At 37.8% G+C, this 72,089-nt stretch overlaps 1 long non-coding RNA gene across 1 annotated transcript; it reads right to left on the bottom strand.

Moving 5' to 3' along the window:
* Positions 1 to 25,423: 25,423 nt before the first annotated feature.
* LOC128655806 (uncharacterized) lies at positions 25,424 to 35,757 on the bottom strand. The gene is made up of 3 exons (XR_008401911.1): positions 35,685 to 35,757; positions 29,027 to 29,173; positions 25,424 to 25,695 (listed from the first exon to the last, which is right to left on the bottom strand). It is a non-coding gene; the product is annotated as an uncharacterized LOC128655806 (long non-coding RNA).
* Positions 35,758 to 72,089: the final 36,332 nt, after the last annotated feature.

Here is a 72,089-nt window from a genome sequence, read left to right as displayed (position 1 = left end):
AAAGCAAATTGCTAAATGAAATAAGTTTGAATTGAGAGTATGACTGACTGAAGACCAAGCCGTTTTTTTAAATAAAATTTTAATAATTTTTTGTAACAATGGTTTGTAAGAATATATTGTTAATGCTCTAATGAATATAAGATGGAGCTTAGAACCATCAAGCAGGGGAATAACAGGAGATAAGAACTTTGAGAAGACTTTGAAAATACTGAGAAAGGGTTAATGAAGAACAACCATATAAAAAGGAAACGCAGCTGGTGGGGGTCATCTTGACAAAGGCTCCCTGGAGAGCTGAAACGCGTAGAAACCACACCAGAGTTTGCTTGGAAAAGACTCAGATGTTTTCTGGCTCCCAGAACCGTTAAAGCCAGCGCAAGTGGAATTACCGCAACGGAACGCTGAGCAAGGCGGTAGGAGTGAAGAGAGAAAGAAGAAAGAACTGTAAGTGTACACACTTAGAAGATTTTAAACAGTATAACTACTTTATTCAAGGAAACACTGCTTGAGCATAGGCGAGTGACTGTAGCTTGCCTCCTCCCATACCGGAACTCCGGGCAAGAAGATTGTGGAGAGGACTCATTAAAGCGGCAGCTTGAAAGGGTACTGGAAGCAGCTGTCCAGTAGCCCAATCAACAATTCTAAATACATTTATAAACGAACTATTTGCCTGACCAGTAGTGATTGGCTGTCAATCCTTTGAGTATATCATTGAATACAATAGACTTTATCTGCAAGTGTATGACACTATATCTTTTGCAAAAGCAAATCTCACATCGAATATAATAGACTTCATTTGCAAGTATTTGTCACTATATCTTCTGCATAAGCAGATCTCACATTAATAGAATCAGTTATTTAGACCGCCGAGTCTTGATTGGTAATTCTGCTAATGAAGCTCATAAAGAAATGAGCACTGTGTATTGTTACTAAGTTTGTAATCCTTGTTACATATGTCTAAGGCTTGCTTTTATTAAATCGGTTAAGTCATACTTACCAGTAAGGTTTTAGAAATAGACACCAGTGTTTTTAGATAGTGATTAACTGTATTTCGTATATATATATTAAATGTACAGTTCTTAGACAGTGATTGAACCCTCATATTCCATTTAATTTGAGTACTATTGAACTGATTAATAAATTGTTTTAGATTTTGCTTAAATTACAGCTGGAGTAATTTGCTTTATTTTACACATCCATATCATGGTATAAATTTTTTTTCCCTTAAGTGATCAGATAGCCTTAATTGGCGCCACTTCCACTCACTTTGTATTTCTTGGAGGGCCTAATTCGATTGCATATGTGGTGAAAAGTGCAATCAGGAGGTTGGCAAATCTGAGATAACCCTATCTCCAGCTCACACACCCTTTTTTCTTTCACTTGCTTTTAAACATTGCTGTGAATCTGCTGGTGAGTGCCGGGTTTTCTGTGTGTTGTGTTGATAATGTTTGTAATGCTTCCCTGCGGACCTGTCACCCAGGCTTCTCTGGGGTTAACTGCCTGGGCTGCTGGGAACTTTGCAGCTGTCTGTCAGTGTTCAGGGCTGTGGAGTTTGCTGTGGCTTAGGATGTGTACCCAGTGGAGTCTGTGAGTGCGGTCCATTCCTGTGTTTTGTATTTACATAGGGGAGGTTACAAAAGCCTATGTTACCCTGGGAGGTTCCCAGTTGGTTTGTTTGGAAGTATGCATTGTGTGGGTGCTGGTTTAGGGTCCCAGGAAGGGGGAGATCTGGTCGTGGTCCTAGGCTCGATCCTTTGGTGCCAAATGTAACTGACTTCCCCCAGTTTTGCTTTTAAACATTGCTGTGAATCTGCTGGCGAGTGCCGGGTTTTCTGTATACATATATAATATTTTTTGTGCAACTTTTTTGTCTTGTATAACAGTTACCCAGAGCTCTGGATTCATGCTTACCAGACATGTGTTAAACTCGACTGCGCTCAAACGCGTTTACTTTCAACTCATTATATGTGCGCTTTTTCCGTTGAGCGCAAAAAAAGCTGAAAAAAAAACAAATTTAGCTCACACGCAACATTTAGCACGCCACTCGTAACCTAGCCCTTTATAAGATGATTTAGAAGTTTAGTGAGCATAAGCCTGCTGTATTTCAGTGTTACCGTATTTTATATATGGGATAATGCATGAACAGTTCCTTTTCATATAACTTGCCAATTTTTGCTTGTTAGTGTTCTGTGCTTATGTGTCTGTGATATTGTACAGACTCAGACAGGCTGACATCCAAGGTCTCCCCCAGATTCCTGTCTCTTACCCCATCAGTGCACATTTACTGCTACAATACAAGCACTGCTCTTATACTACAGAGGACTGAAATATGCCTTGCTGGTTCAGACACATACTATATTTAGCTTGTAGAACTGGAGCGCCACATAAATAAAATCTCTGGTGGACCTATTGTAGTTCATGGGCCTTAGCTTGATAACAAAGTTAGAAGCATAATCTTTTTATACCATTGTGAACCTCCATCTATATTTGAGAAAACCAATATGTGAAATTATTATTTTAAAGAGACAGACTTTAATATACAATATTTAGTTATAGATTGCAAAACTAGTTTGCAATATACTTTTATTATTTATTTTGCCCCATTTTCATTTACTATAGTTCTGAAAAAAGCACCCTGCAGACTTATCAAGGCTAACTCTGCTTCATATATTTAACTAATTAAGCCCTTCGTGACCAGACCACTTTTCATTTTGTTGACTGTCTGGGACCAAGGCTATTTTTGCATTTCTGCAGTGTTTGTGTTAAGCTGTAATTTTCCTCTTACTCATTTACTGTACCCACACATTATATACTGTTTTTCTCGCCATTAAATGGACTTTCTAAAGATACCATTATTTTCGTCAAATCTTATAATTTACTATAAAAAATTTTTATAAAATATGAGGGAAAAAATGGAAAAAAACACACTTTTTCTAACTTTGACCCCCAAAATCTGTTACACATCTACAACCACCAAAAAACACCCATGCTAAATAGTTTTTAAATTTTGTCCTGAGTTTGGAAACACCCAATATTTACATGTTCTTTGCTTTTTTTGCAAGTTATAGGGCCATAAATACAAATAGCACTTTGCTATTTCCAAACCACTTTTTTTTCAAAATTAGCGCTAGTTACATTGGAACCCTGATATCTGTCAGGAATACCTGAATATCCCTTGACATGTATATATTTTTTTAGACGATATCCCAAAGTATTGATCTAGGCCCATGTTGGTATATTTCATGCCACCATTTCACCGCCAAATGCGATTAAATAAAAAAATCGTTCACTTTTTAACAAATTTTTTCACAAACTTTAGGTTTCTCACTGAAATTATTTACAAACAGCTTGTGCAGTTATAGCACAAATGGTTGTAAATGCTTCTCTCGGATCCCCTTTTTTCAGAAATAGCAGCCATATATGGCTTTGGTGTTGCATTTTGGTATTTAGAAGGCCGCTAAATGCCACTGCGCACCACACGTGTATTATGCCCAGCAGTGAAGGGGTTAATTAGGGAGCTTGTAGGGTTAATTTTAGCTTTAGTGTAGTGGACAACCAAAATTATTGATCTAGGCCCATATTGGTATATTTCATGCCACCATTTCACTGCCAAATGCGATCAAATAAAAAAAAGTAAAATTTTTCACAATTTTAGGTTTCTCACTGAAATTATTTACAAACAGCTTGTGCAATTATGGCACAAATGGTTGTAAATGCTTCTCTGGGATCCCCTTTCTTCAAAAATAGCAGACATATATGACTTTGGCGTTGCTTTCTGGTAATTAGAAGGCCGCTAAATGCTGCGGCACACCACACGTGAATTATGCCCAGCAGTGAAGGGGTTCATTAGGTAGCTTGTAGGGAGCTTGCAGGGTTAATTTCAGCTTTAGTGTAGAGATCAGCCTCCCACCTGACACATCCCACCCCCTGATCCCTCCCAAACAGCTCCCTTCCCTCCCCCACCCCACAATTGTCCCCGCCATCTTAAGTACTGGCAGACTTTCTGCCAGTACTAAAATAAGTTTTTTTTTTCCCTTTTTTTTTGCTGTGTAGGATCCCCTCTTAGCCCCCAACCTCCCTGATCCCCCCATACAGCTCTCTAACCCTCCGCCCTCTACCTATTTGCTGCCATCTTGGGTACTGGCAAAATTATTTTTTTTTATTTAAAAAGGAAATAATTATATTTTCTGTAGTGTAGCTGCCCCCCTCAATACCCAACCCACCCTCCCACTCCCAGATCCCTTCCCCAGGACATTTGATCCCACCCTCCCTCTCCCTCCTTTCAATAGAATTAAACTGATTCCCGGTAAAATGTGGTGCACGCGTGCACACACACGCCGCCCCCCCCCCCACCGCAACCACGTCAGATGCGGATACGGTCACCAACATCAAACACGGATGTGACCATCGAAGGGCCGCCTCCCAACTGCAGCTTTCACCCACCAACGATCGGCCCTATCGAAGGACGATGCAGGGAGGGCCACAGAGTGTCTTTCTCTGCATTGGTGGGGTAAAATGGATATTGCAGTGATGCCATGGCATCACTGCAATACCCAGGAAGCAGCTGGAAGCGATCAGAATCGCTTCCAGAGCTTCAAACCCCAGAGGACATGCCAGGAACGTCCTTGGTCGTTAAGGGTGTTTTTTGTAGGACGTTCCTGGCACGTCCTTGGTCGTTAAGGGGTTAAATGGACACTGAACCTAATTTTTTTCTTTTGTGATTCAGATAGAGCATGCAATTTTAAGCAACTTTCTAATTTACTCCTATTATCAATTTTTTTTAGTTCTCTTGCTATCTTTATTTGAAAAAGAAGGCATCTAAGCTAAGGAGCCAGCCAATGTTTGGTTCAGACACTGGTCAGCACTTGTTTATTGGTGGGTGAATTTATCCACCAATCAGCAAGAACAACCCAGGTTGTTCACCAAATATGAGCCAGCATCTAAACTTACATTCTTGCTTTTCAAATAAAGATACCAAGAGAATGAAGAAAATTTGATAATGGGAGTAAATTAGAAAGTTGCTTATAATTGCTGCTCTATCTGAATCACGAAAGAAAACATTTGGGTTCAGTGTCCTTTTAACTATAACAGATAAGAACCGCTAAACAGTGCACTGTACACTAAAATAAATGACTGGAGCTAGCCTTTTCAATTGCAGACTCAAGCCCAGATTGACTCCTCCAGATGAGGCAAGTTGCAGGTGGAGTTTGACTACGGAACATTAGCAGCAAACAAGATGTTAAAGGACCACTAAACACTGTAGAATAGCATAATCAACCAATGCATAATAAAGAGACAATGCAAATGCACATAGTTTGAATTTCAAATGAATAGCAGATTTATTTTGACAAATGTCGGCATTAGTTCCATTTTCCTTCCAAATGCATCATGTGACAGCCATCAGCCAATCCCAAAATGCATATACATATATTTTTTTAATCTTACACATGCTCAGTAGGAGTTGGTACCACAGAAAGTGTGCATATAAAAATAGTGCACATTAAGTTGTTTAAAATTGTGTGCTTTAATTGAATCATTAAAGTTTAATTTTGAATTGACTGTCCCTTTAATTTGTTTTAAAAATGTTTAGATTTCACTGCTATGTTAGTCTATAGCAGGACAACAAAAATGTATTGTAATTACCCCTTTAAAAAAGTTTCTTTATCCTCTGGTGCATGTGCACCCCCTGCACGTACACACTCATGCGCCAACTCACATAAAACTCATACATTTGGGACTAATTACTGGCCTCCCAGAAACCCACCCTAACAAATGGACACAACTAGAAATACAGTAGGTCTCTGACCTATGTTCCCCCACCCTAAAAGGCCAATTCCTCACACTCAAACAGCTGGAAAATCCCACTAATATACCACCCTATTTAAATTTTAAATTTCTTAGAATTAAAAACTTTCTACCAAGTTGGGGTTTTAAACCTATATCATCTTGCCCCCTCACCATTTGGGAGACCATTTGGCATTAAGAAAGCAGACTACATAAACCTCTGTCCACACACTACAACCTATTAGATGAAACATCCCGCCAGAGCTAGCCCCCCATTTGCATCGCTGGGAGACTCAACTAAACATCTCCATAGCTCCTCAGAACTGGCAGCGTACTCTCAAACTCACCAAAAAAGCAATAGATTGCATCACGCTATTTGAAACATATTATAAGCTCCCTTCACACTGGTACTACGTCCCCACATGACTAGCCAAACTATACCACAATACGCAACTGTGGCCAGACAGGGGACTTGCTACACATCTGGTGGGAGTGCCCCAAGATTAAGCCCTTATGGAACACAAGTTTTATCATTCTACCTAGGATGGGGATTCACCTACCTAAAACACCAGCCTTAGCCCTTCTGCATATTGGCGCACACACTATACCCAAGCACCATAGCTATCTTTGCATATACTTATTTTCAGCAGTTAAATCCAACATCACCAAATCCTGGAAGAAAGAGCTACCCCCGAAGTGGACCATCATTTTAAGTACAATGACCTATATATATTCAATGGAAAAAGACATTTTCCATTCCCTAAATAAATCTGACCTTTCAACTAATCTGGGCCAACTGGAAGGATAAATGTAATACTGTATGGCTGCCTAATGTAACCATAACCAATTAGACATATTTGACGTATCAGACACGACCCCTTCCCATATATTCTCAATACCATTCCACACTGACGCCCACTTCCATAACCAATAGTAAACCCCCCACTCTTACCTTGCGCCCCCCATCCAGATCACACCAGTAGTACCTACTATATCCCATTATCTCTGTATTAAATGATATACATTTACATGTAAGTTTGTCTTCGTTTTCGAAATGTATACGTATGCTCTATTACTCTTTTTAAGGACCTGCGTGTCCTTACACCATCCTGAGTTTGAAATACGTTATATGTTGTATTCTTTCTTTTTTATTTCCCAAATAAAGTTTTTGAAATATATATATAAAAAAAAAAATCATACATTTCAGAAGTGCTTGTTTTGTCTAGAATGCGTTCTTGGGTTCACTCATATAGTTGTCAGTGATACTTTGAAGATCTTTAAACTACTGGATGAAACTCTACAGGATAAAAACAGGAAGGCTATATCATCTGGCCAAGTGTTCAGGAAATGCATCAATTAGACCAGAGGATTTCAAAGTCTTAGGGTGGCATCCCCTGTGACAACATTTACAAGACAGCATCCCTCCCTCAGCATCCCTCCCTCACCCACATCATAGATGTTATTTATTTTTCTCTTTAAAGTAAAATGTCATATTTATTTTTAGTTTTACTTGGGGAGTTTACATTTGATCCAGGATTCACTCAGGGATGCTCAACCAAAACAGTGTTTAACTCATGTTTCAATTTGCACTTTGTTATTCCTGTGTTAAACACAAGTTAACGGTCAAGACAACAAATGCAAAACAGTGTCTGAGTGAATTCAACCTCAGTGCCTTTATTCTAACTACATCCTGTCCTTTGCCTTATTGCACCATGATATGTCAAGTGCCAAAAAGTTCTGTCTTTTGCCAAAGTCAGCTGCTGTTTGTGATTTCCATAAAATAGTGCAAAGTGTCAATGCTCCTGCACTTCCCCTTATATATGCTCTAGCGCCCCCCTGAGGTGCTGCCTCACACAGAATTAGACTAAGGTTCAATTGGCCCTTACTGATGAGTAAAAGTGCAATAGGGAAATGCTCCAGTGTGCTATAGCACCTTACTATGCCACTACTACTTGCCCTAACTCACTGGTTTTCAAACCTGTCCCTCAGGTCTTCATAACAGGTCAGGTTTTGTGGAGCACAGGTGAAATTATCAGTTGATTAGTAAATTTGGTTATTAATCTGCTCTGATCCAAGGTAAACCTGAAAATGTGACCTGTTATGACCTGTTGAAAGCCAGTGCCCCTAATTCTAGGGTACATCACAATATTTTAAAAAAACAACAATTAAATAAATTATTTATCTACAAAGTCCCCAAATGCTGAATTTTGTAGAAAAAAAATCCTAAATGACTGTGATTGACCTCTATGGGGCCTATTTATGAAAGGCCTGTCGGACATGATCCGCCAGACCTCGCTGAATGCGGAGAGCAATAAGGTCTCCGCATTCAGCAATCGGCTGCTAGCAGGGGGTGTCAAAAAACCCGATCGTATTCGATCGGGTTGAATTGTGGCAATCTCTGTCCAACTCCTCAGAGCAGGCGGACAGGTTATGAGCAGTGGTCTTTAGACCGCTGCTTCATAACTGGTGTTTCTGGCGAGCCTGAAGACTCGCCAGAAACACGGGGCATCAAGCTCCAAGCTTGATAGATAGGCCCCTATATGTTTATTTATTTAATTAATTATATTACTCTTTAATAACTGTGTGTACAATACAAGGGCTATCCAGCATCTGTTACATTGTATATTGCTCCAATTAACACACAATTTTATAGTTAATTGTTACACTTCATGCTAAGAAACAAGAGAGGTTGGATTGATTCTGTCAGTGAAGGATGACTAGTGACTTATAGCATGATTAAACAATCCTCAGTTCAGTGGTTAAAGACATAGTTAAAGACTACTCTGGAGCAGCAATGCACTTCTTCTTAACAGGATACAGCTGGGGAACTGAGGATAAACGCATATGCCACACTGCTGATTGGCTCACCAGCTGTGTTCTTAAGAGCTAACTTTAGCTATGTGTTTAACCCCTTTGGTTGCATATTAAGTGGTACACAGTAGTGCAATAATACTTCTTCTTAACAGGATACAGCTGGGGAACTGAGGATACACACATATGCCACACTGCTGATTGGCTCACCAGCTGTGTTCTTTAGAGCGAACTTTAGCTATGTGTTTAACCCCTTTGGTTGCATATTAAGTGGTACACAGTAGTGCAATAATAAAATACTATAGTGCATTAGTGTACTTATATACTTAAAGTGTTGGTAAATTCAAGCGTTTAACAAAGCTAGGATTTACCATCACTAAAAATCAAGTGGAGTTTAAGATGCATATTTATCAAGCTCCGTATGCTGCTAGAAGCCCAGTGTTTCTGGCAAGCCTTCTAAAGACCGCTGCTCCATAACCTGTCTGCCTGCTCTGAGGCGGCGGACAGACTTCGCTGAGAATCAACCCGATCCAATACGATCGGGTTGATTGACACCCCTGCTAGCGGCCGATTGGAGGCAAATCTGCAGAAGGCGGCGTTGCACCAGCAGTTCACAAGAACTGCTGGTGCCATGATAAATGCCGACAGTGTATGATGTCGGCATTTATCGATGTGCGGCGGACATGATTTGCAATATCGGATCATGTCCGCTCCCACATTAATAAATAGGCCCATAAGGGATGAGATATGTAAAAAAGGGTGCTAAACTAACCCTTTCTGTGCCGTTGCACAGCGCTAAACTCAGCGGCTCCGGCCGCCCATGGCACAACGCTCTTCTACCAATGAGGTGATGTTTGCACCTCTAAACCAATAGCTGTGCTGCATACAGAACACTGTCAGTTGACACACATGGCTATTGGTTTAGATGTGTAGATATGTGTAGGATATGTGCGTATTCTTTTTCAACAAGGGATACCAAGAAAACAAAGCGCATTTGAAAATAAAAGTGATTTTAAAAGTGTTATAAAATGCAATGCTCTATATGAATCATGCAAGTTTAAATTGGACTTTTCTACCACTTTAATGTCCTGCTAAAGGACAAAAATCAAAATAAACTTTCTTGGTTTAAACAGAGCATGCAGTTTTAAGAGACTTTTCAGTTTACTTTTTTTTCAAATGTACTTTGTTATCTTGGTATTGTTTGATAAAGCATACCTAGGTAGGCTTATGAGCAGATATGCGCTACTCAAAGCTAGCTGTTGATTGGTGGCTACACAAATTGCCTTTTGTCGTTAGATCAACATTTATTTATAAAATATTTTACCAGGAAGGATACATTGAGATTTCTCTCGTTTTCAAGTATGTCCTGGGTACACAAAACATTGCATTGATAAAATGGGTACAATAAAATACAAAACAATAATAATACATGATATATGCACAAAAATTTAACATAGAACAGGTAGGAAATATATAATCAACAATGACAGGTGCATTCTGTTTTGAGATATGTAGAGAGGGATCTCTTAAAGGATATTAGGCATGGGGAAGGTTTGAAAGTGTGCGGGAGGTCGTTCCATAATTGTGGTGCTCTGTAGGAAAAGGAGGATCGAGCTGCTTTCTTTTTGTATTGAGGCAAGCTAAATAATGTGCTGGTACTGGATCGGAGGTTATAGGAGGTGGGAATAACCGGTGAGAGCATACTGCTCAGGTAGGGTGGGAGCTTCCCAGAAAAGCTTTTAAACACTAGGCAGGAAAGATGAAGGGTGCGTCTGGATTCCAGTGACAGCCAGTTTAGTTCTTTTAGCATGTCACAATGGTGGGTCCTGTACTTACATTGTAGCACAAAGCGGCAGAACGAGTTATACAATGTATTAAGTTTATTAAGGTGAGTTTGCGGTGCTGGTGCATATACTACATCTCCATAATCCACGATTGGCATCAGCATTTGCTGTACAATCTTTTCCTTTACAGTAGGGCTGAGGCAGGATTTGTTTCTGTACAGGGCACCTATTTTTGGATAAAGTTTAGATGCCAGTTTTTCTATATGGAGGCCAAAAGATAGATTGGGGTCTAACAACATACCCAAGTATTTAAAAGAGTGGACTGCGGTCAGTGTGCAATTTGATTTTGTTTTGATGCATAGATGGGAATTTTGTAGTTTGTGTAGTTTAGGTCCTGTTCCAAAGATCATTGTGACAGTTTTGTCAGTGTTTAGGAAGAGTTTGTTTTTTGAGATCCACTTTTCTACCTCTGTGAACTGGTCTTGGAGTACTGCTTCAAGCTGCGGTAGATCGGAATTGTTTGCATAGATTACCGTGTCATCTGCATAGATGTGTACAGTTGAGGATTTGCAGACATTAGGCAGATCATTTATAAACAATGTGAATAGCAGGGGGCCGAGAATGGAACCTTGGGGAACACCACACGTGACTGGGAGAGGAAGTGAGTCGCTGTCAGAAATGGAGACATATTGTGATCGATCCGATACATATGATCGAAACCAGGTTAGCGGACGATCACCAATACCTGAGTTTTTTAGTTTGAGCAGTAGTATGTCGTGGTCTACTGTGTCAAAGGCCTTTGCAAAATCAAGGAAAATAGCTCCAGTTAGGTCTCCTTGTTCCATTCCAATTTGGATATCTTTGCAAACTTTTAGGAGGGCAGTTGTAGTGGAGTGATTTGTACGAAAACCTGAACATACATGAACATACATGTTCAGCTAGGTTTTAGTAGTGCATTGCTACTCTGGATCTGACTTTAAAGGGACATAAAACAAGTTGGGATAGAGACAAAATATAATATGTACTTTAATTACTTTACCTGCAAATTTATACTGCAGTGCCGCGCCATTAACCCTTTCTTTTAAGTTTCTGAGTTGTACAGCTCTAACTTCCCACACACATTTCCTTATATGGCTGTATCTATATCTATCTTTGCTTTGGTAGAATGCAAGACTTTAACACTGATTATCTGCTGGAGCATGCATAGAAGCAAATAAGCTGCTGTGAACTCAGTTGAAATACAATGCCTGTGTTTCTGATGCTAAACACTGATAGGGGGGGGGGATCAGACTTCTCCAGGCAGCATGGCTATGTAACTAATTTTGCTTATTTTTTAAAATTATTTTAAAATACTTGCCAGCAATTTTTAAACATTTTTTTATGCAAACATACGCCTAGATTTGGAGTTTTGCGTTAGAAGGGGTGCGTTAGCTACGCGTGCTTTTTTTCTCCCACACCTTTTAAATACCGCTGGTATTTAGAGTTCACAGAATGGCTGCGTTAGGCTCCAAAAAGGGAGCGTAGAGCATAATTTACCGACACTGCAACTCTAAAAAACAGCGGTGTTTACGGACGCGGCCAGTTTAAAAAACGTGCTCGTGCATGATTCCCCCATAGGAAACAATGGGACAGTTTGAGCTGAAAAAAAACCTAACACCGTCAAAAAAGCAGTGTTCAGCTCCTAACACGGCCCCATTGTTTCCTATGGGGAAACACTTCCTATGTCTGCACCTAACACCCTAACATGTACCCCGAGTCTAAACACCCCTAGCCTTACACTTATTAACCCCTAATCTGCCGACCCCGCTATCGCTAACCCCTGCATATTATTATTAACCCCTAATCTGCCGCTCCGTACACCGCCGCAACCTACATTATCCCTATGAACCCCTAATCTGCTGCCCCTAACACCGCCGACCCCTATATTATATTTATTAACCCCTAATCTGCCGTCCCCAACGTCGCCGCCACCTACCTACAATTATTAACCCCTAATCTGCAGACCGGACCTCGCTGCTACTATAATAAAGTTATTAACCCCTAATCCACCTCACTCCCGCCTCAATAACCCTATAATAAATAGTATTAACCCCTAATCTGCCCTCCCTAACATCACTGACACCTAACTTCAAGTATTAACCCCTAATCTGCCGACCGGACCTCACTGCTACTCTAATAAATGTATTAACCCCTAAAGCTAAGTCTAACCCTAACACTAACACCCCCCTAAGTTAAATATAATTCAAGGGACGCCATCTTGGATGACGTCCCTTAAAGGAACCTTCATTCGTCGTCTAGTCGTCGGAAGAAGAGGATGGATCCGCGCCGGAGGTCTTGAAGATGGAGCCGCTCGTCATCGGATGGAAGAACATAGACGATGCCGCTTGGATGAAGATGTTTGCCGGTCCGGATGTCCTCTTCTGCCCGGATAGGATGAAGACTTCTGCCTGAAGATGGACTTCTTCAGCCGCCGCTTGGATCAAGACTTCAGCCGGAGGATGGACGTCTTCAGCCCCCCGCTTGGGCTTGGATCAAGACATCGGAGCCTGGACGGATCGGTGATACCCGGTGTGGTGAAGATAAGGTAGGAAGATCTTCAGGGGCTTAGTGTTAGGTTATTTAAGGGGGGTTTGGGTTAGATTAGGGGTATGTGGGTGGTGGGTTGTAATGTTGGGGGGGTATTGTATGTTTTTTTTTTCAGGCAAAAGAGCTGAATTATTTGGGGCATGCCCTGCAAAAGGCCCTTTTAAGGGCTGGTAAGGTAAAAGAGATTTTCTATTTTAATTTTAGAATAGGGTAGGGCATTTTTTTATTTTGGGGGGCTTTGTTATTTTATTAGGGGGCTTAGAGTAGGTGTAATTAGCTTAAAATTGTTGTAATATTTTTCTAATGTTTGTAAATATTTTTTTATTTTTTGTAACTTAGTTCTTTTTTATTTTTTGTACTTTAGTTAGTTTATTTAATTGTATTTATTTGTAGGTATTGTATTTAATTAATTTATTGATAGTGTAGTGTTAGGTTTAATTGTAACTTAGGTTAGGATTTATTTTACAGGTAATTTTGTAATTATTTTAACTAGGTAACTATTAAATAGTTATTAACTATTTAATAGCTATTGTACCTGGTTAAAATAATTACAAAGTTGCCTGTAAAATAAATATAAATCCTAAAATAGCTACAATGTATTTATTCGTTATATTGTAGCTATATTAGGGTTTATTTTACAGGTAAGTATTTAGCTTTAAATAGGAATAATTTATTTAATAAGAGTTAATTTATTTCGTTAGATTTAAATTATATTTAATTTAGGGGGTGTCAGTGTTAGGGTTAGACTTAGCTTTAGGGGTTAATACATTTATTAGAGTAGCGGTGAGGTCCGGTCGGTAGATTAGGGGTTAATACCTGAAGTTAGGTGTCGGCGATGTTAGGGAGGGCAGATTAGGGGTTAATAATATTTATTATAGGGTTATTGAGGCGGCAGTGAGGCGGATTAGGGGTTAATAACTTTATTATAGTAGCGGTGAGGTCCGGTCGGCAGATTAGGGGTTAATAATTGTAGGTAAGGTAGCAGCGACGTTGGGGGGGCAGATTAGGGGTTAATAAATATAATATAGGGGTCGGCGGTGTTAGGGGCAGCAGATTAGGGGTACATAGGGATAATGTAGGTGGTGGCAGTGTGCGGTCGGCAGATTGGGGTTAAAAAAATTTAATACAGTGGCGGCGATGTGGGGGGACCTCGGTTTAGGGGTACATAGGTAGTTTATGGGTGTTAGTGTACTGTAGAGCAGTGTTTTTCAACCAGTGTGCCGTGGCACACTAGTGTGCCGTGAGAGATCCTCAGGTGTGCCACGGCAGACTGACAACAGTGTGACATATTTTTTAAACTTTGCTTGTTTTTTACTCCCAGTGCAGGGGTAGTTTGTAGGAGGCATGGCATAACAGCACAATACATACAGTATGTGTGTGTTTGTGTGTATGTGTATATATATATGCTGTATTAGGCTACAATGTGTGATTTTTTTTAAATTTTGGGATGGTGGTGTGCCACAGGATTTTTTAATGTAAAAAAGTGTGCCACGGCAAAAAAAAGGTTAAAAATCACTGCTGTAGAGCACAGTAGTTAAGAGCTTTATGAACCGGCGTTAGCCCAGAAAGCTCTTAACTCCTGTTTTTTTTCTGCGGCTGGAGTTTTGTCGTTAGATTTCTAACGCTCACTTCAGCCAAGACTATAAATACCGGCGTTAGAAAGATCCCATTGAAAAGATAGGATACGCAAATGGCGTTAGGGAGATCTGCGGTATGGAAAAGTCGCGGCTGCAAAGTGAGCGTTAGACCCTTTAATGACTGACTCTAAATACCAGCGGGCGGTAAAAACCAGCGTTAGGACCCCCTAACGCTGGTTTTGACGGCTACCGCAAAACTCTAAATCTAGGCGTATATTTACTTAATTAGCCATTTTAGGATATGCACAGATTCAACCTATTTTATGGCACTTTAAGGACAATGTTGGCTGGGGTGATTGACAGCCCCTGCTAACGTGCCATTGGCCTAGAATGAGCAGGGGGAGGCATTGCACAAGCAGCTGCATGTGCAATGTTAAATGCGGGTAGTGTACTGCTGCCAGCTAGCTGCGATGACGTGCAGGCAGGTTCGCAAAAGCTAACCTTTTCTGTCCATGCACTATTAAAGTAATAATAATAATAATAAAGAGGCCCTAAATATGTGTTTAACCCTGTTGTAGGAGAGGACATACATCTAGATTACGAGTTTTGCGCTAAACAGGGTGCAAAAATAACGCCAAAACATTTGCGTTATTGCACTTTTCATAGCGCTGCCATTACGAGTTACTGAAAAACCTCCTTGTGCTGTGCGTTAAACTTCATACCGCACAAAAGCCAAGGGCTGAGTTTACATGCTCGTGCACACTTTCCCCCATAGACATCAATGGTGAGAGAATGTTAGAAAAAACTAACACCTGTGATTGTGGAATGGCTATCGCCATAACGCAGCCCCATTGATGTCTATGGGGAAAAGAAAATTACGTTTAAACCTAACACCCTAACATAAAATCCCTAGTCTAGACACCCCTTATCTGCCGCCCCCGACATCTCCAACAGTAAATAAAATCATTAACCCCTAATCCGCCGCCCCAGACATTGTCGACACTAAATAAAATGATTAACCCCTAAACTGCCGCCCCCTGACATCTCCAACACTATTTAAATATATTAACCCCTAAACTGCCGGCCCCCCACATCGTAATTAACTAAACCTATTAACCTATAAACCGCGGGCCACCACATCGCAAAACACTAAATTAAACTATTAACCCCTAAACCTAAAACCCCACTAACTTTAAATTTAAATTACAATATAACTTTCTTTAAATAAATATAGACTTACCTGTGAAATAAAAAAAAACTATGATTAAACTATAAATTAAACTAACATTACTATTTTAACTAAATAAAATAAACGAAAAATGAAAAACCTAACATTACAAATTTAAAAAACCCTAAAATTACGAAAAAAAATAAAAAAACACTAAGATCACCAAAAATAATAAACGAAATTATCAAATAGAATAAATATTACACCTAATCTAATAGCTCTATAAAAATAAAAAAGCAAACCAAAATAAAAACACCCCCTAGCCTACAACAAACTACCAATAGCCCATAAAAGGGCCTTTTGAAGGGCATTGCCCTAAGTTAAACAGCTCTTTTACCTAGGAAAAAAATACAAAGTCCCCTCAACAGTAAAACCCACCACCCAACCAACCCCCAAAATAAAAAAAACCTAAGTCTAAATAAAACCTAAGCTACCCATTGCCCCTAAAGGGGCATTCGTATGGGCATTGCCCTTAAGGGGGCATTCAGCTCTTTTATACTGCCCTTAAAAGGGCATTCAGCTCTTTTACAGTGCCCAAAAGAACCCTAATGTAAAAAAATCCACCCCAAAAAATAAAAAATAAACCTAACACTAACCCCAGAAAATCTACTCATGGTTTCTGAAGTTCGGTCATCCATCCTCATCCAGGCGGCGACACCTTTATCTAACTCAGGGACTTCTTCTATCTTCATCCCTGTGGTGCAGAGCTATCCTGGACGGCGATGACATCCTGCACTGAGCCAATAGGATGAGAGCTACTGAAATCCTATTGGCTGATTTGAACAGCCCAATGGATTTCAGAAGCTCTCATTCTATTGGCTGATTCGAACAGTCAATAGGATTTCAGAAGCTCTCATCCTATTGGCTGATTTGAATTTGAAGAATCAAATCAGCCAATAGGAATGCAAGGTACGCCATTTTGAAACGGGTACCTTGCATTCAACTTCAGTGTACAGCGGTGATCGTATTAAGATGATGCTCCGCACAGGATGTCATCACCGTTCAGGATAGCTCTGCGCCGCCGGGATGAAGATAGAAGACGTCCCCGAGATGGATCAAGGTGTCGCCACCTGGATGAAGACTTCTCGCCGCCTGAAGATGGATGACCGGACTTCAGAAACCGTGAGTAGATTTTCTGGAATTAGTGTTAGGTTTATTTTTTATTTTTTGGGGTGTTTTTTTTTTTAAATTAGATTTCGTTTGGGCAGTGTAAAAGAGCTGAATGCCCTTTTAAGGGCAATGCCATACAAATGCCCCTTTAGGGGCAATGGGTAGCTTAAGGTTTTTTTTTTCAGACTTAGGTTTTTTATTTTGGGGGGTTGGTTGGGTGGTGAGTTTTACTGTTGGGGGGGACATTGTATTTTTTTTCTATGTAAAAAAGCTGTTTAGTTTTTTTGTAGCTTAGAGGGTATTTTTATTTTGGGGTGCTTTCTTTATTTTTATAGGGCTATTAGATTAGGTGTAATTGTTTTTATTTTTGATAATTTTGTTTATTATTTTTTGTAATCTTAGATTTTTTTATTCTTTTCGTAGTATTAGTTTTTTTAAATTTGTAATTTAGTTTTTTAATTTTTTTTGTAGTGTTAGGTTTTTTTTAATCATGTAATTTAGGATTTTTAATTGGTAGTTTTTTTATTTTATTAGAATAGATATGGTAGGTTAATTTACACCCTGTTCCAAATTATTATGCAAATTATATTTCAGTGTCACAAAGATTAAATATTTTTATTTTCAGTTTAACTCATGGATGGCATTGTATCTCAGGGCTCTTTTGATCACTGAAAACAATCTCGGACGCCTGTGATAATTAGATTGCCAGGTGAGCCCAATTAAAGGAAAAACTACTAAAGGAGGGTGTTCCACATTATTAAGCAGAGCACCATTTTCAAGCAATATGGGGAAGAAAAAGGATCTCTCTGCTGCCGAAAAGAGTGAAATAGTTCAATGCCTTGGACGAGGTATGAAAACATTAGCTATTTCATGAAAACTTAAGCGTGATCATCGCACTATTGGATCAAGAGAGCAGCTGTTAAAATACCATTACATAGCAGCAAACAGATATTTGAAGCTGCTGGTGCCTCTGGAGTCCCACGGACATCAAGGTGTAGAGTCCTCCAGAGTCTTGCAACTGTGCATAAACCTTCCATTCGGCCACCACTAACCAATGCTCACAAGCAGAAATGGCTGAAGACTAATTTTCAAACAGTCCTGTTCACTGATGAGTGCCGTGCAACCCTGGATGGTCCAGATGGATGGAGTAGTGGATGGTTGGTGGACGGCCACCATGTTCCAACTAGGCTGCGACATCAGCAAGGTGGTGGTGGAGTCATGTTTTGGGCCGGAATCATGGGAAGAGAGCTGGTCAGCCCCTTTAGGGTCCCCGAAGGTGTAAAGATGACCTCTGCAAAGTATGTGGAGTTCCTGACTGATCACTTCCTTCCCTTGTACAGAAGGAAGAACTATGCTTTCCGTAATAAAATCATCTTCATGCATGACAATGCACCATCTCATGCTGCAAAGAATACATCTGCATAAATGGCTTCTATGGGGATAAAAGGAGAGAAAGTCATGGTGTGGCCTCCATCTTCCCCTAACCTCAATCCTAATGAGAACCTTTGGAGCATCCTCAAGCAGAGCATCTATGAGGGTGGGAGGCAGTTTACATCCAAACAGCAGCTCTGGGAGGCTATTCTGACATCTTGCAAACAAATTGAAGCAGAAACTGTCCAAAAACTCACAAGTTCAGTGGATGCAAGACTTGTGAAGCTGCTATAAAATAAGGGGTCCTATGTTAAAATGTAACGTGACCTGTTAAAATGTTTAAAAAGTTAAAATGTTGTTCAAAGTTTGATTGAAATAGCTTTTGATTTCAGTAAATATGCTGCAAACACAACAAATGCCAATTTTCAGTTATTTACAACCTATAAAGTGTTTTGAAACTTACTGTGCGTAATAATTTGGAACAGTGCATTGTAAGTTTTTTATTTTGAAAAAAAAATACTGTTATCATTAGGAGGTTTGTTCAATAAAATTTGAATTGTACTCTTAATAGTTGATAACATGAGAATTATGCTGACTGTTGTTTACATCAATTATTTAGGTAAATGACAAAGATACCATTGGCATAATAATTTGGAACAGGGTGTATAATATAAACGTAGTTTTTTTTTATTTCCCTGTTAAGTTTTTATTTATTTAAAGATAGTTATATTGTAATTTAAATTTAAAGTTATGGGGTGTTAAGTTTAGGGGTTAATAGTTTAATTTAGTGTTTTTTGCGATGTGGGGGGCCAGTGGTTTAGGGGTTAATAGGTTTAGTTAAGTAGTTACAATGTGGGGGGCTGGAGGTTTAGGGGTTAATAGGTTTAGTTTATTAGTTACGATGTGGGGGGCTGGAGGTTTAGGGGTTAATACTTTATTATAGTGTTGGCGATGTGGGGGGCGGTGGTTTAGGGGTTAATATGTTTATTTAGTGTCGGCGATGTCAGGTGGCAGTGGATTAGGAGCTAACAGGTTTATTTAATAGTCGCGATGTGGGTGGGCGGCAGATTGGGGGTTAATGGGTTTAATATAGTGTTTGCGATGTGGGAAGGTGTGGTTTAGGGGTTAATAGGCAGTTTATGGGTGTCAGTGTACTTTGTAACATTTTAGTTATGAGTTTTGTGAAACATTTTTGTTATACAAAATTCATAACTACTGGTCTCAGATGGCGGTATTTTTTGGAGTGCAGAATGGACGCTGTGTTACAGGCTAAAATGCTTGCGGTATAGCTATACCGCCGCGACTCATAATATGCGTTACTGGCCATTCCAAGCACAATGGCCAATTTTTCAGTGGTATAGCCATATCGCAACACTTGTAATCTAGCAGAGTGTTAGATGTGAGCAACAGTGCAAAAATAAAATGCTCTAACACAGAGAGCTTTCTTGCATTTATTTTTCCTTTAAACAAAACAATATGTTCCATAAACTTACATTGACCCACTGGGATCATTAGTAAAACAGTCTTTGATGTGAAACAGAACTGCATATAGAATAATGCAGAGCTAATGTACAGGGTATAACAGCATGGCCACTTTAGCAATACTTAACATTAGATACAAGTGTCATTTTTCAGCCAAGATCCAATGAATTGTTTATGTGTCAGCAATATTTGCTTGTGTGCCGTGCGTGCTTCCGGTAAGCTTTTCTATAGATTGTTAGCATTTGTCAGACATCAAGAGGACACATGATGGGTTTGCCTCATGCACTATTTACAATAAAGTACTCTTAGGACAGAGTGCATTTGCAATAAACACATATAAACCCATTTGATTTTTCCATACATTTGCATGGCATGTACAGAAAATACTTTCACTTTCTGAATGCTCCTCAAAAATCTATAAATAAAATGTTTTTTCATTAAAACTACCTAAATTCAAAAAGTGAGTTAACTACTAAATGATATAGGGCTAGATTACAAGTGGAGCGATATTTAGCGCTTTTGCTGTAGCGCTAATTGTGCTAGAAGTAACCTTTTTGCACGTGTCGGGTTGCACTGGTAAAAAGTTATATCGCTCGGGCTAACATAACGCTTGCAAAAAGCCGAACTTACAGTGCGAGTTAACGTATTCCCCCACTGAAGTCAACGGATCACATAAAGTGAAAAAATAACACCCCACTCTCACGCAAAACCCGATCGCATATTCTTATGTGCGCTAACCCGACATGAAAATATTAATATTTCACATTCCAATGTTTTGCACATACAAGAATATGTTCTATTTATTCAAAAATACATATTTCTATATACTCTACATCTGATGTTTTTTCGTACAAAATATATCTATACATATACAGTGGGGCAAAAAAGTATTTAATCAGCCACCAATTGTGCAAGTTCTCCCACTTAAGAAGATGAGAGAGGCCTGTAATTTTCATCATAGGTATACCTCATCTATGAGAGACAAAATGTGGAAACAAATCCAGACAATCACATTGTCTGATTTGGAAAGAATTTATTTGCATATTATGGTGGAAAATAAGTATTTGGTCACCTACAAACAAGCAAGATTTCTGGCTCTCACAGACCTGTATCTTCTTCCTTAAGAGGCTCCTCTGTCCTCCACTCATTACCCGTATTAATGGCACCTGTTTGAACTTGTTATCAGTATAAAAGGTACCTGTCCACAACCTCAAACAGTCACACTCCAAACTCCACTATGGTGAAGACCAAAGAGCTGTCGAAGGACACCAGAAACAAAATTGTAGACCTGCACCAGGCTGGGAAGACTGAATCTGCAATAGGCAAGCAGCTTGGTGTGAAGAAATCAACTGTGGGAACAATAATTAGAAAATGGAAGACATACAAGACCACTGATAATCTTCCTCGATCTGGGGTTCCACGCAAGATCTCACCCCGTGGGGTCAAAATGATCACAAGAACGGTGAGCAAACATCCCAGAACCACACGGGGGGACCTAGTAAATGACCTGCAGAGAGCTGGGACCAACGTAACAAAGGCTACCATCAGTAACACACTACCCCGCCAGGGACTCAGATCCCGTAGTGCCAGACATGTCCCCCTGCTTAAGCAAGTACATGTCCGGGCCCGTCTGAAGTATGCTAGAGAGCATTTGGATGATCCAGAAGCGGATTGGGAGAATGTCATATGGTCAGATGAAACCAAAGTTGAACTGTTTGGTAGAAACACAACTCGTCGTGTTTGGAGGAGAGAGAATGCCGAGATGCAACCAAAGAACACCATACCTAATGTGAAGCATGGGGGTGGCAAAATAATGCTTTGGGGCTGTTTCTCTGCAAAGGGAACAGGACGACTGATCCATGTACATAAAAGAATGAATGGGGCCATGTATTGTGAGATTTTGAGTGCAAACCTCCTTCCATCAGCAACGGCATTGAAGATGAAACATGGCTGGGTCTTTCAGCATGACAATGATCCCAAACACACCACCCGGGCAATGAAGGAGTGGCTTCATAAGAAGCATTTCAAGGTCCTAGAGTGGCCTAGCCAGTCTCCAGATCTCAACCCCATAGAAAACCTTTGGAGGGAGTTGAAAGTCCGTGTTGCCCAGCCACAGCCCCAAAACATCACTGCTCTAGAGGAGATCTGCATGCAGGAATGGGCCAACATACCAGCAACAGTGTGTGACAACCTTGTGAAGACTTACAGAAAACGTTTGACCTCTGTCATTGCCAACAAAGGATATATAACAAAGTATTGAGATGAACTTTTGATATTGACCAAATACTTATTTTCCACCATAATTTGCAAATAAATTCTTTCCAAATCAGACAATGTGATTGTCTGGATTTGTTTCCACATTTTGTCTCTCATAGTTGAGGTATACCTATGATGAAAATTACAGGCCTCTCTCATCTTCTTAAGTGGGAGAACTTGCACAATTGGTGGCTGACTAAATACTTTTCTGCCCCACTGTATACAGTATATATAGATGATTATATATAGGCAGAGACAGTGTTTTTTTTTTCTAAAAGAAAAGGTGCCGGTACTCAAAAAAAAGGTGCTGATAATCAAGAAAAAAGGTGTCGGTACTCCTTATTTACAATGTTTGATGCATTTTGAAGCCCCCACTTGTGAAAACTAGAGTATTTACATGATAATTAGTTATGTCGCGAATAGTTCGCCGGCGAATAGTTCCCGACGAACATAGCTTGTTCGCGTTCGCCGCGGCGGGCGAACATAGCTTGTTCGCGTTCGTCGCGCGAACATATGCGATGTTCGATCCGCCCCCTATTCGTCATCATTGAGTAAAACTTTGACCCTGTACCTCACAGTCAGCAGACACATTCCAGCCAATCAGCAGCAGACCTTCCCTCCCAGACCCTCCTACCTCCTGGACAGCATCCATTTTAGATTCATTCGGAAGCTGCATTCTTAGTGAGAGGAGGGACAGTGTAGCTGCTGCTGATTTAATAGGGAAATCGATAGCTAGGCTAGTGTATTCAGTGTCCACTACAGTCCTGAAGGACTCATCTGATCTCTGCTGTAAGGACAGCACCCCAAAAAGCCCTTTTTAGGGCTAGAACATCAGTCTGCTTTTTTTTCCCTGTATAATCTAATTGCAGTTGCCTGCCTGCCAGCGTGTGTGTCAGACTTACAGCGTATACTGTGCCCACTTGCCGAGTGCCACCACTCATATCTGGTGTAACAGTAGTGTACATTTAAAAAAAACAACACTTTTTTGACTGTGTTAAATAATAGCAGTCAGTTTCCTTCACACGTGTGCGTTTACGTGCCTGCCAGGGCACAGTGTCACCCCAGTGCAACTCATATCTGGTGTAACAGTAGTGTACATTTAAAAAAAAAAAACACTTTTTTGACTGTGTTAAATAATAGCAGTCAGTTTCCTTCACACGTGTGCGTTTCAGTGCCTGCCAGGGCACAGTGTCACCCCAGTGCAACTCATATCTGGTGTAACAGTAGTGTACATTTAAAAAAAACAACACTTTTTTGACTGTGTTAAATAATAGCAGTCAGTTTCCTTCACACGTGTGCGTTTCAGTGCCTGCCAGGGCACAGTGTCACCCCAGTGCAACTCATATCTGGTGTAACAGTAGTGTACATATAAAAAAAAAACACTTTTTTGACTGTGAAATAATAGCAGTCAGTTTCCTTCACACGTGTGCGTTTCAGTGCCTGCCAGGGCACAGTGTCACACCAGTGCAACTCATATCTGTTGTAACAGTAGTGTACATTTAAAAAAACAACACTTTTTTGACTGTGAAATAATAGCAGTCAGTTTCCTTCACACGTGTGCATTTCAGTGCCTGTCTGCCAGGGCACAGTGTCACACCAGTGCAACTCATATCTGGTGTAACAGTAGTGTACATTTAAAAAAAACAACACTGATAGGGGACGTAACAAGGATTAAACTGATAAGAATAGAACTACTTAACACACCACTCCTATCTGGTGGCACATTAGATTGCACGCGCATTGTCCCATATTTGAAGTAGGAGAACCGACCAAGCATCTTTTTCCATCTCCCGGTTCCTAAAATCGATGCCATATACACGTCCCCTGATAGGGGACGTAACAGGGATTAAACTGATAGGAATAGTACTACTTAACACACCTTATAATAATGCAAAGAGAGGCAATGCAGAGAGAGGAGTCTGAAGAAGAGGAGTCAGAGGAGGAAGGTGGCTTTGAGGAGGTGGAAGACCAAACACAGCAGGCGTCCCAGGGGGCTTGTTGTCACCTTTCGGGGACCCTTGGTGTTGTACGTGGCTGGGTGGAGGAAGAGACCTTCAATGACATCAGTGAGGATAAGGAACGGGACATGGCTAGCTTGGTATCCAACCTTGTGCAAATGGGGAGTTTGCGGTTGTGCAAATGGACTGTTTGCGGTTGTTCGCGGTGCGTTAAACGGGGAGTTTGGTCTGTCACTGTGAAGCGGGCGTAACCCTTACACTACCTGATCGATACAACAATATACCTGATGTTTTAAAGCACGTTATTCCAAACAATTTAGGAATGTTAGGTGATTTATGCCCTTTATGGATTAAAACCAGACTCCTCATCAACTATGTAATTTTCCATGGGAGTTTTGCCATGAATCCCCCTCCGGCATGCCACAGTCCAGGTGTAAGTCCCTTTGAAACAACTTTTCCATCACTATTGTGGCCAGAAAGAGTCCCTGTGGGTTTTAAAATTCGCCTGCCTATTGAAGTCTATGGCGGTTCACACAGTTCGCACGTTCGCGAACAGTTGTGGAAGTTTGCGTTCGCAGTTCGAGAACCCAAATTTTTATGTTCACGACAACACTAATGATAATTGCAAATATTACCTCTTATGAGTTGGCAGAGGTGGGGGTACTCAGTACCGGTGAGTACCCCCACAAAAAAAGCCCTAGGTATAGATATATACAGATATATATAGGAATATCTATTTAAAAATAATAAGAACAGATTCTGCTATGGGCAAAACATTGGCATGTGAAATATTTATAGTAAATACATAACTATAGCACTTTATTTAATATGAATATTGCATAAAAAGTATTTTCATGTTTTTATCTGCAATGGGCTCCAATGCTCTTATGTATGTGTCTATATATGTATACATATGAATTTACGTATTTATATGTGTATATATATGTCTGTAAATACATATATACAGATATACATACATTAATACATATGTTTACATATATATTATTATTATTATCTGTTATTTGTAGAGCGCCAACAGATTCCGCAGCGCAAATATATATATATATATATATATATATATATATACAGTGTATGTATTCATCTCTATGTTAAAGCCCTTTGCTTGCCTTGTTGCTATGTTAAAGCCATGAGATCTCATAACTTTTTGTGCAATATTTTTTGGAATAATTGTTATTAGATGGTGTTATTATGAGTGTAAGTGTACTTTGAAATGTATTTTTTATGTGTTTTGGCGACGTTTTTGTTTCGCAAAAATTTACCACAGCTCTGAGGATGCAGTAATCATTCTAGAGTAAATCGCGATTGCTTTCAACTTGTAAGCTTAGGAGCCAACCCATTTTTGGTTCAGCACCCTGGGTAGTGCTGGCTGATTGGTGCCTTTCTCAAGAGCATGTGCTCTTGAGAAAGGCAATTTTACTGAAACGCGTAGAGTTACCGAAATTAAGCTGATAAAAATACTTTGTATTTCAAAAGTTTTTATTAACCATATTTTACTACATCATGTCTTCAATATCAATCTTTTTCCGAGGAGAGAATATATGCATCAGATAACCCAAGATATCTTGTGAGTACTTTCCACTTAGTGTTCTTTGTGTTTCGTCAGTTCTTCACTATTGTGATCTTTTGGTTTCTTGAGAAATATATTGAAGCCAAAAAAGAATTCTACACATTTGCATCTTTTGATCGAGTGGGGGGGGGGGGGGGGGAGACTTCTGGCGAGCAGTATCATCCTAAGGGAAATGTAATTCATATTGTATCTTTTATTTGTTTTATCTCTATACTGTACATACATACAGAGTTCCACACATACATACACACATATAGACATACACACATACATACACACATATAGACATACACAAACACATACATAGACACACAAATACATATAGACATACAGACACATATAGACAACAACATACACACACACACATACATACACACATATAGACATACACACACATACATAAACACACACAAATACAGACACACAAACATACATACACACACAGACACAAACACACATACATACAAAGCCCAACACATACATAGACACGTATAGACATACAGACACACACACATATACATACACACATATAGACATACAGACACACACATACATACACACACACATATATACAAACATACACACATATGGACATACAGACACACACATATACAAACATACAGACACACATACAGATACATACATACACACATATAGACATACAGACACACACATACATACACACATATAGACATACAGACACACACACATATACATACACACATATAGACATACAGACACACACATACATACACACACACATATATACAAACATACAGACACACATACAGATACATACATACACACATATGGACATACAGACACACACATATACAAACATACAGACACACATACAGATACATACATACACACATATAGACATACAGACACACACATACATACACACACACATTACAAACATACAGACACACATACAGATATATACATACACACATATAGACATACAGACACACACATACATACACACACACATATACAAACATACAGACACACATATAGATACATACATACACACATATGGACATACAGACACACACATACATACACACATATAGACATACAGACACACACACATACAGACACACACACATACAGACACACATACACACATATAGACATACAGACACACACACATACAGACACACACACATACAGACACACACACACATACATACACACATATAGACATACAGACACACACATACATACACACATATGGACATACAGACACACACATACATACACACATATAGATATACAGACACACACACATACAGACACAAACACACATACATACACACATATAGACATACAGACACACACACATACAGACACAAACACACATACATACACACATATAGACATACAGACACACACATACATACACACATATAGACATACAGACACACACACATACAGACACACACACACACATACACACATATAGACATACAGACACACACATACATACACACACACATATAGACATACAGACACACACATACATACACACATATAGACATACAGACACACACATACATACACACATATAGACATACATACACACACATACATACACCCATATAGACATACAGACACACACACACATACACACATATAGACATACAGACACACACATACATACACACATATAGACATACAGACACACACATACATACACACATATAGACATACACACATACATACACACATATAGACATACACAAACACATACATAGACACACAAATACATATAGACATACAGACACATATAGACAACAACATACACACACACACATACATACACACATATAGACATACACACACATACATAAACACACACAAATACAGACACACAAACATACATACACACACAGACACAAACACACATACATACAAAGCCCAACACATACATAGACACGTATAGACATACAGACACACACACATATACATACACACATATAGACATACAGACACACACATACATACACACACACATATATACAAACATACACACATATGGACATACAGACACACACATATACAAACATACAGACACACATACAGATACATACATACACACATATAGACATACAGACACACACATACATACACACATATAGACATACAGACACACACACATATACATACACACATATAGACATACAGACACACACATACATACACACATATATACAAACATACAGACACACATACAGATACATACATACACACATATGGACATACAGACACACACATATACAAACATACAGACACACATACAGATACATACATACACACATATAGACATACAGACACACACATACATACACACACACATTACAAACATACAGACACACATACAGATATATACATACACACATATAGACATACAGACACACACATACATACACACACACATATACAAACATACAGACACACATACAGATACATACATACACACATATGGACATACAGACACACACATACATACACACATATAGACATACAGACACACACACATACAGACACACACACATACAGACACACATACACACATATAGACATACAGACACACACACATACAGACACACACACATACAGACACACACACACATACATACACACATATAGACATACAGACACACACATACATACACACATATGGACATACAGACACACACATACATACACACATATAGACATACAGACACACACACATACAGACACAAACACACATACATACACACATATAGACATACAGACACACACACATACAGACACAAACACACATACATACACACATATAGACATACAGACACACACATACATACACACATATAGACATACAGACACACACACATACAGACACACACACATACAGACACACACACACACATACACACATATAGACATACAGACACACACATACATACACACATACACATACATACACACATATAGACATACAGACACACACATACATACACACATATAGACATACAGACACACACATACATACACACATATAGACATACATACACACACATACATACACCCATATAGACATACAGACACACACACACATACACACATATAGACATACAGACACACACATACATACACACATATAGACATACAGACACACACATACATACACACATATAGACATACAGACACACACACATACATACACACATATAGACATACAGACACACACACACATACAGACACACACACACATACATACACACATATAGACATACAGACACACACATACATACACACATATAGACATACAGACACACACATACATACACACATATAGACATACAGACACACACACATACATACACACATACATACATACGAAGCCCCACACATGCACAGAGACACATACAAGTCCCCCTAGAAAAGAAGACAATCATATAACTATGATGCTTATTAACCCATATGGTGAAATAGATGCTCACACAAGGGCATTAGAATGGAGCCAGAGATCTCACATCTTCCGTTTTCAGTCTGATCCTTGGATCTGCTCTGCCCACAGCAAGGAAGGAAGCCAGATTACCTGCTTAGACCTGTGTTTGGTACATTGTCTCTCACAGGACCTGACAGCACTGTGCGTGGGGATAATGAAGGGGGGTTAGATCTGGCTGCCAAGCATGTGGTAACTAGATAGTTAAATTTAAAGGGACAGTAAAGTCAAAATTAAACTTTCATGATTCAGATAGAACATGCAATGTTAAGCAACTTTCTAATTTACTTCTGTTATCAAATTTGCTTTGTTTTCTTGGTATCTTTTATTAAAGAGTAAAACTAGGTAGGCTCATAAGAGCTCAGGAGTGTGCACGTGTCTTTAGTACTTTATGGCAACAGTGTTTTGCAACATTATTTGTGCTTCATTATACAATCTTTAATTATTTTATAATAGTATAAATGAGGTGGTAATTTATTAATTAAATGTAAAAACAATTACTCTTCTAAGATGCTCTTCTGATTGAATTAAAGGGACAGTCTAGTCCAAAATAAACTTTCATGATTCAGATAGGACATGTCATTTTAAACAACTTTCCAATTTACTTTTATCACCAATTTTGCTTTGTTCTCTTGGTATTCTTAGTTGAAAGCTAAACCTAGGAGGTTCATATGCTAATTTCTTAGACCTTGAAGGCTGCCTCTTAGCTAAATGCATTTTGAAAGTTTTTCAACACTAGAGGGTGTTAGTTCATGTGTGTCATATAGATAACACTTTGCTCACGCACGTGGAGTTACCTAGCAGTTAGCACTGATTGGTTGAAATGCAAGTCTGTCAAAAGAATCTTAATTAGGGGGCAGTTCGCAGAGGCTTAGATACAAGGTAATCAAAGAGGTAAAAAGTATATTCATATAACTGTGTTTGTTATGCAAAGCTGGGGAATGGGTAATAAAGGGATTATCTATCTTTTTAAACAATAAAAATTCCCTTTAATACATTTAACAAGTATATCTTTTATACCTAAAGTGTATGAACTCAGATATCTAAATTGACCCATTATATTGTAAAATGTATCAAAATGTCTATAGATTTTATCCTTAACTGCTCTATGAAAACAATTATTCTGAGTGTGTGCACAGAATTTTCTCTCTAGCTATGCAGAGAATACACAAAACAAAGGATTATCATCATAGTTGGTTTTCACACAACTTTTAACAGTACACAGAAATTCAAACCTGCACATTCATACCCCAATCAGAAGCAGCCAAGGCCTTAAAGGGACAGTATACTATAAAATTGTTTTTCCCTTAATGTGTTTCCAATTACTTTTTTTACCAGCTGCAGAGTATAAAATGTATGAGATTTTCTTTTTTTTACGGCTTATTTGTGTATATAAATTAGCTGATTTTGTATTTTGAAGCCACACAACCTAATAAAATGTGTTGAGCTTGTAGGTATAATCAGATCTCATTACTTTATCACCTTGTGTACATATACCTGCTTCTTTATCTTATATCTGTCTATAAACCAATCACCAATGCTTGGAGAGAACGATGCAAAATTAACATATTATCACCGTATCGCTTCTATAACCCACCGGGAGTGTAATAGTGTTAACACAGCTTGGCCTTGAGGCCAAAAACTTTCAGGATGGGTGGGGATACCACAGGCAAAATAAACTAATTCAAATACAAGGGTAATGGAAATACTTGTAAACAATTTAATACATTCCAGCAGGTAAAGTGGATCATTGGGAACAAATTAATGGGGAGACATTTTTTGAGTAAACTGTCCCTTTAACTGCTCAAACTAGGCCATCCATTAACCCCTTCTATACTTGCTACCCCACATTCTCCGAAATCTAGTCCACACAAAGCTTAAAGGGACAGAAAGGTCAAAACTGAAATGTGAATAGGTGCATTATGATTTTAAATAGGAGCATTTTGCAACATATTTCTATTAGCAGAAATGCTTCTAGTAAAAGTCATTACTGTTTCAGCAGCATACCTACATATGGTACGTGTGACTAGAGCATCATTCACGATTTTAAGACTGTGCCTGCTCAGAGAGCTGCTGGTGGTGTTTATGGCGTTGTGAAGACTTCATTTGTGTAATACAAACCATTGCTGACTTCTTATAAGGTGCAGTGTTTGAATGCTGGTGCACTCACAGCATATGTGCATATGCTGATGAAAAACAGTAATATCTTTTACTAGAAGCATTTTTGCTAATGGAAGAAAAATTGCTAAAGTGTTTCTATACAAAAATTTTCATGCACCCACTTGTTGTTTTCCAATATTAAACTCTGCAACCAAGAGACGGCAAGCCTAACCAAAACATTTTCAGTAAATCCAAAACAGGAAAGTTTGCACTCAACGTGTAATACAATTTAATAAAAAAATGGTACAAGGACAACACTATCATTAAACAGCCTTAAAGGTTTTACATCCCTTCTGGGTGCTTAAAGGGACAGTCTACGCCAGAATTTTTATTGTTTAAAAAGATAGATAATCCCTTTATTACCCATTCCCCAGTTTTGCATAACCAACACGATTATATTAATATACTTTTTACCTCTGTGATTACCTTGTATCTAAGCCTCTGCAGACTGCAAACTTATTTCAGTGCTTTTGACAGACTTGCATTTTAGCCATTCAGTGCCGACTCATAAATAAATCCACGGGAGTGAGCCCAATTTTATCTATAGGGCACACACAAACTAGCGCTGTTTAGCTGTGAAAAACTGTCTAAATGCAGTGAGATAAGGGGTGGCCTTCAATGGCTTATAAATTAGCATATGAGTCTACCTAGGTTTGGCTTTTCACAAAGAATACCAAGAGAACAAAGCAAATTTGATGATAAAAGTAAATTGGAAAGTTGTTTAAAAGTGTCTGCCCTATCTGAAAAAAATGACAGTTTAATTTTGACTTGACTGTCGTTTTAATCACAGACATTATGCATGAGACAGTTTTATAGTGCTGTTGTTCATTTGCTGTTTATTTAAAAATGTGTGGCAATAAAAGCTTAGCTTAAAATGTATTATAAATTGAGTGCAACCTCCCTGCTTTTAATAATATTTTCTCTTACATCTTAGTCAGAGCTAAGAAAAAATTGTAGAATGAAGTTATTATCAAAAAAAACTACAGAGGTACTGACTCCTAATATTATAATTACACATATTCCCTTCACATCAACGGTAATGTAATATTTGCATTAATTTATATAAACAAAAGCATGATTAGGTTCAGCTATGGAGAAGCAAGTCTATACATTATTTTATTAAAGACTATAATATGATTTATTTTTAATATAAAAAATAGATATGTTATAGATTCAGTTAAAAGAGGATTTTAAAAATTTAAAATTGTCAAATGACTCTGGGTTAAAGGGAGATGGATATGTTTACATTTTTTCTGCTTGGTTGCAGTTCTGTGTATTCTATTTTTATATTTATGTACTTAGCATTCTTTGAAATAATAATAAAAAATAATAATTTGCATCAGATAAAGGCTAAATAACATTCAAGCAAATGACAATGTAGCTCAATGTTCCAAATAACTTGTTTGCAGAAAACCACATTGTCTCAAGCCCATCCTGTAAGAAGAAAGTGAGCCCAGTTATAAACATATCCTGATTTTGTCATTGTGAGTCATTTCTGTGTACCTGGAAACAGAATAAAGTAAAATCAGAGCTTTTGAACACAGGCAGATGTTAGATAACAACTGTCAGCTGCAGGAAACTGCACACTTAGATGGCTTAAACAAGAATATTTTTAAAATCTTTGACATCATACATTGAAATAAATTAGTAAAAAAGAAAAATAATGACAGTTATACAGGAGTCAAGATTTGTTTTAACCTTGTTATACACAGTTTAATGCTAAAACAGGTCTACATAAAATCAATAAGTGCAATATGCTGGAGGTGAATTTTACCATATACTTTTTTTTATATAATATATTATATGATAATCTGCACCATTACCTGCTGTATGCAGTTATTTAGAAATGATAACTACATTTTAAAGGGACAGTGTACACCAATTTTCATATAAATGCATGTAGTAGATACTACTATAAAGAATAATATGCACAGATACTGATCTAAAAATCCAGTATAAAACCTTTTTTAAAAACTTAATTAGAAGCTTCCAGTTTAGCACTGTTGATGAGGTTAGGCTGCGACACCCAGTGAAAGTGGCTAGGAAAAAATATATATGTGTGTGCTGATAGGTGTGATGCAGGTGGGGTTCAGATCCACCAGGCCACCTGTAGCAATGTCACTAAAGACTGCAGAGACATATGTGGCTCCCAGAGGTGAGGGCCCGATCTCATTTGACACCTCTGTGACCCCTTACAGTTATGTCCCTGGGACTGTCGCTGGAATTTCCCTCTTCTGTTAACAGATTCCAGGAGTGACTTTTATTTGTTTATTCTCTGCATCTTTACTGTAGTAATCTTGTTTCTATTTTATGTGTATTTGTTCATATTGCGCGCATAATAAAATGGCTAAAAAATGGAATGTTGGACTTTTAAGGTACACAAATGGATTTAGCTGGTAAACACCTTTAGTTTTAAAAGGCTCTTAAAGGGACATACAACCCAACATTTTTCTTTCATGATTTAGGTAGAACATAAAATTTTAAACAACTTTCCAGTTTACTTCTATTATCAAATTTGCTTCATTCTCTTGGTATTATTTGTTGAACGAGCAACAATGCACTACTGCTTTCTAACTGAACACATGGGTAAGCCAATCACAATCGCTATATATATGCAGCCACCAATCAGCAGCTAGAACCTAGGTTCTTTGCTGCTCCTGAGCTGTCCTAGATAAACCTTTCTGCAAAGAGAAGGAAGCAAAATTAATTGGAAAGTTGTTTAAAATTGTATGCTCTATCTAAATCATGAATGTCTAATTGGGACTTTACTTTATGTAATTATAAGACTATTAAATTCACTTCAATTTTCAAAGGTACTTTGATCACTTGGTACCCGCTGTTGATTAATAATATGTACATATCCTACACTACTGGGAGCTATCTGATGATTGGTGCCAGCACAGCACACATTTGTCTCTTGTGATTAGCTGACTAGATGTGTTCAGCTAGCTCACAGTAGTGCACTGCTGCTCCTCCAGCAAAGAATAAGAGAACAAAGCAAATTTGAAAACAGAAGTAAACTGGAAAGTTGTTCAAAATTGCCGGTTCTATTCGAGCCATAAAAGGAAAAATAATGTGGCTTCATGTCCCTTAAAGCAAATGATCATATAGCATTATGAAATTAGAAAAAAAAAGTATACATTTCTTCAGGCAGTAGAGAATTCAGAAAATGCTAATGTCTTTCAGAAGACCCTGGCCACGTTTACATTTCTGGTGTTAATCCTTTCTGGATGATTGATAGCTACAAAAGATATCACCGTCCTCTAGTCTAATTGAAAAAGCTGTTGGATTTTCATTTTGCACAAGACAAACAATGTCAGCAGAAGGTTATTTATGTCATTTGTACAAAGTTTACAGTGAGCGCATAAATTACTTTTTGCTGTAATTGGACAAAACTTTTTAACTTCCTCTAATAGTCCTAAAGGGTCAAAATAAAGGGTCAAAATACCCTTTGTAACTAGTATAACTGATTACTGCATGTAAAACCTTATTAAAACATGTCAAATTATTTGGACATTTTTCACCCACATCTGTTGACATGGCAGGGCTGAGGAACTCCGCTGAGACACAAGTTTTTGTGCAGCAATGACAGTGGCCACCTAAGCATGTGTTGGAAGGGATACATCTTAACAGTTCCAGCTGTGTCCTAGCCAGGGGTAAATGGGGGACACTGGTCTGTAGCTGCCATACCTGCCTTTGATAAGATCTCCAGTCAAGCCCTGATAAGTCAGTTTGCAAATGATTGATTAATGGTTTCTGATGTTCTAGGCTTTTTTGCATTGTATGTTTGTTTTCCTCTGGTTCCTGTCCTCCTGGCCTTTTTGTCTATATCTCTTGGTGCTTCATCTTATCTATGTGTCCTGACCATTGGCTTTCCCTTAGACTCTTTATTTGGCTCTTTATTTGGCTTTGATTGACCATCTCAACCTGACCCACTGACTTGCTATCTGACTATAGACTTGGGTTACAACTGGTACTTCATTAGAGCTTCTAATTATCTGGCACCATCCTCTGGGTTCTGAGCTTATCTGTTATGTCACCACAATCTGAGTTCTAAGCTGGTGTTTGCTTCCTGAGCTGCTTTGCACCTACGTTGCACTGTAATGAGGTCAAATATCGGCCTTATTGTTTTACACTCCTAAAATAGGAAACCTAATTTATTAACAGGTTGTATACTACATAAATTGCTGATGGCATTAGAACAATGAATATATCTATAAGAAACATCCCGCTTTAATCCAATACAACCTATAAGTACAAAGAGTATATTGACTTGTAACAAAATAAATATTGAAAAGCTAAATCAAGCTGTTTCCTGAGTTCATAGTCTTCTGGACATCCTTTTTATCCTCTATGAAGGTATCTTAAGAGTTCTTTTTTTCATATCTATTGATGCCCTTTTATACACCAACCTGCAGTCACTATTTCCTATATTTAGTCTAAAATACCATTGACAATTCCCTAAAGTAATGAATGTGAATGCACAGCCTCACCAAGCACATCCCATGATTCCTGTGGGATTGTCACAGGTTGGAGCTCTGGCTCACTGTTCTTACTGCAATCTCCCCTTGAAAGGAAATGTTCTGTTTCCAGAGAAAAACTAGGAACTGCCCCAGCTCCGCCTACATTCCACAAAGCCACACCTACTTCACAACATGTGGCTCCACCCATCTGATCACAGATCAACCCACAAAACCTATGTTGTCCCGCTGACAAGGTACTTACTTCCCAGTCCCAGAATGCCTCCAGGAAATGTTACAGGAACAATAAAGATAAAATGAAATGATGCAGATACCCAATGTATACATAGATGAGTCTGTGATTGGCTGATGGCTGTCACATGATACAGGGGGCATGCTAATTTAAAGGGACACTGTAGCCAAAGAAATTATTTTGTGATTCAGATAGAGCATGCAATTTTAAGCAACTTTCTAATTTACTCCTATTATCAAATTGTCTTCATTTTCTTGTTATGTTTATTTGAAAAGCAAGAATGTAAGTTTAGATGCCGGCCCATTTTAGGTGAACAACCTGGGTTGTCCTTGCTGATTGGACAGCACCTTTAAACAAGTGCTGTCCATGGTTCTGAACCCACAATTTGCTGGCTCCTTAGCTGAGATGCCTTCTTTTCAAATAAAGATTGCAAGAGAATGAAGAAAAATTGATAATAGAAGTAAATTAGAAAGTTGCTTACAATTACATGCTCTATCTGAATCATGAAAGAAAAAATTTGGGTTCAGTGTCCCTTTAAGTAAATTTTTAAATTTGTCAGAAAATATCTACTGCTTATTTATATTTCAGAGAATGAAGCAAATTAGATAATAGAGTAAATGGGAAAGTTGTTTAAAATTGCACGCTCTTTCTAAATCACAAAAGAATGTGGGCTTTATGTCCCTTTAAAGGTCATTTAAGGGAAATAACTGCATATGGGTACTGGTGACATTTTTGAATCTTGCTTTATTTTAGCATTGCAATCTGTGAATAACCTAAATATATAACAGTGCTGAAGAAATGTTCCAAAAAGGTATTTTCCTTTGAATTTAGAGGTGGGTGCAATTATTAAAAAAAAAGAAAGTGTCACAAAATGTGATCTGTTTTAAACCTTGTGATGCTGTAGGCAAGAGTAATAGATAGCTGAGAGAATCACATCTGAACAAGGAATGCCACAAATAATCACATACCTGATCTGTGTTACAGCATGCAGCTCCATGACTCACTGCTGACAATATTCACTATGCACTGAATGCAATAACAACCTATAAAAACAAAGTCAGATGCTTTATCTTACTGTATGCATAGCCTTCCAATTCAATATGTGAAAACCATTCTTTAAAGGGGCAGTCTACTCCAGAATAGTTATTGTTTAAAAAGATAGATAATCCCTTTATACTAATGTCCCTTTAAGTCAAATACTTAACGCAATAATTATCAAGGAGGGTGTCTGGCCGCAGAAGTGTTTTATGGCACAAGCCTTGGGCTAACAGAGAATTACAGATGAAGGTCTAGCATGAGAGAATATGATGGGTGGTTACAAATGGATTAAAGGGACAGTATAACCTACAGTTTTCTCCCTAAAATAAGTGGACATTTGATTGCAAATACTAAATACTCAGATTCATTATCTCAAGATATTTTGCCTCAGTGCCCTTTGCTAACAAGCATTTAATGCTCAAAAAAGGGCTTAAACAGAGATGAAACCCAAAATTTCCCTTCATGATTCATATAGAGCACGCGATTTTAAGCAACTTTCTAATGGACTTCTATTATTAAATTTGCTTTACTCGCTTGCTATCCTATGTTGAAGGAGCAGCAATGCACTACTGGGAGCTAGCTGAACACAGGGGAGCAAATGAGAACTGTAATATATAAGCAGCCACAAATCTTCAGCTAGCTCCCAGTAGGGTATTGCTGTCCAAGAGCCTACCTAGGTATGATTTTCAATAAAGGATACCAAGAAAGGGAAGCAAATAAAGATAATGGAAACAAATTAATAACTTGTGTGCTCTGTCTGAATCTTGAAAGGATTTTTTTGAGTTGTATGTCCCTTTAACAAAGGATACCAAGAAAATAAGATAATAGAAGTAAATTAGAAAGTTGTTTAAAATTGTATGATCTATTTTTAACATGAAAGAAGAAAAAATCTGGGTTTTATTTCTCTAAAGTCCTACACTTGTATGTGCCACTCCTCCAGATCAGGACTCAATGTGTTGTGGTAAAGTGGCCTTTAATTATAAGCTTAATCTCTTTTATCTGCGTTAATCAAGTAATTAGCAAGGGACAATAGTAATAACAAACAAATTAATTAAAGCAGTTTAAAGAACCATCAAGCACAGTAGAAGTACATAACCAACAAATGCAAATTCATAATAAAAAGACAATGTAAAAGCACTTAGTTTTAAATGAGTTTTAAATGAGTAGTATATTTTTTCTGACAAATTTCAGTTAATAGAATTTTCCTTCCCTCTGCATCATGTGACAGCCATCAGCCAATCACAAAATGTGTATACAGTATACGTATACAGTGTGAATTCTTGCACATGCTCAGTAGGAGCTAGTGCCCCAGATGGTGTGAATATAAAAAGACTGAGCACATTTAGATAATAGAAGTCAATAGGAAAGTTGTTTAGAACTGCATGCTCTATCTGAGTCTTGGAGATTTAATTTTGACTTTACTGTTCCTTTTCAGTTAGAAAGTCCCTTTAACATTTCTTTAACTTTTTTGCTAAAGAAATAAAAATATGAAACTACTGGTCTTGCTGAAATATATTTTAATATTGTTTTTCTCCTTTACAATTGTTTTTGGGGTAGGATTTAAAAGTTTAATAAAATCTACTAAAGAAAAATTAAAATGTTTTAAGTCAATAGCTGGTTCAAGCAACTTGCAACATTCTAAAGGAATCTAAGTTTAAGAAATTAGTTTTTTGACCTCTTTAGAGGGACAAGCATAATTTTGGGACAAAAGCAAGAGGTGTTTAATGCCCCTTTAATTGTTGTCATACTATAGGTTCTCTGTTAAAGAGACATTAAAAACGATTTGCTATATTACAAGTTGAGTGCAAAATATTGCTTCTGCGAAAGTGATATTTGTGCTCAACTGAGTAATACGAACCCACGCATTTATGCGCTTATATTACAAGTTCGGTGCAATGTGAACACAACCTCGCATTCGCATTGCACGGAAGCATTGTGCTCACAAGAGAGCAATTCTATAGGCTCCAATGGGAGCCTTGTTCTCATGCCATCAGACACAATATGAGAACTAGCGCAGCGAAGGAGGTAAGTCACGCAGCAATGGCCAGCAATTTTAAATATATATGTACATGAATATATACAGGTGGCCCTCGTTTTACAACGGTTCAATTTACACCGTTTCAGAATAACAACCTTTTTTTCCAGTCATGTGACTGCTATTGAAAAGCATTGAGAAGCAGTGCATTTATTAAAATAGCCAGTAGGTGGAGCTGTCCGCTTGTGTAGCAGCAAAGCCAAGCAAGCCGAAATTAATCAGTTTAACCAGACCTGAGCTATCGAGCAGATTTCAAAGGAACAAGATCTTCCTGTCTATAAATCAGTCCAGACTGGAATGCATAGAAAGAACTGTTTGCAGAAAAAATGCAAGTGAAGTCTGTGTTGTGATTATTTTATTAGGTTTACAATGCTGTTTAGCAAATGTTTTTTGTTCATTTAACTTAGTTTAATTATATATTCTGTGTTGTGTGATTATTTTATTAGGCTTATAATGCTGTTTAGCATTTAAAGTCTTCATTTCAAAGCTTTAAAATAATGTATTAGGTGTTACTTATGACAATTTTGAGAGAGGCCTGGAACCTATCTCCCTCACTTCCCATTGACTTACATTATAAACTGGGTTTCAATTTACAATGGTTTCAATTTACAACCATTCCTTCTGGAACCTAACCCCAGCGTAAACTGAGGGCTACCTGTACATATATACTTCTGTTAAAATGTGTATAAACACATAATAACACATAAATATATATGTTTATAAGCATATACATATATATTTACAGGGAACACACAGTTCCCATATAGACTGCAATGTAAAGGCACTTTTAAGTGCCTTTTTTTTCTAACAGACCACATCCGCCACTTTTAACCCCTTAAAAACTGCCTAGTGCAGTAGTTTTTTTATGGTAAAAAAAGCTACATTTTTTTCATAAAAAACAAAAAGGCCCTTTATTTGGGGGGCATTTGGGGCACTTTTAGAAAATTAACCAGAGATCTGATCTCTTTTCTGAGAGCTAATTGTAATGGCTCGTTATTTATCGTGCCTGTAAACAGGGTGAATTTGCCTGTTTACAGGCGTGCAATAAATTACCACTCCACTTGTAATCTAGCCCTAAATAAATTCTAGATTAAATAAAGCATTCAAAGACAAGATTAGTCTGGGAATAACACATAGATGTATTTTTTAAAGTTTCATTAGTTTAAATAGTGACAAAATAAGTTTAAAGTGTTAATGTCTATAAAACAATGGGAGCCACCATGCTATTTTCTCTGCTGTGGCCAATTAGGGACAGTTATAAATAGGTCACTAGAGTGTACAGCCAATGGCTGTAGGGAATATAACAGTGTTCTGCACTTCCATTTTCAAAGCTCTCAATTTCAGAATTGAATTACAGGAAAAGAGGACAAAATAAATAATGAAAGTATATTGCAGAGTTATTTTTTTATATATACAATTTATAATTTTATATTACCGTCTCAATGTGTTTAATGTTCCTTTAAGGAGCTACTTTTTAGATAACATGAGGCAATGGCCTAGATAAAATAGGACTTGTTGGTAAAACTAGTATGCCTTTAAAAAAACTGCTGCAACTTCAACACTCAAAAATTATGGAATTCAAAGAAGTTTCCCTAGTTAGAGGAGTTGTGAGATTGGCACCACTGAAACAAATGGAGCCCTTTCTACCCTACAACAGTCAACTTCTGAATGAATTTCACAATCCATACCAGAATCACAAAAAACAGAATTTATGCTTACCTGATAAATTACTTTCTCTTGTGATGTATCGAGTCCACGGATTCATCCTTTACTTGTGGGATATTCTCCTTCCCAACAGGAAGTGGCAAAGAGAGCCCACAGCAGAGCTGTCCATATAGCTCCCCCTCTAGCTCCAACCCCCAGTCATTCGACCGAAGGTTAGGAAGAAAAAGGAGAAACCATAAGGTGCAGTGGTGACTGTAGTTTAAACAGAAACACTACCTGACTTAATAGCCAGGGCGGGCCGTGGACTCGATACATCACAAGAGAAAGTAATTTATCAGGTAAGCATAAATTCTGTTTTCTCTTGTAAGATTTATCGAGTCCACAGATTCATCCTTTACTTGTGGGATACCAATACCAAAGCTTTAGGACACGGATGAAGGGAGGGAACAAGACAGGTACCTTAAATGGAATGCACCACTGCTCGTAAAACCTTTCTCCCAAAAATAGCCTCTGAAGAAGCAAAAGTATCGAATTTGTAAAATTTGGAAAAAGTATGCAGCGAAGACCAAGTCGCTGCCTTACAAATCTGTTCAACAGAAGCCTCATTTTTAAAAGCCCATGTGGAAGCCACTGCTCTGGTAGAATGAGCAGTAATTGTTTCGGGAGGCTGCTGGCCAGCAGTCTCATAGGCCAAACAGATGATGCTTTTCAGCCAAAAGGAAAGAGAGGTAGCAGTCGCCTTCTGACCTCTCCTCTTACCAGAATAGATAACAAACAATGAAGGTGTTTGTCTGAAATCCTTAGTTGCTTGTAAATAAAACTTTAAAGCACGAACCACATCAAGATTGTGTAACAGACGTTCCTTCTTCGAAGAAGGATTAGGACACAGAGAAGGAACAACAATTTACTGGTTAATATTCTTATTAGACACAACCTTAGGAAGAAAACTGGGTTTGGTACGCAAAACTACCTTATCTGCATGGAAAACCAGGTAAGGTGAATCACACTGTAAAGCAGATAACTCTGATACTCTTCAAGCAGAAGAGATAGCAACCAAAAACAAAACTTTCCAATATAAAAGCTTAATATCTATGGAATGTAAAGGTTCAAACGGAACCCCTTGCAGAACTGAAAGAACTAAATTCAGACTCCATGGTGGAGCCACAGGTCTATAAACAGGCTTGATTCTGACTAAAGCCTCACTAAATGTTTGAACGTCTGGTACCTCTGCCAGACGTTTGTGTAAAAGAATAGACAAAGCAGATATCTGTCCTTTTAAGGAACTAGCTGATAATCCTTTCTCCAATCCTTCTTGGAGAAAAGACAATATCCTGGGAATCCTAATCTTACTCCATGAGTAACCTTTGGATTCACACCAAAAAAGATATTTTCGCCAAATCTTATGGTAGATTTTCCTGGTGACAGGCTTTCTAGCCTGAATCAGGGTATCAATAACCGACTCAGAGAGACCACGCTTTGATAGAATTAGGCGTTCAATCTCCAAGCAGTCAGACGCAGAGAAATTAGATTTGGATGCTTGGAAGGACCTTGAATTAGAAGGTCCTGCCTCACTGGTAGTGTCCATGGTGGGACAGATGACATGTCCACTAGGTCTGCATACCAGGTCCTGCGTGGCCACGCAGGAGCTATCAGAACCACCAAAGCCCTCTCCTGCTTGATTCTGGCAACCAGACGAGGGAGGAGAGGAAACGGTGGAAAAACATAGGCCAGATTGAAGGACCAAGGCGCTGCTAGAGCATCTATTAGAACCGCCTGGGGATCCCGGGACCTGGACCCGTAAAGAGGAAGTTTGGTGTTCTGAGGGGACGCCATCAGATCCAATTCTGGAGTGCCCCATAGCTGAGTCAGCTGGGCAAATACCTCCGGGTGGAGTTCCCACTCCCCCGGGTGAAAAGTCTGACGACTTAGAAAATCCTCCTCCCAGTTGTCTACTCCTGGGATGTGAATTGCTGAGAGATCCTCCGCCCACCTGATTATTTTGGTTACCTCCATCATTGCTAGGGAACTCCTTGTTCCCCCTTGATGATTGACGTAAGCTACAGTCGTGGTGTTGTCCGACTGAAATCTGATGAATTTGGCCGCAGCTAGCTGAGGCCATGCCTGAAGCGCGTTGAATATCGCCCTCAGTTCCAGAATGTTTATCGGGAGAAGAGCTTCTTCCCGAGACCATAAGCCCTGAGCTTTCAGGGAGTCCCAGACTGCAACCCAGTCCAACAGACTGGCGTCGGTCGTTACAATGATCCACTCTGGTCTGCGGAAACACATTCCCTGAGACAGGTGATCCTGAGACAACCACCAGAGAAGAGAATCTCTGGTCCCCTGGTCCAGCTGTATTTGAGGAGACAAATCTGCATAATCCCCATTCCACTGTTTGAGCATGCATAGTTGCAGTAGTCTAGGGTGTATTCGTGCAAAAGGGACTATGTCCATTGCCGCTACCATTAGTCCGATTGTCTCCATGCACTGAGCTACAGATGGCCGAGGAATGAATGGTTAAGAGTTTTAACTTTCTGACCTCCGTCAGAAATATTTTCATATCTACCGAGTCTATCAGAGTTCCTAGGAAGGAAACTCTTGTGAGGGGGGAGAGAGAACTCTTTTTGATGTTCACCTTCCACCAGACCTCAGAAAGGCCAATACGATTCTCGTGTGAGACTTGGCTCTTTGGAAAGTCGACGCCTGAATTAAGATGTCGTCTAGATAAGGCGCCACTGCCCAGTGATTTCTGAAATAATCTCTTTCAATTCAGGCCCGAAGAGGGTCTTTCCTTTGAAAGTGATGTTCAATAGTTTGGATTTTGACGACACATCGGCCGACCAGGACTTTAGCCACAGCGCCCTGCGCGCCAAACTGGTGAAACCTGAATTCTTTGCCGCTAACTTAGCTAGTTGGAAAGCGGCATCTGTGATAAAAGAATTAGCCAGCTTAAGAGCCTTAATTCTGTCCATAATGTCCTCATATGAGGTCTCCATCTGGATCGCATCTTCCAGCGCCTCGAACCAGAAAGCAGCTGCAGTAGTTACAGGAACAATGCACACAATAGTTTGGAGAAGAAAACCTTGTTGAACAAAAATTTTCTTAAGTAAACCCTCTAATTTTTCATCCATAGGGTCTTTAAAAGCACAACTGTCTTCAATTGGTATGGTTGTGCGTTTAGCAAGTGAAGAAACAGCCCCCTCCACCTTAGGGACCGTCTGCCACGAGTCCCGCATGGGGTTAGATATGGGGAACATCTTCTTAAAAACAGGAGGGGGAATGAAGGGAATACCTGGTCTATCCCACTACCTAGTAACAATATCCGCAATCCTCTTAGGGACCGGGAACACATCAGTGTAAACAGGAACTTCTAGGTACTTGTCCATTTTACACAATTTCTCTGGAACCAAAAAAGGGTAGCAGTCATCCAGAGTAACTAATACCTCCCTGAGAAATAAGCGGAGGTGTTCTAGGTTAAATTTAAAAGCCAATGTATCTGAATCTGTCTGAGGAGAAACCTTTCCTGAATCGGAAATTTGTCCCTCAGACAGCACATCCCTCGCCCCCACTTCAGAGTGTTGTGAGGGTATATCGGATATGGCTACTAAAGCGTCAGAATGCTCATTATCTGTTCTTAAAACAGAGCTATCACGCTTTGCAGGTAACACGGGCAGTTTAGATAAAAACACTGAGAGTCTTGCAAGGATTTTCCTTGGTGTCAGACATGCTTAACAGACTAGTATTAACATAAACAGGCTTGGAAATCACTTTAATCAAATAAAAATACACTTTGAAAAAAACGTTACTGTGCCTTTAAGAAATAAAAAAGGCACACAATTTTGCAAAACAGTGAAAAAATGCAGCAAACTTTTCGAAATTTTTACATTATGTACCTAAAGCATTAGTAAGATTGCACAACTAGCAATAAAAACGATTAACCCCTTAATGCCCAAACCGGATCGACAGTAAGCCAAAAAACGGTTAAAGAAACTACAGCACCTTGCCACAGCCCTGCTGTGGCCCTACCTGCCCTTAGGGACCAGATTTGTGGGGAAAAAAGCTTCTTATAGGCCCTCAAACTGCAGCAGGACCCTCCATGTTAAAACAGCCTGAACTTCTAGTCAAAATAACTGCGCATCTGAGGCACAAAATTAGGCCCCTCCCACCTCACTCTGGTGCTTGTGAGGCCTAAAGAAACACTCCCAAGTGTTTTAGTAATAGCCATGTGGGTAACAACCCCTGAAAGAAACCCAAAGGAACCTTCAAAGTGTCTCAAAAAATGAATTTTTCAATAAAAACCGTTTGCCCTGAAGTAGTGTCAACCAGCATAAACTAGCCCTGTTATGTAAGCTTGAAATTCCATACTTAGTCTCTGAATATAGCTTACCCTTCCCTCATGGGGATATTAACAGTCTTTTCTAGCATTATCACAGTCTTGTCTAGAAATAAATGACTGAACATACCTTATTGTAGCCTAACCTGCAAACCGTTCCCCCCAACTGAAGTTCTCATGTACTCCTCAGTCCTTTGTGGGAACAGCAGTGGATTTTAGTTACAACATGCTAAAATCATCTTCCTCCCTGCAGAAATCTTCATCTCCTATCTGCTAGAGAGTAAATAGTACACACCGGTACCATTTAAAATAACAAACTCTTGCTTGTAGAAAATAAAAACTACAATTCTAACACCACATTCACTTTACCCTTCCGATTGCTTAGAGCCGGCAAAGAGAATGACTGGGGGGTGGAGCTAGAGGGGGAGCTATATGGACAGCTCTGCTGTGTGCTCTCTTTGCCACTTCCTGTTGTGAAGGAGAATATCCCACAAGTAAAGGATGAATCCGTGGACTCGATACATCTTACAAGAGAAAATGTTTTTAAACATTACAAAACAAACTTTTTTTAAAAAAATAACACTCTCTATAAAACAGCCCAATCTAATATACAGTATAAAAGGGGGGGAGTGGGGTAAGTGCGCTAAAAAAGCTAAAGGTATCAGAACAAGGTATATTTTTCTTTAAGGGTCATTAATATTACCTTAATTTTTTTATATATGTGATCTCCGAAATATATATTAAAATAGTAAATGAAAATTAATTATTAAAACTTCATTTTTTAATGAAATAAACAAATGTTGATAAAGGTGTTCTTTAGGAGTGGATTTAAACTTTGTGTAAGTGATATAGAAAAGTAACTAAAATTGTTGCTAACGAGGTGATGTGAAAAGTAACTAAAATTGTTGCTAATAAGGTGATGTGACAAAATGTGTCATTAACAGTGTTTGGAATTTATTATGTTTGAAAATATCCTATATATAGGATAATACAGTACTTAGAGACTAGGTAGTAGAAAGTGTAGTACCAATAGCAATATTTGAGATTATATATTTATTGGTCCAGACTAAAAATTAGCAGGATCCAAGGGACCTAACAGATAGCCCTTATATAATAAATGCACACAGATGTAAAGAATCTTACAGATTTATTTTCAATTAAAAATATTACAATATAACAATTAGATAGGGGACGTCTCCCCAATTGCACAGCCTAAAGTTTCTCTAAAACCATAAAAATCTAAAAAAACTTCTATAAAACAATCTATGTGATGAACAGCGAATAGTCAAAAACTATATATCATATAAGCACAGTAGAATCTTGTGTGGTTAACTCTCGTAATAACTTTTGGTGTGATAGATTCGTTTATCCAGACTGAGTTATTTTTGTATCGCCTTAAAATTATATCTTATAACTTTTCTATATCACTTACACAAAGTTTAAATCCACTCCTAAAGAACACCTTTATCAACATTTGTTTATTTCATTAAAAAATGAAGTTTTAATAATTAATTTTCATTTACTATTTTAATATATATTTCGGAGATCACATATATAAAAAAATTAAGGTAATATTAATGACCCTTAAAGAAAAATATACCTTGTTCTGATACCTTTAGCTTTTTTAGCGCACTTACCCCACTCCCCCCCTTTTTCACTTAAATTCTGAGGAGAACGAAGGATCTTCTCATTCTGTAAGTGTGTGGTATCTCCTTTTGTACCAGCGCTCTACTGTCACCCCACAGATAATATACAGTATACACACACAATAAAACGTGAAAATAAAATAATAAATGAGACATCCTTGTCAGCCTTGAGAGGGGAAGACTCAACCAGGAAACAAGATGGTTTATAGGGGCAACTGCATCTTTTTAAAGGGACATGAAACTGAAAGCTTCTAAGTAAGCTTTTAAATGGTTTTATACTTTTATATCAGTATCTGTGCATATTCTTCTTTATAGTAGTGTCTATTACATGCAGTTATATGAAAATTGGTGTATACTGTCTCTTTACGCTCAGGAGCAGCAAAGAACCTAGGTTCTAGCTGCTCATTGGTGTCTGCATATATATACTGATTGTCATTGGCTCACCTATGTGTTCAGTTAGAAGCCAGTAGTGCATTGCTGCTCCTTTAACAAAAGATACAAAGAGAATTTGATAATAGAAGTAAACAGGAAAGTTGTTTAAAATTGTATGTTCTACCTTAATCATGAAAGAAAATGTTTGGGTTTCATGTCCCTTTAAATCCCATAAAGGAAGAAAATAGCAGTTTTTTTTTAATTGCATTTTCTATCCGAATCATAGTAACATAGTAACATAGTAACATAGTAGATAAGGTTGAAAAAAGACTGAAGTCCATCGAGTTCAACCTATACAAATCTAAAATACTTACAAAAAGCTCCAGTTAAGCTTAAATAACCCCATTAAAATGTGACCCATTTAATACTAGAAAAAAGACTGAAGTCCATCGAGTTCAACCTATACAAATCTAAAATACTTACAAAAAGCTCCAGTTAAGCTTAAATAACCCCATTAAAATGTGACCCATTTAATACTAGCAATCATATCCATGAATTTTGTTTATATACAGAAATTTATCCAGACTATTTTTAAATGTATCTATGGTATTGGCATTCACTACCTCCTTTGGTAATGAGGTCCACAATTTTATTGCTCTTACAGTGAAAAAACGTTTCCGTTGCAGGAGATTAAATCTCCTTTCCTCCAACCTTAAATTATGACCTCTTGTCAGAACCAATTTTCTTGGAATAAAAAGAGCTTCTGCCATCTCTGTATATGGGCCTTGAATATATTTATATAAAGTAATCATGTCACCTCTCAAGCGCCTTTTTTCTAAAGAGAACAGACCCAGTTTGGCTAGCCTCTCCTCATAGGTTAATTTCTCCAATCCCCTTATTAGCTTTGTGGCCCTTCTCTGAACTTTTTCTAGTTCTGCAATATCTTTTTTAGCAATCGGTCCCCAGAACTGCACTCCAAACTCAAGGTGAGGTCTTACCAGGGCTTTATATAATGACAGAATTATGCTTTCCTCCCTTGAATCAATGCCTCTTTTAATACATGCTAGTATCTTATTAGCCTTTGAAGCCGCTGCCCTGCATTGTGCACTCATCTTTAGCTTGTTATCTATTACTACTCCCAAATCCCTTTCCTCCTGTGTTTGGCTAAGTCTTGTCCCATTTAAAAAATACATAGCCTGCTTATTTTTACTTCCAAAATGTAGAACCTTACATTTTTCCGTATTAAATCTCATTTTCCATTCACTTGCCCATAGTTCTAATTTTAGCAAATCCCTTTGCAAAGAGAGTTCATCCTGCTCTGACCTAATGACCTTACTTAACTTAGTATCATCTGCAAAAATAGAGATGTCGCTATTTAATCCTTGCTCCAAGTCATTTATAAAAATATTAAAAAGAACAGGGCCCAGTACTGATCCCTGGGGGACGCCACTGATTACCTTTGTCCAATCTGAGTATGATCCATTTACTGCTACTCGTTGCTCCCTATCTTTTATCCAGTTATTTATCCATGAGCTAACATTTTCAGCTATTCCCAGTCCCTTAATTTTGTGCATTAATCTCTCATGTGGCACTGTATCAAATGCCTTTGCAAAATCTAAGTATATCACATCAACTGATTCCCCTTTATCTATATTTTTACTTACTTCCTCGTAGAATCTAATTAGATTAGTTTGACATGATCTATTTCTCCTAAAGCCATGCTGATTAGAACTCATAATCTTGTTTACACGAATATGCTCATCAATATAATCCCTTATAATCCCTTCAAATATCTTCCCCACTATTGATGTCAGACTAACTGGTCTATAGCTTCCTGGATCATCCCTGCTTCCCTTTTTGAAGAGTGGCACCACATCAGCTTTACGCCAATCCTGGGGTACCATGCCTGAGGATAATGAGTCTTGAAAAATTAAGAGTAAAGGTTTGTCTATAACAGTGCTAAGTTCACTTAACACCCTTGGGTGTATTCCATCTGGGCCTGGAGTTTTATTTACCTTAATATTTTTTAGTTTTTTCCTGATATCCTCTAAACAAAACCCAGTTAGTGGTATGGACTGGCATGTTCTATTCTGTTCCAAAGTATCATTCAATGGTTCCTCTCTTGTGTATACTGAAGAAAAAAACTGGTTTAGTACCTTTTCCCTGTCATTATTTATCATGCTACCCTCCACACATTTAAATGTACCTATATTATCCTTCTTAGATTTTTTGCTATTTATGTACTTAAAGAACCTTTTAGGGTTAGACTTAGAATCCTTGACAATTAATTTTTCATTTTCAATTTTGGCTAATTTGATTGCTTTTTTGCATGCTTTGTTACATTCCTTATAAATATTGTATGCTGAGTCTGTACTATTTTCTTTTAATAATTTAAATGCCCTACATTTTTTCCTAATTTCTTTTAACACATTTTTATTTAGCCATAACGGCTTATTTTTTTTATTTTTATTTTTATAACCATATGGTATGTATTGATATGTATATTTAGTTAACAATTTTTTAAATATTATCCATTTATCCTCTGTATTTTTATTAGAAAATACATTGTCCCAATTTATATTATTTAATGATTTCCTTAAATCGTTGAATTTTGCTTTCTTGAAATTAAAAGTCTTAGTTAAGCCTTTAAAACACTGCATATGAAAAGAGATTTCAAATGTGACCATGTTATGATCACTGTTACCCAAATGTTCTTTAACTTCTATGTTTGATATTATATCTGTATTGTTTGATAGCACTAAATCCAATATAGCTTTACTCCTAGTTGGCTCCTCTATTAATTGTGACAAGAAGTTATCCCTGAGAACATTTAAAAATCTATCCCCCTTAGCTGAATTACTAGTTTCATTGGCCCAGTTTATATCAGGGTAGTTAAAATCTCCCATAATTACAGCACTGTTATTAGCAGCCTTACCTATTTGGATAAGTAGTTGAGTTTCCTCTGGGTCACTAATGTTGGGAGGCTTGTAGCATGTTCCTAGTAATATTTTTTTAGGATTTTTCCCCCCACTCTTTATTTCAACCCACAGGGTCTCTACATTGTCACTTGTATCATAAATATCTTCCCTTATTGTAGGTTTAAGGTCAGGTTTAATATACATGCAGATTCCTCCACCCCTTTTATTATTCCTGTCCCTCCTAAATAATGTATACCCCTCTAAGTTAACTGCCCAGTCATGTGAATCATCCCACCAAGTTTCAGTTATACTGATAACATCATAGTCCTCTTCTGCAACTAAGAGCGTCAGCTCCCCCATTTTACCTGTCATGCTTCTTGCATTTGTTGTCATACATTTAATTTTCATGTGCTTTCTGCTGCTACTTGGTGTACTTTCCTCTATACTTTCTAATGTGACATTTCTTAAGTCATCCCTTCCTTGAGATATTAATGGAGTGACATATTCAGACACTGATCTCTCTGTTCTATTTTGTTCAAATTGACCCTCCCCCCCTTTGCCTAGTTTAAAAGGTTCTCTAAACGTGCTACCATCCTTTCCCCCAACACACCTGCACCCATGTCATTCAGGTGCAATCCATCCTTACTGTACAATTTGTACCCTAGTGAAAAATCAGCCCAGTGTTCTAAAAAGTCAAACCCCTCATTTTTACACCATGTTTTTAGCCATGAATTAACAGACCTTAGCTCCTTCTGCCTTACTGAGTTAACACACGGCACTGGTAATATCTCAGAAAATATTACTTTGGATGTCCTTGCTTTAAGCTTGCTACCTAACTCCCTGAAGTCATTTTTTAGGACTCTCCATCTCCCACTGATTTCTTCATTAGTACCAATATGTACCATGACTGCAGGATCAGACCCGCATCCCTCTAACAATCTATCAATACGCTCCACAATATGCCTAACACGAGCCCCTGGAAGACAGCAAACTGTTCTATGTAAAGGGTCTGGATGACAAATTACCCTATCAACCTTCCTTATAATAGAGTCTCCTACCACCAACATCTGCCTCTGGCCCTGACTTGTATGCCCCTCTTCCATGACTGAAGGACTGCCCACCATAGTATGCTCCTCTTCCACAGCTAAAGAACTGTTCACTATACTAGGCAACACGGCCCTCTCTGACACTGCCACCCCTGAACTGATATCCCCAACATCTTCACTTAATCTTGCAAATCTATTGGGGTGTACCAGCTCAGAACTGGCCTGTCTCTTCCGCTTACTTCGCCCTCTAACTGTGACCCAGCTACATCCTGGAGTCTCCTCATCTGAATCCTCCCCATTCCCACTGCTGGAACCATTAACAACCAGCTCAGTCCTATCCATTTCCCTTTCAAGTGTCTGAATTTCATGTAGTGTTGCAATTCGTTCCTCCAGATCCCCAATACGAGTTTCTAAAGAGACAATATGCTCGCACTTGCCACAAACATATAATCCCAGAAGCGGCTGCTCCAGTGATGCAAACATGTGGCAAGCTGTACACTGAAAGAGATTCTCACACATTCTTAATAAAAGGTTTAACTTAAAAGTATAAAATAAATATATTTCCCCTTGGTTACCCCAAAACCTTGTTTTCCTAACTACCTTGGTTAGCTAACTATTATACTTAAACAGACAATGTTACTTTAACAGAGAATCAATACAGCAAGCCTAAAAGAGCAAGCTCACAGAGTAAATGTGCTAAATTTATAGGCTTCCAAGGCCCAAACAGGTGAAAATAATCCCACCCCTAATTACCCACACAGACAGAAAAACAAAAAAAATGGAATGCTAGAAATAAAGTTATTTAGTTATTTCCTTTATTTCCATGAAAGTTTAATTTTTGTATTTCATGTTCATTAAAGGAATTACCTTCTACTTCTACTATGTGTTTAAATCCTTCAGAAGTGTCAAAGTTGAATTCCTGGAACACCTCTATTCTGATGAGTATATAGCCAGTTATTGTAGTATACGGATGCATGCCTGATTCTCATTTGCTCACCAGCTGTACCCTCATTTGAAGTGGCACAAGAACACAACTTTAGCCATGTAGTTAATCAATTTGCAAAGTTTACAAAAAATAAAAAAGCTAAGATTACAGAAAAACACAAACTGCATTATCCAAAATAAAAAAAATATTCCTAGTCTAATTACCCCCTTTAAAAAAAAAAAAAAAAAAAAGCTACCCCAAACTAAAATCCTATTCTAATCTAAACTACCAATAGCCCTTAAAAGGGCCTTTTGTAGGGCATTGCCCTAAGTTAAACAGCTCTTTTTCCTAAAAATATACTAAGCCCCCCTCTAACATTAACACCAGCAATGCCCTACAAAAATCCATTTTAAGGGCTATTGGTAGTTTATTATTAGATTAGGGGGTGTTTTTATTTTGGGGGGGCCTTTTTATTTTCATAGGGATTAGGTTTAATTTTTTTAATTTGTTTAATGTTTATTTTTTTGTAATGTTAGCCTTTTTTATTTTCTGTAATTTTAGATTAGTTTAAACTTAGTTTTGTTTATTTTTTAAGTACTGTTAGGATTTTTTATTTTAACTGTAAAGTATTTTTTTAATGTAATTATAAGGGGTTAATTTAGGGGGAGTTAGGTTAGGGGGCTTAGTCATTAAATTATTTTTTTGCATTGTGGGGGTTGGCGGTTTTGGAGTTAATAGGTAAATTAGGTTTAATGCAATGTTGGGTTTTGCGTATTTAGGGGTTAATAATTTTATTAGGTTTTTTTTTTCTTAAAACTTTTTGCTGGCGGTTAGTTTTTTTTTTTAAATACTTATTGCGGGCGGTTAGTTTTTTTTTTTAATACTTATTGCGTGCGGGTAGTTAGTTTTTTTTTGTAATGCTCCGTTTGCCTTTGCTGCATGCCGGTGGATTCCGAAAATGGCTAGGTGGTGAAAGAATCCATCTTCGGTGGATTCTTTCACCACCCTGTCATTATCAGAATCCACCTGGATGCAGCTTTGCTGCCTCTAGGTGAATTCTTTTGGCTGCGCACGCAGGCAATATTCTGTTGGCTGTCTCGCGCTGCCAACATTCCTTTGAGGATGCGTGCACAACTGCCAATGGCGACGGACGCGTTACAAACGTTATTATAGTATAGATTCTCCAGGTCTGCATGACCAACACAGTTATATTAATACACTTTTTACATCTGTTAATTACCTTGTATCTAAGCCTTTGCAGACTGCACCATTATTTCAGTTCTTTTAGCCAATCAGTGCTGACTCATAAATAACTCCATGGGAGTGTGCACAGTGTTAGCTATATGGCAAACATGAACTACCCCTGTCTAGCTATAAAAAACTGTAAAAATTCACTGAGATAAGAAGCGGCCTTCGAGGATTAGAAATTAGCATTTGAGCCTACCTAGATTTAGCTTTCTACAAAGAATACCAAGAGAACAAAGCAAATTTCATGATAAAAGTAAATTGGAAAAATGTTTAAAATGTTATGCCCTATATGAATCATGCAAGTTTATTTTGACTTTACCGTCCCATTATGTAAAATATGTTTGTATTTAAATGTAACAGGAAGGGTACACTCCTGAGATTCTACTGCTCACTTGTTGAAAGGGGCCACTCCCACAAACATTATGGTTTATTTATTATAAGAACATTCACTTAAAAAATCCTGTAATACATTTTAAAACAGTCTCTTTTAAATGGAACAGAAAAGTCTTTTTGTGTCCTTTTAATCACTGTATGGTTTGTTTTATGCTGATATTGTAAATATATACACAGATTGTCAAACTTTTTCATGTAATTGCTTTTTTATCCCAAGGAACCCCCCCCCGCAAACTATTAATTACTCTCTTTATTGGTGTATTTTATGGGTATATATTACATCATTCTATAGTTCATCTGACTGTAATAAAACCTGAGTTAGAGTTCTGTTTAGCACATGCTTTAAAATTGTGCAAAAATGTAAAGAATGTATTATTTTTCTTTCATATACAGTATATATTTATGTACCTGGTAATAAAATGTACAATATTGATTGTGGTCAGCATCTATATTCTTCCATTTTTAAGAAACGTTTGCTTGGGTAAGAGGTGTGATTCCAAAATATTACACAGTGCTATGACATTAAGTTGCAGAATAAGTTAATAATAATACATTTATATGAACTGTAATGGGTAGAGGGCCCTACCTGTGAGTCACTGTGAGATGGAAACCATGTTGACATGAGATGATCTATAGTACAGACTGACTTGTGAGCTTACAGTTGCGTATCTAACTGGGGGAACAATGATCTAAATCACGCTATTTCAGACGTGTTTTTTCTCGCAGACCCTGACAGGGGCTGCCCTGTTGGAATTATCGAAAAAAGGGCACTGGAAAGGGACACTTTGCACAGTGGAGCGAAGTTAGCAGTGAACAGGGGGTGACACTTTAAAAATGAAATCCTGCAGCCAATATAAATCACATTATGCTGCTTTCTGAGAATAGCATCTTATTATCGCCTATATTTTCATAAACATGTGTTTTTCTATTAGGGATATACTGTAAGTATTTTGAGTGTTATGAGAAAAGTTTGCCAACTTTTAGTTAGCAAGGAAAAAATGTGAGATCTGTAGTGCAAAACTCTTAAAGGGACAGTAAACCTACAAAATAATGTTATATAATTGTGCACATAGTGCAGAATTATATAACATTATCCCAGCGCTTACTTTATACAACATAATATTGCAGCAATATTTTATTATAAAGTAGAATTTCTCAGACTGCTGCTCCTTGCTGTACTGAGCGGGTCTGTTTTTTTCCTAAACGCATCTGGGCAGATGTCTAGTCACAGCCTGGCCCGATCGCGCCATTGCACTCAATGTAGCTCGCTCCCACTCAGGTCTGGTAGCACGATCGGGCCGGCTGAACTATGTGCAGAATTATATAACATTATTTTGTAGGTTTACTGCCCCTTTAACAGAATTATGCTGGGATTAGAGAGACAATTTCATATACTCCCATGGAATGCCCATGTTCAGCGTATTTTTTGAAAAATTAACAATTGCACTTTGTATTTTGTACTTTTAAGTACAAATTCCTAGCTTTATTTTAATTTTTTTGTGCATCCAGAGTACTTAAATTTCAATTTACGCTATGCATAGTTAATATGATTTGTTTACATACAAGTTTTACGTTTTTGATAAAATACAATTTCTTTCATGTAATTGGCAAGAGTCCATGAGCTAGTGACATAGTGATATACAATCCTACCAGGAGGGGCAAAGTTTCCCAAACCTCAAAATGCCTATAAAAACACCCCTCACCACACCCACAATTCAGTTTTTACAAACTTTGCCTCCTATGGAGGTGGTGAAGTAAGTTTGTGCTAAGATTTCTACGTTGATATGCGCTTCTCAGCATTGTTAAAGCCTGATTCCTCTCAGAGTACAGCGAATGTCAGAGGGACGTGAAGGGAGTATCGCTTATTGAATTAGATGATTTCCCTAATGGGGGTCTATTTCATAGGTTCTCTGTTATCGGTCGTAGAGATTCATCTCCTACCTCCCTTTTCAGATCGACGATATACTCTCAAATTACCATTACCTCTACTAATAACTGTTTTAGTACTGGTTTGGCTATCTGCTATATGTGGATGGGTGTCTTTTGGTAAGTATATTTTTTATTACTTAAGACACCTTAGCTATGGTTGGGCACTTTATGCATTTATATAAAGTTCTAAATATATGTATTGTACTTATATTTGCCTTGAGTCAGGTTCATGTATTTCCTTCTGCAGACTGTCAGTTTCATATTTGGGAAATATTAACATCTTTTAAAGAAATTTTTTTCTTACCTGGGGTTTAGTCTTTTTTCAATTGACTACTTCTTGCAAATTGCGGGCGGCATTAGGCCCGCGGGTGCGTCAAATGCTAAACTTTATTGTGTCATTCCCGACGCGAAAATATTTTTGGCGCGGAAAAATACGTCTATGATGCAGTTTCGTCATTTCCGGCGTCATACTTGACGCTGAGACCTTTCACACGTTTGCGTCATTAGTGACGCAAGTGTGTTATTTCCGGTTATTTTTGGCGCCAAAAAAGTTTACGTTACATTGTGCGTCATACTTGGCGTCAATACCCCATTGATGTTTGCCTTTTGCTTTTTTCTCTATCAGAGGCCTATGCTATTTGCATTTTTTCCCATTCCTGAAACTGTCATATAAGGAAATAGATAATTTTGCTTTATATGTTGTTTTTTCTCTTACATTTTGCAAGCTGTCTCACTTTGACCTTGCCTCAGAAGTTTCTGCTGGAACATTGCTTCCTGACATCGGTTCTACCAAAGCTAAGTGCATTTGTTGTAAAATTGTTGAAATTATTTCGCCGAATGTCATTTGTAATAGTTGTCATGATAAACTTTTACATGCAGATAGTGTATCCATCAGTAATAGTACATTGCCAGTTGCAGTTCCTTCAAATTCTAATGTGCATGATATACCTGTAAATTTTAAAGAATTTGTTTCTGTGTCTATCTTGAAGGCTTTGTCTGCATTTCCACCTTCTAATAAACGTAAAAGGTCTTTTAAAACTTCTCATTTAGCTGATGAAATTTCAAATGACCAACAACATAATAATTTATCCTCTTCTGATTAGGATCTATCTGATACAGAAGATCCTTCCTCAGACATTGACACTGACAAATCTACTTATTTATTTAAAATAGAGTATATGCGTTCTTTATTAAAAGAAGTGTTAATTACTTTGGATATTGAGGTAACCAGTCCTCTTGACGTTCAGTCTAATAAACGTTTAAATGCTGTTTTTAAACCTCCTGTGGTTTCTCCAGAGGTTTTTCCTATTCCTGAGGCTATTTCTGATATGATTTCTAGGGAATTGAATAAACCAAGTACTTCTTTTATTCCTTCTTCAAGGTTTAAAAAATTGTATCCTTTACCAGCAAAATCTATAGAGTTTTGGGAAAAAATCCCCAAAGTTGATGGGCTATTTCTACTCTTGCTAAACGTACTACTATTCCTATGGAAGATAGTACTTCCTTTAAGGATCCTTTAGATAGGAAGCTTGAATCTTATCTAAGGAAGGCCTATTTATATTCAGGTCATCTTCTCAGACCTGCAATTTCTTTGGCTGATGTTGCAGCTGCATCAACTTTCTGGTTGGAGAATTTAGCGCAACAAGAATTGGATTCTGACATATCTAGCATTATTCGCTTACTGCAAAATGCTAATCATTTTATTTGTGATGCCATTTTTGATATTATCAAAATATATGTTAGATCCATGTCTTTAGCTATATTAGCTAGAAGAGCTTTGTGGCTTAAATCTTGGAATGCTGATATGACATCTAAATCTAGATTACTATCTCTTTCTTTCCAAGGTAATAATTTATTTGGTTCTCAGTTGGATTCTATTATTTCAACTGTCACTGGGGGAAAGGGAGTTTTTCTGCCTCAGGATAAAAAACCTTAGGGTAAATCTAAGGCTTCTAGCCATTTTCGTTCCTTTCGTCAGAATAAGGAACAAAAACTTAATCCTCCCCCCAAGGAATCTGCTTCCAATTGGAAGCCTTCCTCAAATTGGAATAAATCCAAGCCATTTAGGAAACCAAAGTCAGCCCCTAAGTCTGCATGAAAGTGCGGCCCTCATTCCAGCTCAGCTGGTAGGGGGCAGATTAAAGGTTTTTCAAGGATATTTGGATAAAATCTGTCCAAAATCATTGGATTCAGAGCATTGTCTCTCAAGGGTATCGAATAGGATTCAGAGTAAGACCTCCTGTGAGAAGATTTTTTCTCTCACGTATCCCAGTAAATCCAGTAAAAGCTCAGGCTTTTCTGAAGTGTGTTTTAGACCTGGAGCCTTCAGGGGTAATCATGCCAGTTCCTCCTCAGGAACAAGGTTTGGGGTTTTATTCAAACCTATTCATTGTACCAAAGAAAGAAAATTTATTCCGACCAGTTCTGGATCTGAAAATTTTGAATCGTTATGTAAGAGTACCAACTTTCAAGATGGTGACTATAAGGACTATTCTGCCTTTTGTTCAGCGAGGACATTATATGTCCACAATAGACTTGCAGGATGCATACCTTCATATTCCGATTCACCAGAACACTATCATTTTCTGAGATTCTCTTTTCTAAACAAGCATTACCAATTTGTTGCTCTTCCATTTGGCCTAGCAACAGCTCCAATAATCTTTTCAAAGGTTCTGGGTGCCCTACTATCTGTAATCAGAGAACAAGGTATTGCGGTGTTTCCTTATTTGGATGATATCTTGGTACTAGCTCAGTCTTTACGTACTGCAGAATCTCACACGAATCAACTAGTGTTGTTTCTTCGGAAACATTGTTGGAGGATCAATTTACCAAAAAGTTTCTTGATTCCTCAGACAAGGGTCACCTTTTTAGGCTTCCAGATAGATTCAGTGTCCATGACACTGTCTCTAACAGACAAGAGATGTTTAAAATTGGTTGCAGCCTGCCGGCACCTTCAGTCTCAGTCATTCCCTTCAGTGGCTATGTGCATGGAAGTTTTAGGTCTCATGACTGCAGCATCGGACACGATCCCCTTTGCTCGTTTTCACATGAGACCTCTACAGCTTTGTATGCTGAATCAATGGTGCAGGGATTATACAAAGATATCCCAATTAATATCCTTAAATCCCAATGTACAACACTCTCTGACATGGTGGATAGATCACCATCATTTAGTTCAAGGGGATTCTTTTGTTTGGCCAACCTGGACTGTGATCACAACAGATGCGAGTCTTTCAGGTTGGGGAGCTGTTTGGGGATCTCTGACAGCACAAGGGGTTTGGAAATCTCAAGAGGCGAGATTACCAATAAATATTTTAGAACTCCGTGCAATTTTCAGAGCTCTTCAGTTTTGGCCTCTGTTAAAGAGAGAACCGTTCATTTGTTTTCAGACAGACAATATCACAACAGTGGCATATGTCAATCATCAGGGTGGGACTCACAGTCCCCAAGCTATGAAAGAAGTATCTCGGATACTTGCTTGGGCGGAATCCAGCTCCTGTCTAATCTCTGCGGTGCATATCCCAGGTGTAGACAATTGGGAGGCGGATTATCTCAGCCGCCAGACTTTACATCCAGGTGAGTGGTCTCTCCATCCAGATGTATTTTCTCAGATTGTTCAGATGTGGGGTCTTCCAGAAATAGATCTCATGGCCTCTCATCTAAACAAGAAACTTCCCAGATACCTGTCCAGGTCCAGGGATGTTCAGGCGGAAGCAGTGGATGTGCTGACACTTCCTTGGTGTTATCATCCTGCTTACATTTTCCCGCCTCTAGTTCTCCTTCCAAGAGTGATTTCCAAAATCATCTTGGAACAATCATTTGTGTTGCTGGTGGCTCCAGCATGGCCACACAGGTTTTGGTATGCAGATCTGGTTTGGATGTCCAGTTGCCCGCCTTGGCCACTTCCGTTATGGCCAGACCTACTTTCTCAAGGTCCGTTTTTCCATCAGGATCTCAAATCATTAAATTTGAAGGTATGGAAATTGAACGCTTAGTACTAAGTCATAGAGGTTTCTCTGACTCAGTGATTAATACTATGTTACAAGCTCGTAAATCTGTCTCTAGAAAGATTTATTATAGAGTTTGGAAGACTTTAGAATTCCTAAAATGTTACAGTTTCTTCAGGATGGTTTGGACAAGGGTTTGTCTGCAAGTTCTTTGAAAGGACAAATCTCTGCTCTTTCTGTTTTATTTCACAGAAAGATTGCTATACTTACTGATATACACTGTTTTGTACAGGCTTTAGTTCATAAAGCCTGTTATTTAATCAATTTCTCCTCCTTGGAGTCTTAATTTGGTTCTGAAGGCTTTACAGGCTCCTCCATTTGAACCTATGCATTCTTTGAACATTAAACTACTTTCTTGGAAAGTATTGTTCCCTTTGGCCATCACTTCTGCTAGAAGAATTTCTTTATTGTGAGTCTCCTTTTCTGATTTTTCATCAGGATAAGGCAGTTTTGTGGACTTCTTTTCAATTTTTACCTAAGGTTGTGAAATTGTTGTCCCTTCCTTGTGTCCTAATCCTAAGAATTCTTTGGAAAGATCCTTACATTCTTTGGATGTGATAAGAGCTTTAAAATATTATGTGGAAGCTACTAAAGATTTCAGGAAGACTTCCAGTCTATTTGTTTTATTTTCTGGTCCTAGGAAAGGTCAGAAGGCTTCTGCTATTTCCTTGGCTTCTTGGTTGAAACTTTTGATTCATCAAGCTTATTTGGAATCGGGAATTACAGCTCATTCTACTAGATCAGTCTCCTCTAAGAATGAAGCTTCAGTTGATCAGATTTGCAAAGCGGCAACTTGGTCCTCTGCATACATTTACTAAATTCTACCGTTTTGATGTATTTGCTTCTTCGGAAGCAGTTTTTGGTAGAAAAGCTCTTCAGGCAGCTGTTTCAGTTTGATTCTTCTGATTTTGATTTAAGATTTTTTCTTTCAAAAATGAAAATAACTTATTTTTTTGGGTTGTGGATTCATTTTTTCAGCGGAATATGGCTGTTTTTATTTTTATTCCCTCCCTCTCTAGTGACTCTTGAGTGGAGATCCACATCTTGGGTATTGATATCCCATATGTCACTAGCTCATGGACTCTTGCCAATTACATGAAAGAAAACATAATTTATGTAAGAACTTACCTGATAAATTCATTTCTTTCATATTGGCAAGAGTCCATGGTCCACCCTTTTTATGGTGGTTATGATTTTTTGTATAGAGCACAATTATTTCCAAATTTCCTTTGTTGATGCTTTCTACTCCTTTCTTTATCACCCCACTGCTTGGCTATTCGTTAAACTGAATTGTGGGTGTGGTGAGGGGTGTATTTATAGGCATTTTGAGGTTTGGGAAACTTTTCCCCTCCTGGTAGGATTGTATATCCCATATGTCACTAGCTCATGGACTCTTGCCAATATGAAAGAAATTAATTTATCAGGTAAGTTCTTACATAAATTATGTTTTTTGTGAATAATTTCATTACGATTTTTGATGCGCCTTAACAATACAAATTTTCCCAGCTTATTTTTGTGTAAATAGTTCAATTATTTGTTTTGTATGATGGTTAAAATACAAATTTTATTTTGCACTTTTCATACTAACATGCAGTATTCGCCACCCTGTTTTCATGGTAAAAAGTGGCATTAGATCATTCCACCAGGGAAACAGAAGTACAGGTGAGCATTATTTAATCATCTGGCCAGCCCAGAGACCTTTAGTTCATCGGGCCCTGGGTGAGAAAGTTATGCGCACACGTGTCTTTTATACAAGCAGGAAATAGGGATAATAATATCTATGTGTATATACAGACTGAGTAAACCTAGATGCTACGGGTCCATCCACCCAGGGGCAAAACTACTGCTGGTGCAGGCGGTGACACTGCACTGGGGCCCAAGGGCTGTGGTTGGACCCACGCAGAGTCTCAGAGACAGCAGCTGCGCCTGCCAACTATTATTAAAAACACAGATTGGACACTGTAATATATATAAATTTATCATTTCCCTCTTTTATTTAAAATTCTAAAAGGCTTGTGTTAGAGATAGCCAAATAGGGGAGGGATGGACTAGGAGTGAATGACAGCGTGCTCAACCGTGCACATTGTATAAGTTCCCCGGTATATTGCATTTCTTAATTGGTAAAAAAAATTGTGCAGCCTATGGGACAGTAGCAGATTAAAAAGTCCTTCAGACTGGTGTCTTGTCAGACCTGACGGCCTAGTGATGCCCCACAAAATGAGAAACTCCTCTGGATGCTCTAACAGTCTGACCACTTTTTTTGCGACCTCTAGAAAAATGGCTATAATGATTTTCTCTATCGCAAGGAGCAAGAGTGAAGTAGCTGAAGACCAGGTTTTTACTATTGCAGCAGTGCTGGTTGCATTGAATGTAATGTGCATTCTGCTTCCAATGCTGAGCATGAGAATTTAATGGGCATGTAGTATCTCAGTCTCTGATTTACTTGTTTGTTTTGGTTTTGAAAAGCTACAGTGAGGTACTGTTCAGATTACAACTGTATTTTACTCTTTCATATCATACACTATAAAGTACTTTACAGAATTAAATGTGTGCTTTGATTTATGCAAGATATAATTCTTGCACAAGGCCCCCTGTTCATTAGGTCCACCACTGCATTTGTTCATCAGTCTGTGCCCCTTTCCTCCTTAAATCACTCTTTCCCATAGACGTGTTTAAAGGATTACTTTCTTTTAACATTTTTAATCCAAACAACGAACATATTATATGTAAGCACTGTAACGTTATAAAAGTCATATTTTCATTATCACATTTTCCAGCCCACTATTTTTGGCACTGCGTGTTCAAAATCCTTTAACCAATGAAATTGCTATTTTATGCATCTCATTAATTTCCTTTATTTGTTCCCAATACGCATGCACATAAATGCGGCTCTAATGCACATGCGCACTATGAAGTAGTAAAGCCGAAGTTACCCACAGCAAAATACTAATGAGGCTTGCGAATTTGAAAAAAAAATCTATGAAATAGGTTATCCAGACTTTCTATTTACAATAGAAAGACTAATAGCTTTGATGGTCTTATCTCTAGCCAATTATTTATTGCTGGTTACAATGCAGAGTTGATGATCACCAACTAAATCGGTAACTTATTTTAAATATTCATTAAGATAATTATATATGCAATCTATCCTTTTGTTGCTGCATTTAGTTGGTGATTTTCGCTCCACATCATATATCAGGTAACTTTATTTCTTAATTTTAAATTTTTTGGTTATGAAATTCTATCAATTTATTTTATATTTGCAGCACTGAATGAATTGTTGTATTAAAGTAATTCAATAAATATTAGAATATAACAATAGGATAAATATTTATAATGCTCGTTATCACTAGGGTGATTCTTTAAAAGTACACGGCCTACATGTCGATTATATACACTTTAACAATGTATTTGTAATAAGCTGTTAGGAATATAAGAATCGGATAATTATTTATATTGCTTGTTATTACTAGGGTGATTCAATACAAATACACGGTTTACATTATATACACTTTATAGAAAGTAATTATAAAAATCTGTACAGAATATAATAAGATAATTATTATAATTGCTCGTTATTACTAGGGAGATTCTATAAGGGTACACAACTTACCTGTCAAAGCACAGCTCAATCTTGTGATGTCTGATCGTTAGAGCGGGTCTACTATGTTCCAGGCAGTCTTTCAGGGAGTGACGTTTGCGGTGAGAGCAATTTTTAAGCGCCATTTTGAAATCTAGGTATTATACATGGATTGGAAAGGAGCGAAGGATACCCACGGAGTGGGTTTGGAAATAAATTAAATTTAAAAAGATCTCGGATACACACTGCGGACAAATATACTCGATTCTCTGATCTGGGCTTCTCATCTCCAATCTGCGAGTTTCTCCATCTGGGCACCTTGAAATCTGCATCCGACTTGTCAGATATACTGCAGGGCACCTTTAAACACTGGCTCAAATACTCCCAATTAAAACATCTTCTAGCAACCTCCCCCCACAGACTCTCTCTTCTTCGCCCCCTAACACACTTCAAATCCATATGTAGACACGGGAAGGCCCTGAAGGGTTCCCTAGCCATTTCCAGGGGTTAGACGCATGTCTATATAAACAGTTACCTAAAACCACACAGTCTTGGTCAGCCGAGTTGGAATTAGAGATCTCTGAGGAGCAGTGGGAACGTCTATATCAATACACTCACAGTTCATCAACATCTACTCAAATCCTGAAAATGAATTACAAAATCATAACCAGGTGGTACCTAACACCGATGAGGTTAACACGTATATATCCTGGTTCTTCTTCTAAATGCTGGAGGGGCTACGGGGCCGTTGGCCATATGATACATATATGGTGGTCATTTCCTAAGCTGTAAGTCTTTTGGCTAGCACTGCAGCGATTTGTAACCCCATTATTTGATGCATCATTTGAAATCATGCCTACCATGGTATTATTCAACGACAAGCCCAAACATTCCTGTAAACTACGTTCACACCTCCTTCAGATATGCCTGAATGGAGCAAAGTCACTCATAGCTAGAGCTTGGAAAACAGACGTGACACCCACAATTGAGACCTGGAAAGCTCGAACACAAGAGCTAATTCAACTAGAGGAATACTACTACCTTAAGAACAACAAACTGACACACTACCACCATGTCAAATTTTACTGGGAAACCATAAATCCACTGAGACCTTAGTGCTAGCACCCATGGCCCCTTCTTCTACCCTCCCCTTCTTTGTTCCTTCTCCAACATAGTTTTCCCCTTTTCGATATCTATACTTACTTTGGCGTGACTCTCGTATGGCGTCTCTCCAGCTCTTACCCAGCTAGTAGTTAAGCTACCACACTTTTAAACAACTGTTGTGATGATTATATTGTCCATGTACTCTCCTTTCCTTTTTATTACTTCCCCTTCTCCCTTGTCTTTTATGTTTTTCTTTGTTTTTGGTTTTACTTTGGTAAACTGGAAAAATGTTCAGTAAAAATAATATGTAAAAAAAAAAAAAAAAGAAGATTTCGGCTATACGGTAAATATCTCGATATGAGATGCTATTGAGAAAAAGCTTATTTTGGGTAGTTATTTAGTAACAGGCATAGTACATTCTTTACTTACAATGGCCCTTTAAACACTTAGGGCCAGATTACGAGTGGCATGCTAAGAGTTACACGCGAGCGTTAAGGGGTTTATTGAGGGGATTTGCACTTTTCGGGCTTACCGATGGTATTATGAGTTGAAAGTAAACAGCAATCGCAATTTATGCTAGAATGATTACCGCAACTTCAGAGCTCTGGTTAACTGTTTCAGATTACAACTGCATTTTACTCTTTCATATCATACACCAAAAAAGTGCTTTATAGTATTAAATGTGTGCTTTGTTTTATGCAAGATATAGGGGGAGGGGCAAAAACATTCTTGCACCAGGCCCTCTGTTCATTAGGTCCGCCGCTGCATCCACCTTACCTTTTAGCGTTAGGCACCAGATTGCAACCAGACATTCCTGGGTGCAGAAAGCCCGTCTTTGTTGATGCTGTCAAAATAGTTAGTAAACACCAGAGCTTCCTCATATCTGAAGTTTGTCCAAGACAAAGCAAAAGGCTCCGTATAACAAATATTACTTTTACACAAAAACTGTTAATAACGCAAACATTGGCTAATAAAAAAACAATGGTTATGATCAAGCAAATGTTGCCAAACTTGTCATACATGTTTTGGGCTAGAGTAACACTTGTTCACTGACTCAGCTTGGCATATAACCTGCCAGGATGCAGTGCACCTACAGATCATGCAGTGGCGGTTCTAGGGGAGTGAAATTCCCAGCAATAAGGTTATAAGGCAGTATCCTTTTTGTGTGCCCCTTGATCTATCAGGACAAGGAGAGAGGTAAACAGGGACAAATAGATTTAAATAAGAGAATAAGTTGTAGAAGAGGTTGAGCCCCCACCCAACTGCTGGTACCAAATGCCAATCAGTATCACCTCCAAGACAGGATTTGTAGCTTTGGTTAGCTCTTTAAAAGCACCCCCAAATGATATGGTCACCCCTGGGTCAATATTGATTTTAAAAAAGTGGTAAAATTTGTTTAATTTAAAATAATTAAATAAATATAAATAATCAATAAAAATGTGAACCCAAGTGTGGAAACACAACCCAAACATAGCAAAATAAATATCTGGCAACTGGGGGGCTCTACCAAAGCCTTAAAGGCTTATTCTGTTGCCCCCATCCTCTGATCTGGATCAAGACTGAATGCCACATTTTACCCTCAAAAACTTAAAAAAATATCTCAACAAAAGACATTTGCTCAGTCTGTGCTCCTTTCCTCCTTATATCACTCTTTCCCATAGACGAGTTTAAATACTTAGGGCCAGATTACGAGTGGCGTGCTAAAAATTACGCACGAGCGATAAGGAGTTTAACGCAGGGGTTTGCCCTCAACGGGCTTACCAATGGTATTATGAGTTGGAAGGAAACGTGATTGCTTGAACGCAATTGCGATTTATGTTATAATGATTACCGCAATTTCAGAGCTATGGTTAACTTTTTGGCACAACAAAAAAGTTGCACAAAGCACATAAAAAAATACATTACAAAGTACAGTTACACTCATAATAACACTATCTAACAAACATTATTCACAATTATTGCACACAAAAGTTATAAGGATTCAAAGATATGAGGTCTCAGGTGTTAGAAAAAAAAGGCAGGCAAAGGGCTTTAACATAGATATACATACATATACTTGTCTAAAGATGGATATGTATGTATATATACATTGGAATGCTTCTCTGCTTCTCATACTGAAATAAGGTCAGACCCCTGACTCTGCAGAACTCTGTCAGCCAGATAACAATATCACATCAGACCCCTGACTCTGCAACTTCTCTGTCAGACACATACCCAGTTTCTGTGTTAGCCTCATACTGAAATAAGGTCAGACCCCTGACTCTGCAGAACTGTCAGCCAGATACCCATATCAGATCAGACCCCTCACTCTGCAGCTTCTCTGTCAGTCACATACTAAGCTTAGATCAGACCCCTGGCCCTGCAGCTTCAGCCACATATCTATATCAGATCACTTACCCATATCAGATCAGACCCCTGGCCCTGCAGTTTCTGTTTTTTAGCTATATACCCATATCAGAATGCATATGAAAGAATATGTAGGGGTAACACCAGCATTAAACAATTTGTCTTTTTGTTTCTAGTTTACCAATTTATTTAATCGTCTCTTTGATTTTAAAATGCATATTTAAGCTTTTTACTGCTCTATTATATTTTATTTGTGGTTGGGAAAACACTTAACAAACGCAGCCAGCAACCTGCCAACTAGACTGCATGTAGCAACAAGGCACCCAGGTGTGCTTGGAAGCTGTGCCCAAGAAAGGCAGATAGAACAGACACACATTATTAGCACTATGTATTTATCACACAATACATATGCACAGCTCCTTATATAAATCTCTCATTAATATCCTCACAATTGCATAAATACTACCATTTCCTTAATACAAATAAGCATACGCACCCTCAGTAGATGCTTAACAAAACTGTACTAAACAAGGCTGTTCTATATTACTACAAAAAAAGTACTAAACAAAACCGTACTTAACAAAATTGCACTTAACAAAACCGTACTAAACAAAACTGTACTTAACCAAACCGTACTAAACAAAACTATACTAAACAAAACCGTACTAAAAAAGTACTAAACAAAATCGTACTAATCAAATTCGCACTAAACAAAACTGTACTAAAAAAAAGTACTGAAAATAATTGTACTAAACAAATTTGGACTATACAAAATTGTACTAAACAAAACTACTAAACAAAGCTGTACTACACAAAACCTTACTAAACAATGTTAGGTTAAAAAAAAATTTGTAATAAACAAATCCGCATTATGCAAATCTGTACTTAATAAATCTGTAAAAAACAACAACCGTACTAACCAAAACTGTACTAAAAAAACCCCGTACTAAACAAAACTGTACTAAACAAATCTGTATTAAATAAATCCGTAAAAAACAACAACCGTACTAACCAAAACTGTACTAAACAAATCCGTACTAAACAAAACTATACTAAATAAATCCCTAATAAACAAAACCGTACTAAACAAAACTGTACTAAACAAAACCGTGCTAAACAAAACCATACTAAACAAAACCATACTAAACAAAACCATACTAAACAAAACCATACTAAACAAATCCGTAATAAACAAAACCGTACTAACCAACACCGTACTGAACAAAACTGTACTTAACAAATCCGTAATAAACAAAACCGTTCTAAACAAATCCGTAATAAACAAAACCGTACTAAAAAAAATGTACTAAACAAAACCGTACCAAACAAAACTGTACTAAACAAATCCGTAATAAACAAAATCGTTCTAAACAACAGTCTACAGGGCAGTGCAAAATATTGCTAAGGGCAAAGTGACAGTGTTTCTGCATCAGAAGACTGATATATTATGGACAGTGCATTTCATAAATTGATATCTTAAAAGGACAGATATCTATTGCTCCTGGATTGTGACTGAATAACTATCCCCTACATACTGTACATAGGGCTGTGGAGATTGCTATAATAGTGCTCAAGATATAGTGATACTATCTAATTTCTGTGGTATCAGAGTATCTACATATTATGGACAGTATATTCTATAAATTACATCTTAGTGTATCCTATCAGAAACATCTTAAAGGGACATATATTTTCTGTTCCTGGATTGGAACTTGATTAACTTTAATAGAGTCTGGATATACTTACCTACCTCTGAGATTATTTTTTGATTTGGTGATGACAGATGGCCCTCCCTTGGGATGCCTAGGGAGATATTTGTTTGATTTTTTTTTGTATGGATGTGTTGTATGAATAAGGAGAGCTTGGGGTATATATTTTGTGTTTCTTAATTCATGTTATTCAATACATTTTATACTTTTATATTATATTGGTGTGCTGGAAATTGTTTATATTATTTTGATTTTGGGTATAATGGCGATACCATTCTTGGGCACCCTTTGAAAATTATATAATTTAATATTCTATTTACATATTTTTTTCTTAGAGTAGTACTGTCACTCCTGATTAGATTAGCACTCTATATTATATGCACAGAAAACTTTAAAAAAGTTCAAGTGAAATAAAAAAAACAAGACATGCTTGTCAACTTTTACGAAACCTGTTTTGAAGTTTGTTTCCTGTTGCAATTTTTGCTTTTCCATGTAGCTAAGGGTTCTTGTTAATTTATTGTGATACTTAATATAACTATATATATTAATATAGGCGCGGCCACTAACGAAATGCTAGAGAAGATAGAAGCAAGCCTCTATAAATGTACAATATATAGCAATGAGGCCCTCAGCAGAGACAAATTCACAGGCAAGCACACCAAGTTCAATGCTATATCTTCTTTTTATGCAAACATGGCAGTAGTACATTGACCCAATACTATAATATCTATTAAAACTCAATACTAAATTTGACTAAAAATACAAACTAAATCAACAAATCCCAAAATAAAAAATAGACTATTAAAGAAAATTAGATCAATTATATTATCTATTGAGGCCAAGGGGATGCAAAGTACAAAACTTATGAATGTCAGGGTATCTGTGAATAGCATTAAATAAACTACAGAGGTATCATAAAATCTAATATTTCATTTTTGGCTAAATATTTTGAAGTAAATTGGTCTCATAGCAGACCAGCCCCAAAACCCTTTTTTCCTGCTCAAATACATCCAAATGAGAACAAAGGAAAAACATTTGGTCTAATTAGTTCAGGCAGTCATTTCAAAGGCCAGTGGGCCACTTCAAAGTAAATATTAGCATTTTGAAACCCTCAGATGTGTAGGTCCATATATGGAGTTTCCTGACCAAAATGGATAATAGATTTACAGACCCCCTCACTGCTCAATACAGAGGGAGCCTAAAAGTCTGAATAAATCAGATAAGCAAACACTAAGGGCCAGGAAATAGCCCTTAGCATATAGGTGATAAATTGTCCCATCCTAAGCTCCAATATGCAGCCCCCAGACAAATTAGCATTTTAAGTCTTTGTATGACATGGGAAAAATAAATCATACAAAAGAATAGTGCCAAATTTTCATGTAAGTTTAAGATACTCAAATGAACATGTATATTCAGACACATATTAAATATGAACATAAAAATCTGGGAGATTGTCTATGCCTAAGAAGGGTAATATTGGAAGCTGAAAACCTACAAATCCACATTTCAACATGTCTTGCATTGTAACTCTCAAATTCATTTTTAAAATACAACTTGTATTTAAATTTCAAGTATAATTGATTCTCAGACTGTATATATATATATATATATATATATATATATATATATATATATATATATATATATATATATATATATATATATATATATATATATATATATATATATATTCTGAGAAGAAATGCCTAACAATAACATATCAGATAAGTGTATACTGAATTTAATGAATAGCTGTATGGTAGATGCATAAATGCTTGTTTCAAAATGGTAACATTTGTTTCTTTATTTTACAGACAGCAAGATGTCCTATGAATATTAGCCATAAACATCTATATATGTGGATATTTTCTATTTTAACAAATAAATTGATAAAATACTGATGTTTGGTGTCAAATTGCACATTTTCTGTTATGTTAAATGAAATATAGATGCTGACAAGAGAGGTTTATTAATACAAAAAGTCTAAGGCCTAGATTTAGAGTTCGGCGGTAAAAGGGCTGTTAACGCTCCGCGGGCTTTTTTCTGGCCGCACCATAAATTTAACTCTGGTATCGAGAGTTAAAACAAATGCTGCGTTAGGCTCCAAAAAAGGAGCGTAGGGCATTTTTACCGCAAATGCAACTCTCGATACCAGAGTTGCTTACGGACGCGGCCGGCATCAAAAACGTGCTCGTGCACGATTCCCCCATAGGAAACAATGGGGCTGTTTGAGCTGAAAAAAAACCTAACACCTGCAAAAAAGCAGCGTTCAGCTCCTAACGCAGCCCCATTGTTTCCTATGGGGAAACACTTCCTACGTCTGCACCTAACACTCTAACATGTACCCCGAGTCTAAGCACCCCTAACCTTACACTTATTAACCCCTAATCTGCCACTCCCGCTATCGCTGACCCCTGCATATTATTATTAACCCCTAATCTTCCGCTCCGTAAACCGCCGCAACCTACGTTATCCCTATGTACCCCTAATCTGCTGCCCTAACATCGCCGACCCCTATGTTATATTTATTAACCCCTAATCTGCCCCCCACAACGTCGCCGACACCTGCCTACACTTATTAACCCCTAATCTGCCGAGCGGACCTGAGCGCTACTATAATAAAGTTATTAACCCCTAATCCGTCTCACTAACCCTATCATAAATAGTATTAACCCCTAATCTGCCCTCCCTAACATCGCCGACACCTACCTTCAATTATTAACCCCTAAACTTCCGATCGGAGCTCACCGCTATTCTAATAAATGTATTAACCCCTAAAGCTAAGTCTAACCCTAACACTAACACCCCCCTAACTTAAATATAATTTACATATAACGAAATAAATTAACTCTTATTAAATAAATTAATCCTATTTAAAGCTAAATACTTACCTGTAAAATAAACCCTAATATAGCTACAATATAAATTATAATTATATTTTAGCTATTTTAGGATTAATATTTATTTTACAGGCAACTTGGTATTTATTTTAACTAGGTACAATAGCTATTAAATAGTTAAGAACTATTTAATAGTTACCTAGTTAAAATAATAACAAATTTACCTGTAAAATAAATCCTAACCTAGGATATAATTAAACCTAACACTACCCTATCAATAAAATAATTAAATAAACTACCTACAATTACCTACAATTAACCTAACACTACACTATCAATAAATTAAATAAACACAATTGCTACAAATAAATACAATTAAATAAACTAGCTAAAGTACAAAAAATAAAAAAGAACTAAGTTACAGAAAATAAAAAAATATTTACAAACATAAGAAAAATATTACAACAATTTTAAACTAATTACACCTACTCTTAGCCCCCTAATAAAATAACAAAGCCCCCCAAAATAAAAAATTCCCTACCCTATTCTAAATTTAAAAAGTTACAAGCTCTTTTACCTTACCAGCCCTGAACAGGGCCCTTTGCGGGGCATGCCCCAAAGAATTCAGCTCTTTTGCCTGTAAAAAAAACATACAATACCCCCCCCCCAACATTACAACCCACCACCCACATACCCTAATCTAACCCAAACCACCCTTAAATAAACCTAACACTAAGCCCCTGAAGATCTTCCTACCTTGTCTTCACCATACCAGGTTCACCGATCCGTCCTGGCTCCGATATCTTCATCCAACCCAAGCGGGGGCTAGACATCCACTGAAGAAGTCCAGAAGAGGGTCCAAAGTCTTCCTCCTATCCGGCAAGAAGAGGACATCCGGACCGGCAAACATCTTCTCCAAGCGGCATCTTCTATCTTCTTCCATCCGGTGCGGAGCGGGTCCATCTTGAAGCAGGCGACGCGGATCCATCCTCTTCTTCCGATGTCTCCCGACGAATGACGGTTCCTTTAAGGGACGTCATCCAAGATGGCGTCC

The sequence above is a fragment of the Bombina bombina genome, chromosome 4, assembly GCF_027579735.1.
Source record: "Bombina bombina isolate aBomBom1 chromosome 4, aBomBom1.pri, whole genome shotgun sequence".
NCBI classification, from domain to species: Eukaryota; Metazoa; Chordata; class Amphibia; order Anura; family Bombinatoridae; genus Bombina; species Bombina bombina.
This window is presented reverse-complemented; position numbering and strand designations above follow the sequence as displayed.